Source organism: Melampsora larici-populina (genome assembly GCF_000204055.1).
Source record: "Melampsora larici-populina 98AG31 unplaced genomic scaffold MELLAscaffold_11, whole genome shotgun sequence".
NCBI classification, from domain to species: Eukaryota; Fungi; Basidiomycota; class Pucciniomycetes; order Pucciniales; family Melampsoraceae; genus Melampsora; species Melampsora laricis-populina.
In genome coordinates, this window is record NW_006768775.1 from 918519 (window position 1) to 989662 (window position 71144).

Consider the following 71144-nt stretch of genomic DNA (forward strand, 5'->3'; position numbering starts at 1 on the left):
AGATGATGTGATTTAAAATGAGATTAGAGAAGACTTGAAAAGATAATACGACCGGGGAACAAGGGTGTTAGATGCCTGGGGGGAGTCTCTACCTTATAGGGCTCTCGCCTCTTTATTAGAGGCGGAGTTACGGGAGTGCTTCGACCCATAGATGCGTATTGGGACATGTCGTCATCTAACAACCCGAAAGGTATTAGGTCTAGCCTTTTTCTCTATGTGGTCTAGACCAAGGAATCCTTTCCTCATCTCGGGGATTTATCTCTTAAGTCTTCTTGAAGTTACCACCCTCATGGACATGTCTCACACGTCGTGCCTTATGTAAGAAGCGATCCATTTTGTTTAGAGTGATTTCTTCTTTAGTTACTTTCTTGCATAGTGTATACCTTACAGCTATTAGCTATCAAGGTAATTGCTGTTTCAAAGAGTATGGGCATAAAACCTCTCGTGGAGCTTTCCTAGGGAGAGTCTCTCACGAAAAGTTAGTTTCAGATAAAGGGTGACAGGTGAGTCTCTCTAGGCTTTGCTAGAGAGACGTTCTCACCTGATCGCCCTTTTCTTTCCCTGGTAGTGGGAGCGTGGCCTGTCGTCCCCTACTCTCTGAGCTGGGATGCAGTCCTGAGCCTGGCAGGGTCGCCCCACTACTGGGTCCCAGCTTGGAGCCGCTTTACTCTCTGAAAATAAACTCGGTAAAACAAGTCAATGGAGACGTAAACACAAAAGACGTGATACAAAAATTTTTACTATTACTGCATAAAGAAGGACATCCACATTTGGCACAAGTACAATGCCTAAGGAAAACTTGGGATGGTATCCCCAGTAATAAGTAGGACTCTTTTAGCTGCTTCCCACTGGCCTTCGTTCCACTCTCTCTGGTACAACTTATGGCAACTGGAGGTCCATCTACCAAGAGTCTTGATGTCCTCTGTGGCAACACCTGCCCTAGTCAGCAAGGTTGCCCCGCCTATTCGGAACGAATGGCCCGATTTGTGAGAAGCCGGGCCCCAGGCGTTCTTCAGCGTCCTTTCGACAGTAGCTTGTGTTATCCCAGTGGTCCCGTCTTTCCCGTACGTCATGAATAAGCGTGGATCTTTGACCCTTTCCAAGCAAGCTGCTAGACGTCTAAGTGCTTCGACTGGGCATAGGACACCGCCGGTCGCGCGTAACGAGAGATATTGGAGTTCTCCTGGCGCGGCTGTCTTTGCCTCTCGTAGAGCTATTCGAGCCATCTCGACACCATCCACCGATAAAAAGGTCAGGTCCGACTTCAGCACTCCTTTTGTCCTCTTGGACTCGTAAGTCGCGGTGTCGTACACGAGTTCTCCTAGGCGTGCGAGGCCCCAATAGGCAGTAAGTACCAGTGCTGTTAAGCCTTTCGCATCGACTTCGTTTTCCGCTATGTTGCCTATCAGGGTTATCAAGTCCTTAGGTGCTACTGGGAGCCGCTTGTTTTCTTGAGGAGGGGCTCGGAACTCGAGTTTTGCACTAGCTCGTAAGATCGACTTCAGCCGAGTCAGTTGGATTTCTGGGAAGAAGAAACCATGGAAGGAGTGCCAGGTTCAAAGTGCTGTCAGGTACTTTTGTATGGTCTTCACTTTTATCGGCTTATTGGTGGCTTTCTTATTAAAGTTGTGTCCGGCCCAGATGATGAAGAGTTCTACCGTCTTGCAGGAGGCTGGTATAGCTCGTCGGTTCCGTGATGTAGTGAAGACTTTGAATTTCTTCACTCCCGACGCGTAAGTTTGAACGGTTGCAAGAGACCAACCTGCCCTTATCATGTGTCGTTGTGTTCTCGAAAGGCGTTGTGGTATGTTGTCGTTTAAAGACGAAGGGAGCTAGATCCTTCATATTTTTCTGCAACTCGCGAAAAGAGTAGTCGAGACGGAGACAAAGGTATCAGCACTCTTGTTTCGCAGGCTCGCTGGCGTATAGTCTGTTTACTACTCACCTTTCTTTCAAGGTTAGGTTTTGTTAGGAATAATGAGACAAATTTTTGTGTAGAGTGAATTAAACAGGTTTCTTTTTGGGGATAGGATTCTTTTTATTTAATGATACGTGAAGGTGTGAAGGTTGTTGGGTACCTATATGAACAAATTGCGATGTGGTATCTTATCTGCTGTCTTTTTTCAACGTATCGTGAGAGTGATCTCTCGTTAGTAACTTCCATCCCCTTCTTTTTCTTTCGGCTTGACTGACATGTGTTTGAAGAACTCACCAATTGTACGTCTTTCGTCTACTTAAAATTGGGTCACTTGTCTTACGCTTTTGTAATCCTCCAGCCAGGGTAAAAGGTCTCTCGGTATGTCTAAATGAATTTGTAAGAACCAAGCCCGTGACTTGTCTAAGCCCCTAGATAACAAGTCTGCGTCGTTGTTTTCTGTTTCTACTCTTTGTTGTTCTAATTGACAGTCTTCTGTAAATAGAATGTTTGTAATTTCTTTCCACTCTTCGTTTACCCAAAAGTCCCTAGATTTTTCGTTTCGTAATACTCCTTCGGTTGTTGTATTGTCTGTCAAGACCTTAAACCGAGCTCCTCCTATCTTACGTAACTTCTGTACCACTAGGAGTCCGAGTCGTACAGTCACTGTCTCCAACCACGCTATCCCGCGCTTTGGCTTTCCTTGTGGCGTTTCCCAACCATCTCGAAGCTTGAACTGCGCCCAATGGTTTCCAACGATGATTCCAATTCCGAAAGACGTCGACGCATCTCCTACCCAGCCTATGTCCTCCACTTCTCTCTTTTTAATGACGTGTAGTTTCGGGAAACTTTTCAAGGCTGCTAGCCACACTCTCATGTCATTCAAGACTGACGATGGCATCTTTCTTCTTGCGAATCGATCAAACCATTCCCGCAACCACCTATAGTTATTTTGTAAGTAGCACCTTAACTGGGGGGCGATGCACGCTACGTGACATAGTTTGCCGTTCATTTTTTCTACATCTTTATAAGTGAAATCTTTCTTTTCTAAAAATTCTTCCAGTTGTTTGATTCTTGCTTTTAACTTGTTTTCTGGTAATCTTACAGTTCTGTTTGACGTATTCCATAAGAACCCTATGTACTTTTGTTCTTCTTTAAAGTGTGAAAATTTTGTTTCATTTGTTTTTACGCCTAGTTCCAAACTGAATTTTACTATGTCGTCCATGTTCAAAGGGTCGCTTGCCTTTTTAACTAGTAAATTGTCGTCCACCCACCTAAAAACTTCTTCCAGATTAAAGTGTCTCTTCACCAGTTCTTTCCAAGCATCCGCTGGACCTCCAAAGCTTCCACATCCAGCGACTCCACCAAAGGTTATTCTGGTGTCAACATAAATCTTTTTGTTAAAGTCTGATATTAAACGATAAGGCCACTGTGAAGGATGTACTGGGATCTGCCTATAAGCCTTTTCCCAGTCAAATAAGGCTATAAGAAGTTCTAGTTCTGATTCTGATATAAAGGTCGAAACAATTTGAAAGTTGTCCCAGCTTGTTTTAAAATCGTTTTTGTCGACGAATGAATTTACACTTGGAATTAATTTATCGTTCTTCGGGTATGATAGATCGTTTATCGGTCTAAAAGATCCATCTCCATTCACTACTGCCCCTAGAGGACTTTTTCTGAAGAATGAAAAGTATAACGCTACTGTTGTTAAGTCAAACGGCCCGAACATCCTTCCTGCTCTTACTTCTTCTTCCAAATTTGACTCTATCTTTTCTCTGGCTAGTAAAGCTGACTGATGATTGTCGGGCACAAAATGTTCCATTCCCATAATCTTGTGATCCGGTATGCCTTGATGAAATCCATTTCTGAAACCTTCTAATACAAATTTGTATTTCGGTAGTAGGCCTTTTGACTTCAGTTCCAGTTCCCACTTTTCGACGTTCATTTCGCATGATGCCTTATCTGGCCATGGTTTTCTCTGTTCTTCCTGCTTTTCAACTTCTCCTTTTACCTGGTTTGTTTGTCTTTTGTTATACCCCGGGTTCTCTACGTAGATTGAGGCACCTATCATTCAAGTGTGTAATGCTTCGTTCTGCGTCGTTCTCGCTCTTTGAATTGGGACTTCGTTCGATCTTTGAGCGGGATTGAAAGCGTTTGGCAAAAAGGGCAAAAAGATTGTTTCAATGTTCAAATTTCAAAAATTGGTTTGTAGGATAATTAACAGCAGGAACGACAGGTTAGAAAATGTATAATAAAGAATGGCTAAAGAAGTAAGTTTGTTATCTGGCTAAAAGATTTGTAAAAAAGGAAACTCTAAAGATTGTCTCTGTTGCAAGTATTGGAGAAGGAAGGACAGTGGAAGGACAGCACAAGAATGGGGATAGGGAAAAACGCATGTATCTGATAATTTACCCTGCGTGTCTAGGTCTCAATGGTCCACCTCTCCCTCGGTTACCACCGCCACCACCTCTAAAACTTTGGCCTCCTCTAACGATCGGAGCCGTAACCGGCCTTTGGGGAAGGGCTGGGTTATGGACCATTGGCATTCTGACAATTGGTCTCGCCCCAAGGTGGCTCGTGGTCATTTGGCTGTTGAATGGTACCCCGTAGTCTCGTGGGGTTCTTCGTCTTTTCAGCGTGTTACTGTCTCTGAACTGATGATTCCCTTGCATCCCTGTCTGGTTTGCTTGGCTATTCTCCAATACGTTTTGTGTCAGTTTCCATTGATCTTTCCATTAAAATAAATAATGTTATGTTTGTTTAACTTACTACAACCTTTCCCCTGTTTCAGGGTCTTTGAACTGAAGTTTTCCTCCTAACGCATAGGGGTTCAAATCACCGAAATTCGACTCGTGAAATCGTGCTGATCTGTCCTTTGCCTGTTGGACCAGATTCGGAACTAAAGCACCTCCTCCTTTAACAGCCGATCCTTTCTTTCTGTGACCGAACAGTGCTTTCCTAAAGGCTATGTCATAACGTAAAGCTGTTATCCAGCATTCAGAGGACTTCTTGAGATCCATAACGTTTTTAACGTGTCCTTCTAAATCTTGAGCTAGTCGTTTAAAGCCATATAGTTCTAGATATTCCCGTAACAATCCTATGCCTTCAAACCATTCTCCGAAGTTCAAGGTAAACTCTGATGGAGCGTTTAAACCTCTGTTTCTAGACGTCTTTGAAGAGGAAGATTGGCTGTCAAAAGTTACATGTTAGTCTTCTGCCTCTTTTCTTGTTCCATTGAGCTCAGGCTGTCTGAAATAAACGGGACTTCAACCTTACTTCTTTTGACTTTCGTCTCTGTCCTTGTTCACAAAGGGTTGAAATAATACCGTCAAAGGTATATGTTCTGTTAATTTATCTAGTGCGTTCAACCAGTAAGGTTGAAGGTGAGCGAGAGTAGAAGTGGTGTCTGCTTCTGGTTCAAAGCGTATCCCGTTTTCTTTGTACTTCTTTTCCGATCCAGATCTACCAGTTTTATCTCGCTTCTTCTTAGTTGTATTCTCCTTCTTTGACTTATCTTTCTTCTTTGACGCTTTAGCCTTCGCTTTCTTCAACTTCGCTTTGAGTTTCTTCACTCTCTTCGCTTTCGCTTCCCTGTCTAAAAAGACCAAATCACAACAAAAAGGTTCTCTTGGTCAATGACTTATCATTTTCCAGGTTTTGAATTCAGTGATTACTAAAGCAGGAAATCGTCGCTGATGCGTAATATCATGACAGTGTGATGACGGAAATTCATCGTCTATTGTGAATGTGGAGGTTGTGATGGAATGGAATATCGACGGAATGGAGCTTCGTCTTCTGACGGAATGTAACGTCGTCTTATGGGAGAATACACGGATGAATTTTTGGTGATGTGTAGTGTAGGAAAAGGAGATAATGGATAACGCCCTTAGTCTGGGAATAATGAGGGATGTGGTATCGGAATTTCTTGGAATATTGGGGAGTTTTTGTTTTCCAAATGAATGGACTTTTCTCCGTAGTATAGATGGAAAGTATAGAAGGGAAAGGAGAGTTCGTAACCATCTCAATGTTTCACAAAAACTTACCTGAGGATGAAGAGGTTGTATCTGAACCATCTTCGTCACTTCCTTCCTCTGATGACGTAGAGCTAGCGTCGCTACTATCTGAGGATGATGAGGATGAGTCGGATGAATCTGACGTTGAATCTGACGGGTGATCTGGTTCGTCTTGTTCTTCGCCTCTGACATCTTCTCTCTCAAACCCGTCTCCTTTGTGCCGACCATCATTTGCGTGTTGCTCTTCATGAGAATCTTGTGATTTGGACTCGGCACCGATCAAATCAATTATGTCGGCTTGTCCTCCTCGGTCATCCTCTTTGTCCTCTTGTTTGTCAGTGTTTCTGTCTTCGTCCGCACCTTCAGCTAGGCCGTCATGGCCCAGTTCTTGACCGTCGATAGATGCCGGTTGTACTGATCTCGCTGGGTTTGCTGGAGCGGCTAGACCTTGTTGAGCGTCTTCTGCTGGTACTTCTCCTCTGACTCTTCTCGCTGCTCGTATCGCACGTTTCTCAGCAGTTGACATGTTAGAAGGTAGATAAGATTGACAAGAATTTGAATGGGTGCTTCGAAATAAGGTGGGAGTTTAAAGTAGAAATTCTCAGGATAAGGGTTTGGAGTTAGATGTGATATTGTTCGAATAATCTAGACTAAGTCTGAACGATGTAGATTGAATATGTGTATAAGGAGATTTGATGAATAAGGATAAATTGTATATAAGAGTTTAAATAAAATAAGATTGATTTTCGTAAAGTGAAAAACTGCAAAAAAACTAAAAGTAAGAAATCTTTAACTATTGAGATTAATTAATAGTAGATGATGTGATTTAAAATGAGATTAGAGAAGACTTGAAAAGATAATACGACCGGGGAACAAGGGTGTTAGATGCCTGGGGGGAGTCTCTACCTTATAGGGCTCTCGCCTCTTTATTAGAGGCGGAGTTACGGGAGTGCTTCGACCCATAGATGCGTATTGGGACATGTCGTCATCTAACAACCCGAAAGGTATTAGGTCTAGCCTTTTTCTCTATGTGGTCTAGACCAAGGAATCCTTTCCTCATCTCGGGGATTTATCTCTTAAGTCTTCTTGAAGTTACCACCCTCATGGACATGTCTCACACGTCGTGCCTTATGTAAGAAGCGATGAACGACCCTACATTAGCAAATTAATAGTTAGCAAAATGTAAATCTCTATAATCACAACTTAGAATTAAGATTCACTCACTTTAGGCGGGAAAAAAACCCAAGGAGCTTCTTCACACCAACACTCCGAGTCTCATTATATCCGAGCTCAATCGTAGATCCAACAATCTCGATATTGGATCCTTGGGACAAATCCATCTCATCAGGGACGTCAAAGGGCTACAATTCAAACAATAGATCAGTTACATTCGTTCCGATTGGTGGTTATCATACAAGGAGACATGGAAAGTAAGGTTAGCTTACGTCTACATTGGCTCGTTTGGCTGATCGGGATGTGGCAGCTGATGAGGATGCCGATGGTGATCGGACACGCTTGCTAGTCGATGATCGAGACTAGCAAACAAAGCAAGCCATTTGTGAGTTTGATTATCACGCAGTACTCCATGGGATTCAGGCTTACCTTTCCTTTAGCTTGTGGCTTTGCAGCTGCCACACTACTTGATTTGTTGTTTGATTTCTTGTTGGTAACAAGAGGTGGGCGAGGGGAGAAACGGCAATGAGAAAGTGAGTCCAGTTCTTCATCGGTAGGCGATGAGATGGTGATAGACACTCGCAAGTCTTCAGGGGGGACAATGAACCCTGGCTGAGTACAAGAAGGGCTGGGAGGTCGAAGTGTTCTGGTGCTAGACAACTTGTCTGGAATCTGAAGGTTATTGCGCGTAGAGCTTTGCGATGAGTTTTTTGAGAGAGGCATGATAAAAGAAAATGCAAAAATCAGAAACGAAGATTGAAAAGATAAGATTGGATTGAAATGAAAAGAAAAGAAAACTTTTATGTATGGAAAACCTTGGTTCAAAAACTCGATACTCACCTTCTCAGAAATTGGAGAACTTGTACCAAAATGAACCACAATCCAGCCAAGGTCCAATTCGATCCGGAATTGGTGTGGGCCCAGGTGTGGGTGGCCATTGGTGATTGATTGAAATGAGTATCCAGCTTCTTGTTTTGTAATTGGATTGAGGGTTGATACAGGGTTGGTGGTGTGAAGGGTGGATGAATCTATGTCTGTATATTGATATAGATCAGATTTCTATACAGATACCCGGTGCCCGGCCAGAAATGAAGGTTTGCTCCGCTATATAGCAAAAAAAACCTGCCGGGCTGGGTTTTGCAGCGGTAACTCCGCTATGGGAAATTCTGGCCCCGGAAGGCGGTGCACAGCCTCTGCTATGTAATGCAAAGGTCGCAGCGGGTCCCAGGACCTCTTTGAAACCGCTCCAAAACCGCTATATGTGGCAGAGCGGTTCCGGTATTGGTCTGATCAATGATCAAACCACATATCTGGGAAACAGTGCTTGTTTTCAAGTGTATTTTGTCTGTCTCAAATATGTACTTAGAACTGAATTTCACTCGGATTTGCTTTGTATGCCAAGCTAATGTATTCACTTATGAGTAGCAAGGACAATCATTGGCTCATTCCCATTCTTGAAGCTACATAAGCCGTATCTAAATGCAATCATTTGTACCAATGTGACCAGGACAAGGTACAACAAACAACTCATTTTTGGAAGATGGGATAGGGAGCGTGGTGAAATTGATTGTTAAAATTCATTGCCTGTTAGTTCTTGATTTGGATTTTGGTCGATTGGTGGATTTCAACTGGTCGTTCAATTTTGATTGATTGTTCTATTGCAATCAATCGTTCTATTTCAATTGATTGTCCAATTTCAATCAATCATTTGCCTTTGGTCAATGCATGTTTGATCTAAATTCTGATTCAAAATAATTGTTTTTCTTAAGGTGATTGGTCAAATAAAAGGTGAGATGAATTGACAACAAAAGCAATTTTCAAGTCAGAAACCAATCAACCATGGAGGAGATGAATAGGACAATGACTGACACAAACAGTTGGGCAGATCCCTTGTCCAGGAGATTGGTTTGAAGACTGAGCTGATTCCTTAAAGTGTTGTATGTCAATGGCAGTCAAAGTTGTCATGTGTAGAGTGAAGAGTGAAATGATATTCACCTGTTAAGAGGTGTTTGTGGCAAGACAGAAGTGAGTTGATGGGGATGGGGGAATGATGGGGGTCTCAAATCTATCAAGAAAGGTCCAGAAGTGACGTCCAGAAACATCTTGAAGGTGTCTAAGAAGCTTCTAGATGTCACTTCTTGACACTTCTTGGGCCCGTTTCTCGAGTTTTGAATACCATTATTGTGTTACACATGGTGTGGGGGTGGTCTCTGGGTAGCTACGTCCCAGCCAAGTATAGTAACTGTGCTGGTATGAGCTACCTGTGAGAATGATATCAGGCCTGAGAAGGTTTTAAGCCTCAAGCCCTTAACTCACAGAGGTGAGCCAGGAGCCTGAGGAGTGAAACCACCCCAAACTCACCTCCAATCTTTCTCCCCCTTTACATAGTTTGGCCTTCCATATCTCCCTGGAGAAACTTCCTGAACTCTGTTTGATTTACTGCATCCCATCCACTGAGCAATGAGCAAAGTTCCAACTCTATTAAACTCTAAATGTACATCTCAAATCTGTACAGACGCCTCATGAATTATCAATCCACTTACTTACTTTACCTCTGTTTGTCTCAACTCCACCTTGTGTGAGAAACTCTTATCAAAGATCATCAGACAGTTTCCTGAATCAACCTCAACCATTTCATTTCAACATCACTAAATATGGCTAATTCTTCTAAATCTTCCCAACTTTATATTTTCAACTCTTTCAACCAATTTACTGTCTCTCTCATCTGATTCATGTCAAACTTCCTCAAGTAAATCTTATGAGCATCCAAACTCCATCTACCTGCCTCTTTTAGCTTTTCTCTACTTGCTCCTAGATTCCATTGCAATAAGGCTCCTCCAATCCTAAATGAGTGACCATATAACATTCCCTTTCTTTCAGATCAATGGAAGTTCCACATGTCCCTAAGCAACCTCATAGCCCCTGTCTTCCTATATTCTGTGACAGCATCTTCATCACCCCAAGCAAACACCAGTTCATTTCCCATTCTTGGTTCCAAAAGGTATAAAAACCTAAGCACTTTAAATGCATCTAATTGTGAGTCTTGTCGCTGGATATGAATATATTGCATTTTCCAGGTTTGGCCGTCTTTGTGTTCCTAAGAGATATCTTTGCATAAGACCAATCCACCAACAGGACACATCTTCCCACACTGGCATCCTGCTCTCCTCATCATCTGTAACCAACTCTCTCAATCTACAATGTCCCCAAAACACTATCAACACAATCACCAGAAGTACCAAATCTCTTTCTACTGTGACCAACAAGCCACCTACCACCGCCTTCAAATTGGAAATTAAAACAGGTGGGTGTACATGTTCTACTTCCTGTGATATTAACCCCACCATCTTTGAAGCCTTCAACAACCCTTTTACCATAACAGCTGATTTGTGTGGATACGGCTCCCTGTGAAATGTAAGCCACAACTAAACACCCGCCAAACAAGCTTTCAAAGTTGTCGACTTAACTGGTTTGATCATCATCATCCACCAGTTGATCCCCTTTCTTTGAGGCTCATACTACAAAATGAAGGGTGTGTACATGAGCAGTCAAAATTTTGATTGATTCTTTGATTCTAGACAGAATATGGGAAAGTTCATGGCAGAAATTTTTGTAAAATTTACATGTATATCAATCAAATTCAGAATGATTTTGGCAATATATTCCCTCAAGATTTGTCTTGGGGCAAAGAACTTCAGAAAATCAAACTTGCAAACACATTCAGGAATTACATGTAGAAATACTGCCCACACAGGAAGGCTTTAAGGGAAAAAAATGTGGAAGAACATACTTTCAAAAGGAATATCAATTTTTTTGTGTATGTATATTGATGAAGCTGGACGATATCCCAGAATCAATGCTTAGGTATAGTACAAAAATAGTATTTTTTGTCTGTGATTTTTTTTCAAACCTCAATAACTCAGTCAATTTACGTCACAAAGGTAAATAAAGTATACATTCTTGGTGGGGAGATACAGGAGCAGGGTTGTACAGATTTATGATGCTGTATGACATCATCTCAATTTTGGTGGTATCCCAAGCACTTCTCAACAAATTCTCAATTGATGGATGTTTCCATTTGATATCCATTTCATGACTTTCTCATAAATTGCTCATAACTTGCTAGGGTTGGTGGGATGCACTGGCCTGCCAGTGACTTGTGATTGGGGGCTGTGATAGCTGTCAATACAGCTGGCTTTTGTACGCAATGACTGTCAGCAAAGTTTGAGTCCAAAATTGAGTTTTGAACCAGCTTTTGCCTGGCGAGTTAAAACTTGGCAACACACATCACCTGAAAAGTTACCAATAGTTCTCACAACAGCTGTAAGTGGCCATATGAGGAGCCACACTTACCATATATCCAAATCTCCCCACCCGGGTTTCTACTTTTGATATTTACCACATCTTATCTTTTTTTAAGAATTCCTTCACCATGTCTTTTTGCTGATTTAGTTTATCCATGGGCAACCTAATCATATGATTAGTACCAACATACAAGTTAAGAGCAAACTTGGTTTGCCCAAAACCAGATTAAACCCTCAATAAGTACTTATATGGTAGGTTTTCTACTTATTATTATCCCAGGGTTTACACTTACTGCATTTGCATGAAAGCTTGTAAAAATTTATTTATTTTCTCTGAAAAGCGCAAATTTGGCCCTGATTCAAATAACTACCCAAAGCCGGGTCAGCTAGATGGGGACTGATCCAATAGCGGTGTACAAACCTACAACCCAACATGAAAACCCATGAAAACCCAAGTTCTTTATGGGTTTTTTTATGGGTTATTTCACATGGGTTGAAATCAGCTAGATCTGACCACCCGTTTGTTGAAAAAAAAATTGAGTTTGATATAGACTCAACCAACCCCTCCCCTTCCTCGCCAACACAACACACCCAAATAACCCAAGTCCTTCCACAAAACATATATATGATACTTGTCTACCTGATGTATGCTGATTTCAAAGTTACTCTCTCTTTGGTTTGTTTTGACCTTTGCAATACTAAGAATTCAAAAGTGATTGTTCTATTTCCAACAAAGCACAATTGATCGTTCCATTTCATACAAAAACTGATCTGTGTCGCCTTTCAAAACTTTGAGATGAGACTTTTGAAACTAAGACATTGTTTTCAATTGAAAAAACATATCATTTCATTTTAAAAAGATCCTGTCTAAGACTTAAGTTGACTTCTAAAGACTTGATGATACTTCTGAAGCATATTGTTTTCAGTCGAATTCAAACAAGATCATTTTATTTTAAAAGGAAAGAGATGAGGCTTTTGACTTGTAAAACTAAATTTCAAATTTGGAAGGAAAATGGGGCTAGTGGATGGAGTCATGGTTGAGGTGGATGCCAAAAGAGAGATGTGGAGACTTGGAGTAAGGTTAGGGCCTCAAGTGATGACTACAGAAGATCTACAAGTGGCCTGTGACTCTTTAGGTTGTGATGGGAGTTGGGGTGTTTAAACCTTTCCAGGGCAACCCATGAAAAAAAACCATCAGACAAACCCATGAAGAAGTTGGGTTTTCATGGGTTTTTTTCATGGGTTTTCATTTTGGGTTGTAGGTTTGTACACCGCTAATACCCCATCCAGCATACCAGTGGTTTTGAGCTACATCCCAGCTCAACACCATCCACTCATCCACCATTTTTGATCAATTTCAATCCGCGGCCAATTGACACTGTCTTACTTTGAGCAACTGGATATCTTTCTGGTTTTGGAATTGTATTGTTTTCAATTCTTCTTGACTCATTCTTAATCTCTTTATATTTACAAACTCATCTGTCTTGTATTTTCATTACTGATTCATTCATTCATTCATTATTTATACTTCTCATTAAAAATGTATCTTATCTATCATGCAAATTATGACTGTTTACCCCTCAAATCACAAGTAGAAAGAGCTTCTTATCTCATGATTGATTCACTTGTCCCTTAATACTCACTGATTTCTACAGAATAAGAAGCTCAAGATATTTCAAATGAAAACAAACCTTATTAAGGTTGATATATCTGTAAAGTCTTTGAAAAAAGTATGTAGAATTATAAACAAGATTGATTAAAAAAAGTAGTACACAATGAAATGCATGTATAAGAGAAAAGGAACAACTCAAATACAAAACGCAAGACAAAACAAATGTAATATTCAAAAGAAAGCTGATTCATCCTACCCTGATTGAAGTACAATCACATACAAAAGCTTTTGTACAATTGGTTGTGGATGGTAGTGGTCCTATAACCTGAAGAAGAAATGGAGAAATTTGGTTTGTCAGTACAAATGGCAATTGAATGAAAGAAACAAGAAAGATTGAATAAAAGAAACAAAAACAATCAAATGAAAGAAACAAGAACAATCGAATGAAAGAAACAAGAACAATCAAAGAACAGAAAGGAGAACAATCCAAAGAAAAAACTCACCTTGATTTCTAAATTGGGGGGTAAAGAGATCTCAGATGCCTGATCAGAACAGTAACAACACAATTATCAGTCAAGGAACTATTTGGAGAAGGATGATCCGGAGAGTTGATGGGATGATAAGGTGTTGTAGTTGAGGAAATTAATAATAAATAGTAAAAGAGAAATTTCCTCAGATCAGGAATTGATAACATCAAACAGCAGTACAATTTGTGGTTAGGTTAAATCTAGACCAAAGTTTGTGAGTAAAAACCCTGGACAAATTACTGTGTAATTCTAAGCACACAAAGTTATGTAAGATAAAAGTAGAAAAAGACATAAGCGTGATTTGGTTCCAACAGGGGGTAACACTGCTTGCAGTCAATCCGCACTTGAGGTTGATGTCTGGTGGCATTGCAGAGTTGAGTGAAGACAAGGTAGTGGATTGGTGGCGGATTGAGATCAATCAAAGGTGGCGGAATTGAGGAATCATGGATGGTATTGAGCTGTGGTAAATATACTGTATAGCTGAAGAGCACTGGTATGCTGTATGTGGTATTGAATCAGTCCCCATCTAACTGACCCAGCTTTGGGTAGTTATTTGAATCAGGGCCAAATTTGTGCTTTTCAGAGAAAAAAAAATAATTTTTACAAGCTTTCATGCAAATGCAGTAAGTAGGCCCTCACAAGAGGGTCTGGCAAACATGTTACCCAGGAATTGGATTATATAGAAATGGGATTGTTAAAACTTACTACTAGCTTGGTATTAAAATACCAAAGGAAAGTATTTGGTGTGAAGCCCAAGGCCTAAGCCCAGGGTGTAAAATTGCTGACATAAACTGAACATGTCCTACGGGGCAACGTCGAAATCACACCGCATCATATAGCGGAAGCGCTGCGAAAGCGCTGCGGGACTTCCGCTAAAAATAGGGGGTCTTTTCATAGTGGACATCGCACAGCCCTATCTGGAAACCAAAATTTCCTGTAGTGGGTCATGTGCAACGCTCGAGCTTGTATGTAACATGTCCACATGCATAGCGGTACACATAGCGAGCGCTATGACCTGTAATATACTACATATACTACACATGCCCTCCACACCCGAACCTGTATATGTCCATGCCCTCCGCCCCAGACCATTTACCCCTTGAGTACCCTTATTTTTCAACTTACACCCGATCCACCCTTCAACAAGTCTTCAATCACCTCATTCCACCACCCCACCCTCACCGTTTTTACCTTCAATTCTCCACCATTTGGGCGAAAGTTATCAAGAGCAGCAATGACAAGATTGGGTCTGAGTGTCACTTGGTGTCACTTGTAGGATTACATGTAAGTACCAATCGACGAGTATAAAAGCTGTTTGATCAATTCACTGACCTTTCTCCTCTTGCCACCGATTCCAGTTTCATCGTTGGACCACATTTCCCCATCCAATTACATTCTATCTATCTCTTTTCCATCCTAATTATCTTCAACTGAACCATACAACTGCATCTCAAATTTTTCCGATTACACTGCTACTGTGTCGTCATGGTCCCATCAACCTCTCAGAGCAAACCAGATCGACTGATTCAATCAAACTCTCGGATCAATCTGGCTCTGCCGTCTACTGCCCCAACCCAGTTGCCTTCAGGGCGATCACTCCGGCCAAGGACACCAGTTAGACCATCTCCTGGCTTCGTCTTTGCTTTGCCCGACGCTCGACGATCTCTTCAGGTGGCATCTCCGACTCCCGGTCCCTCACATTCCAGCTCTCTGTTTGGCCCGATTGATCAGCTCTTTCTTGCTGTCCCTGAAGATGAGGACGATCTATTGGACCTTCAATCGCCTTCAACCGGAAAACGAAAGTGTCAGACCGAAAAAAAGGTGACAAAGAAGAGAAAAAAAGTAAGCTGTTTAATCTTTTACTTTCCTTTGTTCTCAACAATCGCTTTCAATGATTAATTGATAAATATTATAATTTTCCATTTATAGGACGAGAAAGTTCCTGACTGCGTAGATATTGATCAAGATTCTGGAGACGAGATCATTCCGAGGAGACCCAGGACTGGTATCAGGGCTTCACACCTGGCTCGGGTTCAAGAACTACTCAAGTACTTTCACCCTCCGATCTATCCTAATGGCCAGGTTAGTCTGTTTTTGTTTTTGTTTTTGTTTTTGTTTTGAGTTTAGATACTAATATATGTTCTTCAGACGTCTGGTGATCCACGGCTTTATAGGTGTCGGTGGTGCCGTGGTCGATTCCTCAAGGGTTTGACTAGCTACTACAACCTGTACGGGCATCGGGATGGAAGCAAAGGTTGACCCGCTTGCCCCAGGCGGTCGGATGCCATAGCGGCTGGTTTGGATCTTCCACTGTCGTGGGAGGAGCTGCAGAGATTGGTGCAGGCAAACAAATCAGGAACTCTTGATCATTTTATTTCTAAGGACAAGTTTAGTGTCGATCTTCTCAACTTGATGTGTGTCATCTGGGTGATTCGTCAAGCATTACCATGGGCTCGATTCCAAGACTGCTCTTTACGAGCAGCTTTCCGATTGGCAAACGTGTCGGCAGCCCTTTGATTGGCAGTATGGGCAGCAAACGCTGCCAAGCGTCTTTACTCGGGATTGCAACAGACGGTTCTGGAAACTATCAAGGTAAATCTTCTTCTTGATCAAACTTTTGCCTATGTTTCTATCTTTTGACTTTATGATTCTTTTTGTTCTTTTCCCTCCTTTTCTTTTCTTTATCTCTTGGTCATCATCTAGAACAATTCAAGCAAGTTCTGCCTGATTCACGATGGCTGGACCACCCGTCGGAGCCGGTATGCCTTTATCGGAATGAATGTAACATTCATTGACGATAAGTGGGAGTTCCAGACATTCCATCTTAGTCTAAAGCTGGCCGTGTGGAACCACGCCGGTGTCCTACTTGCACAACCAGTGGCCCGATTCCTCATCAAGCATGGTCTACATGATAAGATAAGTTTTTTTTATCTTTTTCCATTATCATCTTCAAACTTAAACCTGATTGGCTTTGTTTATCTACATGTTAGCCCAAACTACCGATTCGGGATCAAACAACCGCACCCTTGCTTATGAATTACAGCGGATGTTTCAAGAGGCTACCCCGAGTGTCGACTGGCCAGCAGGACGTATGCAGATTCGCTGCTATGCTCACAAGCTAGCCCTGCTTGTTAAGCACGGTCTAGCCTCGATCGGTCTTGATCCCGGCCACACCAAGCCAACCACCCAGCCTCTTTTCAACGTTCCCACCCCTTCCATCACTCTTAACGATGAAACTGATGCAATGCAAGTTGAAGAAGACAATGAAACTGAAGATTCAGACGCTAGCGAATCTGGCAATGGCACTCGCGACTGTGAATCTGACAGTGACGGTGACCACAATGACCAAGTATCTCAATTCCCAGACCCTGCTGCCTTACCTAGTTCAAGAAGCCGACCTGACCTAGTGATTCAAGCAATCAAGAAGGTAAGCTCTCTCTTCACACTCTTACCAACTTTCTTCATCTCGATACTGATTTCAATCTCTGCAGATCGATCAAGTAAGCCGACTGATTGCTCGCCGTCCATCTTGACGTCTGGAATTCCGCAACCGTGCTAAGGAGTTGGGTAGGACTTTGCGTTGTCCTATCCTTGGTGAGTCCAGCAAATGGAATGGCTTGCACCAGAGCCGATCAATCATGGTAGATGGAGCCGAGGTAAGACTTCCTTTCTTTGAGCTCAGTCGGTTTGAAGATCACTAAGAAATCACTTTATTTACAGGTTATAAATCAGATGTTAGCAAATGACGAGGAGGGTTATTTTGAGGAATTATCAATCTCAAAAAGCGAATGGCTATGTGCATCTGCTTTGAATGAGGTTATGGAAGTGAGTACTTTGATATCTCTCTCGATCCTTCCACCTTATATTCATTTACTGATCCCTGATGTCTTGACTAGGTTATTGTGTTAGCTACCTCGAGGATCGAGGGCAATCATTCCACAGCAGCTATAATTTTACTCGACTATCACCGTGTCAGGACATCCCTTCAAAAACTCAATTCTTATACTCCATACGCCAGCCTTCAAAAATTGACGTCAAGCATGATCAGTCGCCTTGATTCTTACGAGTCAGAAGCTCTTGAATGTGATGCTATTGTAGTCGCTACCGTCCTGAACCCTTGACTCAGGATGAAGTTCTTTGAACTTCATCATCCATCACATGTCACTCGCATCCAAAGAATTGTCAAACAACATCTGGATTCTTATTCAATTCAATATCAAGCTAGTCATCCGGTCACAACAATCACCACTGTCCAGCAAGATAATACTGTCACTGATGACGAATACAATGTATTTGCTTCTATGGCATCTGGACCTAACGATGATACCAAACAAGAACTTGAAGGTTACATATCAGGAAAATTTCCTCTTACCTGTGGCACACTTTTGTCGTGGTGGAAGGTACATATTCTTTCTTCATCATCTTATCTTTAACTTCAAAATTTCTGACTGTGTCTTATGCTTTAGGATAATTGTGGCGCATTTCCTGTCCTTGCCCTCATGGCTCGTGACTTTATGGGTTGTTCTGGAACAACCTGTTCTTGTGAAAGGATCTTTTCAGGTGCAGCTGACGTGTGCGGGTCCGATTGATCGGCTATGACTAGCCGTACCATTGAGCGATGTGCTTCGTCTCGGGAGTGGCTCAAGGCTGGGATAAAGGTTCCTGGCGAGTTCTCTGAGGCTCTTACCTTGGTGGAGAACATGGAGAAGCGATGACTTGATATCTCAATTATTTTTTCCTTTTCTTAATCATCATATCTTTTAGTTTACCTTCAAGTTAATTACTCTCTTTAAGTCAAAGTTTTCCTTTTTTCTTTTCCTACACTCACTCCCGATCTCACTTTTCAAGTCTCACTTTTCTTTTTTTTTCTTATATCTCGATCATTTAAATTGCCTTCTACTTCATGACTATCTTTAATACAAGTTATTTCTTCTCTTTTTTTTCTATTGCTCTACTCTCTTACTCAATTGTTTAATGGTTCTTGTATATGTTTGTCACTTATTTTTTAAATGCCTTTTAATAATATTTGATGTTCATATTAAAAAATTTTGCGTGTGCGCTATGATAGCGCTAGTGAGTCTATATCGTAGTGCCCCATAGTGGCTGATGCGCACCCCTACATAAAAGACATAGCGGGTTGTTCGTGATATTGGTGCGTAGCGGATGTTCAAGATAGTGGTAGATCATACCACTATCTACGACCCTTCATATTGCTGTGCGTAGCGCAGCGATTTCGACGTTGAGTAACGGGGTGGCTAGGCCTTCTTAAATGAAATATAACCGTACACAATATTAAGGACATAACCTAAAAAAGAAACATAACCATTCACTATCATAACCACAATAACCGCAAATAAGACATAAAATAATAAACCACTACACAAAAAAAATCAACTAAGAAAAACCACATCTTTTTTTTAAAAAAACACAACAAGCTTTTTAAATGTAAACAAATAAACAAAACTATCACAACTTGCCCAAAGGGTGGGAGGGAGGGATCAAAAAACTTGATTTGAAGTAATATACGATGAGTTCTAACGAGCTAGATAATGAATCTGGATTTTGAAGACAAATCTTCAACAAAAGTAAACACGATGGGAGTTGGTAAAGAGGGAAGTAAATTGAATGATGTCATATGTGTAATTTGAGAGAAGATATAAGAACCGACCCGTCAGTTCCCAAGACCACATGTAATGTAATGTTACCAACTTTCCCATTCCACTAGGTTAATAAAAAGTTACCAACAGTGATTTCAATGTCAGGCCATCCTCATTCAGAATCTCCATTTCCTCTCTCAAAAATTGGAGTAAATGCAACACCATTCAACAGTCACCAGGAGTTGAAATATTTCTGCATCAAAAACTGGCACATCAACTTTAACTGTATTCAAATTCTCTTCATCATCAACTACTGTTTCAAGATCATCAGGCCAATATTAGTGACTCTAGATCAATGTGAGACTGCCAACAAAAGATCTTCAAGGCTTCACACACAACAATAATCACTCTTTCAAACAATCCTCTAGGAACACCCTCAGAAGATTGATCCATAGAAATTTCATCCAGACTTTCAATGTAATCATGGTCAGCCTGAAATACAATTCTTAGCAAAAGATTTCCGTCTGGATGACTCAATGGTTTTGTAGAATGATGGAAGGACATGTATTCAACTACTCAAAGTAGCTAAGACTTTTGTTTTCTTCAAATTTTTCAAAGAGAAACATAGGCCGGAATAAAGGAAACTGTAACTGTGCAACATATCAAATCAGAGAGAATGAAATAACAAATATTTGTGAGCGCTAGAAAAGAAAGATCACACTACACAACACTGAGAGACATAAACATGTAAAACAACTTTTATTCCTATCATCCAACATTTTGATTGCAGATTCTAACCAATCAACCTTTTCTGCCCTTTTGTATTGTTTCTGGGTCAAAATCAAACTTTGGTAACATCAAACTTGGATTAGATGGGGGACACAGTGTGACATTCTGACATAAATATAGCAAGCAGAAGTGAACACAAACACAGTAAAAGTCCTATAAATAGTGGGGTTCAAGTCAAAAATTCCAAGCAGAAATCTTACAACATCCAAGTGATTTTTTTAGGATGAATTTTACCTCAAACTCACTTGGACATTAGGGGGTTTCAAGTCCAAAATTTTATGGTATTTTGCAGTACAACAAGTTGTCCGAGACCGTAAAATTTCACCTTAAATTTGAAAATTTGGGACACCTTTTTAGGTGTCCCAAATGCTGTTGACCGTATATTTGCAGAAAAAAAAACACTGTAAAATCTTGAAAACTTGTCCGTTTCATCATATATTCGACAAATATATCCTGACTTGAAACCCCCTATTGTAAGAATTGTTTAAACATAGGCCACTACGTCTAATAATGAAAAAAACAAGCTTTGAGACAAAGGTACATATTGTGGAAAAAAGTACATTGTATCTGCTGTTATGGACTCAACAAAAGAGAAGTAGGAAAAAAATGACCGTTAGGCAACAAAAAACAACTCATACACCTTTTCTTGAGACAAAAAAAGACAGTTTTTTTCTTGATAAAAAAATCAAGCTTTTTAAAATCATAGGTATCAACCTATAGTTTTAGAGCCTGCAAGTGGCTCTAGAGCTACTCGCGAGCTTTAAAACGTGAGTTATAAATTAAGGCTTCCGAGCAATGCCTAAAACACATTTTGGGTTTGACTTCATTCGACTTGAACCCCGCTAATAGATATCAAATTGAATAAATGATGTCCAAATATGGGCTTCATACATATTTAACTTTGTGATGGGTAAAGAGGAAATGAGAGTCATGATTTAAAAACTCCAATAACACAGCTTAAAAGTGTACTGAAGCTTCAAGGAATGATACAAGTTGATTGTAATGAAAGTTAGAAATTGAGATAGATTACGATTTCAAAGCTGTGAAAAATATAAATAAATTCTGATCAGGGAAGAGAATACTAAAGTCACACTCAAAGTCAAAGTCAAAGTCCATGAATTTGAATATCATACTGAAGAATTTCCATCAGATTTGTAGGTACCTATTGGCATGAGTCTTGGGAACCTTGAGAGGGAGATTCGACTCGCTGGATCAATGTTATCATTCTTCCTGAGACTGTCTAAGATCAAGAACAAGGTGCTTCGGAGGTTGATCATCTTAGTATCGCCCCACATGATCACAACTAAATTCATCTGCTTACATGTTTCCCAAGGTTGAAATGGTACTAGGTATACCCTGCATGATGATTGTAAAAAGGTCATGAGATAGGGGAAAAATCAAATCCTAAAGAAAACAAAACAAGGCTTACAATGCGAAGGATAAGCCAAAAGTTTGCGTCCACGATGAATTCACCATTGCGAATCAAACGAATCTTGAAAAAGAAATTGAAGAACGTGAAGCAGATTCAATTAAAGGGTCAAGTCTCTTTGAATTGACCCATGATCAAGACTAAAGCTCAATACATACTGTACAGGCACCTAACACGACACGTAAGAATATCATTGCCAATTCTATCACGGTGTTTGAAAAGACACCACCTGTTTGTCGTTTTGTCGAATGATCCAATCCTCTTTGAGTCTTGAAGCTTTGAAACAATAGATATACAAATGGGACATAAAACTGATCGGATTGAAGTATAACATTTTAGACTAGGATCTCTGTTATATTAATATAGGACGTACCAAAAAAGTCAATGCATCACATAGCACATAAAAGTATACACTGACCGTAGTGTCATATACCAAACGATCCTGATCAAAGAAGCGGAATTAGAATTACAGCCGAACTCATTTTACTATTTTCAAGTGAGACTTACAATGTGATGCATGACGCGCGCGAGTACAATAACTTGGGATGCAACATGAGTCACACTACATGTTCCCGAGGTGCAATTGTGCGCCAAATCCCGGAGATGTTGGGTGACAGGCATCACCACTTGTCTCACACGACCATATTCATGGGTAAGTTGGGAGCAAACGGTGACAATGACTGCTAAGATTTAAAGATGATTTCAGGGAGTGCAGATCATGTAAAGTAGCATTGAAATAATAGGCTGACCACTTGGTACTAAGATGATTATTACCAAAAATATATTCAGTGCCCATGTTGCAGTGGTTGAGAGCAATCGTCCCTTTGGGGCTAAATTTTCTGAGACAGCTCTCTGTCTGACAAAGATAAAATGACAGATGCACAGCCATAAGATCACTAAGTCAGGGTGTGTTGATGTGGGGAAAGAAATTTTTTCAACGTATGAACTAATGATCAAGGATAAAAACTAAGTCAAATTGCTTACCGCTAAAGAAAATTCAATTATATTAGCACTTTAAGAGGAAATGAGGCAATGAGTGATGAAAGCTCACCTGGCACATGCAATCGAAACTAAAACCTTGATGCCTAGTAAGAAATTTGGCCATCCCTCGTCCAAATGACCAGATTGTGCGAATTGGTAACAAACGATCTCTGCCACTGCAACTATGTAGTGAAGAAAAGTATACCGTTACGTTGGATCAACCTCTTCTGGTGGACAAAACTCGCACGAGACAAGCGTACTTACATATACTATATAGCAAGTAGCACAATCCACAGTGGTTCGCACGATCAAGTTGTATGAGTCCCACTGAACAGGAAGTAAATAAGCATTCATGACAAGCTTAAGTAGATCACGAGTTGCGCTCCACTCACCTGCATTCAAACTAATATGATACATTTTCTTTGTCTTGGAGCGACGATAGATAATGTAGGCTGATTGAAGGAACATTCTGAACGGCAAATTCGTCCAACGTCAGTTTTGTCAACTAGAGTCTCAACACCTGCCCTGTCTCAGTTATGTTGATCAGAAACAAGCTATTCTAACATTATCAACTCCAATACCAGAAAGCCTTGCACGTAAAGGGACCAAGACGGCAGAGGACATGGCTTTGGATAAAGAGAGAGAGAAAAGTCAGATCAGCAGAAGTTGTTATGTCAGACCTTGGATTCTCAACAAAGAATCGCGTTTATGTATCGACACGCACCAGGAGGAAGGTATCGACATAATCAGCTGTTGCCTGATAAGGGTTGATGTTCGGGGTTAAATGAATGACGAAGTTAAGCACTCGGCTTCCGATGATTTGAGACATGGAACGGCGAAATATATTGAAGTTTGGGAAAAGAATTTAAGAATGTATGGGCTCAACTTGATCAGAATTTATAAACTAACTCCATGGCATTTCATTTGACGTCAATATAGATGACTTGAGTTGACCCTCATAGACTCTATGCATCCTACCCTTCGAAGTCCGGGATAGGGTATGTGCATGGATTTCACCATAATTTCTCCCAATACGAAGTGCGCTTAACCTAGATGAACCAAAGAGGATCAGTAAAGCTTGAATTTGAACAGAGTTTCGCTTTCTGTTACCTTTTTCCTCCGAATTCAACAATTGCAATGCGAATCTCACATGTGCCACTTTGTCCGCTCAGGAAATAGAACCATGCACAAAAACCTTCCGGAAATAAGTCAGTGAGGAAACCCGGAATCAAGACAATCATTTGAACAAGCTGAATCAAGTTTAAATTCATTCAAAGAAAGTTCACCACCACATAACTTATAGCAATCTTGAATCTACTCTCATTCACATCAAATCATATTCAAAAAAAGTTCAAAAGAAATGGACTACAAAACATTCAAATCAGTTTGATCTATAACAAAATCCTTATAGTTCTTATTTTTTTCATCGTGCTTCCATATGTATGTTTTTTTGTACTGTGACTCTATCATTTGGTTACTTTTGTTCTTAAATTCCAGCTTTAGCTCCAAATGCTCTAACCACACCCAATCCACTAATCTCACAAAGCTTCTTAGCTGCTCCATCTACACCTGATAAAGCACACATTGTTTCTAATCTAGATGGTTCTTGTAAAGCAGCCTATAAAAATGTCACGAAAGAGAATATCAATTAGTTTACCATGATATCAGTCTGAGTAATTGCAAGCGAGCGAAATTCAATCTTACCTCTTCAGATGAAGGAGGTAAAGGAGGTAAACCTTGTTGAACCCGAACCTCATTCTCAGCTTTCCTTTTAGAAATCACACTTTCAAGTTTAGCTCTATCTCTAGCCAATTGACGAGACTGAAAACTAAGAGTACTAAGAGCAGTATTATGAACCTCAATCGAATTCATAACCGTTAAGAGGGTATCTAACATTGAAGTAGGTGAATCAGAATGTTGAGAAGAAGGTAAACTTAATGGAGAGAAGGAAGGTAAATGATTTGATAATAGTTCAGATCGATTGGATTCAGTGGGTGTTCCCCATTGGTTCGTACTAACGATCGAACTTTGAATCGATTCTGACGTAGGTGAGATTAAGGTTGCTAAGAATGCCGTCAATAATGCTGAGGATTGAATCGTTAAAGGGATTTCTTGTAAGATATTAGAGACTGTAAGTTTATGATCTGCAAGACTATCAATCAAGTCCAAACATTCAAGATTATCAATCGATCCGATCTTCACATTAAACTAAACGTCTTACTTACTTTTGTGAATCGAATTTTCCATTCTGATAAGCTTCAACAAAGTTTTGAGAAAGACGATAAGCTTTTAAATTAACCGTTCCTTGGGTCGAACTAGCTAAATCATAAACGATAGCTAAACCTTTACCAGCTAAAACTTTTGTTTTGACCAATGATTTTGAAGTAGGTGTAGTCGAACCGATTTGAATCGAAATCAAAGTTTCAATAAAGCCAGGTGTAGCTAAATGTTGAGAATTGATTGTAGAACAATAAAATCCAACTATGTTTGCATCTGCACCTAAAGCAGATAGACGTGGTAAGATTGAAGAAGCATATCTAGAAGCTAATTTCCAACCAAAGCCAAAAAAAGTCATGTATCAGGTTTGGATAAAGTTGAATTGATGTAATAAGTTTGTCTTTTTTGCTTGTCATTTACCCATTTTAGTACCTTTAGGTTCATCTCCATCAATCGAAGCACCCATAAGACAACCAGAAGGTAATGGAAATGCATCACTTATATTTAGGATACCAGAAGTATCTAAACCTAAAAGTTGACCAGAAGCAATTTGATTTGAACCAGATGCCATTGATTCTCTTGCATGTTTAATAATCTTCATCACAGCCTTTGATTTTGTTTTTTTTTACCCAAAAGCAAAGATGAAAAAAAAATCAATAAATCATCGTTTTCTTTTGACTTCTTCTTTTGGTTGAAAAATAACTTACAAGACTATCTAATTTAACATTCTCAACTGGAACTTCATGTTCAAGTTCGATTAATTGAGCATTTAATCCCATTAATTTAGTTGCAGGAGTAGGAGAAGGCGAAGGTGCATTATTCCGACTGTTACTTGCTATCATAATAGCAGCAGCTGCTGTTAATGGCTTTGATGTCATTTTTGTTTTGTTGATGTTCGAATGAAAGACAAAGTCGAATGAGGTTGAGGTTGTTGTTGGTGTGGTTCTTGGTGTTCTGATCGGGTAAAGTGGTATTTTTGAAATTCGATTGAAAGTGGGAATTGGTTGGTCAAACCCTAAGTTCCATTTTACAATTTAAACTCGATTAAAACGTCTAAAATGCAAGCTTAAGGTGTTTTATCCAGGTACTTAATTAAGTCACCTACACAGACATGTCACCCATCTTCAATGACTTTAAAACTACAATACAAAAGATGAGAATTGCAATGAAATCTGAAAAGCTTCAAAGCTAATCAACTTAACAGAATACATATCTCCAAAGCATTCAGATTATCAAACTGAACCTCATCAAAAGTTCTTCGAATGGGCACTCTTGGTAAATTCAGTAATGTTTACTAGATCCTTGGAAAGATCACCAAACATGAAGTTATGAATTTCAAAGGCAAAAAAATTTAAACCAAACTACTATACATGTTTGTCATTTTGGTTGAAATTGATGATGACTTGAAGATTTTCAAAAAATAAACTGTTCAAAGGTTGATGGATGACTCAAGTCTACATTGCAAAGATCTTTGATTTGATAGGATATGAACAAAATGCAAATATGTTTTCTCCAAAGACTTGTAAATTCACATTCAAATCATTAATCATCAATACGATCCAATTTACAAATTCAAACTCCAAACCTTGGTCATTCCATCATCACCAACACTTGCAAGTAATTGTTTAGCTTCAGAACGCCAATTTGGATTGTTAGTTGAATTTGAATTTGTAGAATCTTGAATCTTACACCATCTAACCGAATTAATATCTGTAACACCATGTGCATTTTTTTGTTGAATTAATAAATCGATTTCTGGTTTAGGATTTGTACTATCTAAACCAGATACAGATGTACCTCGATGCTGAAAAAATAAACAAAAAGTCGAAAATTATTGAGAAAGTCAGTAACGATCGAAAAAGAAAAAATTCAAGTGTCGATATAGAAAAGGGAAATGTAGAAGATTAAAAAGACAAACGATTGTAAAGATATTAATTTTTCCATCTCCAGCACCAGTAGCAATATATCCTAAATGTTCACCTTCGTTACCTTTAATCTGATCCTCTACATTCCCCCAAAAAGTCCAATCAATAGAATAAATCGTACGTTTATGAAACCCTTCTAAAACATAAACACAACTCCATCTTTCTCTTTCAGAACGACCGATTCTCCAACCACCATTCAAACCACCATCACGACCTTCAATCCCACCTTTCAAAACTTTTTCTCTAGACCAGATACGTATAGATAGATCATCAGAACAAGAACTAATAAATTCACCACAAGCTGAAAATGAAGCATCCCAAACTGTAGAAGTATGACCGATAAGTTTATGTATCAAAGTGAAATCACCATCAGAACTAACATCTTCTGAATAAAGATGTAAATGATTATCATAAGAAGTAGAACAAAGTAAATCTTCTTTTGGTGACCAACAAACCGATTTCACATCTGCTTCATGTTCCATTAAAACAGATAAAACTTCATAACCTCCATCATCTGTGACGATTCCTTCATTCACTTCTGAATCAGTTAAGATTTCCCATACCCAAACACTTTTATCACGAGAACAAGTGGCCATTAGTTTTCCATTTCGATTCCAAGCTACACCTTTGATTTCACTTTCATGTCCTTCTAGAGACATCATACATTCCCAATCGGTTGTATCATTCTGAGACTCTAGATTTTGGGTTTCTTCAGCTTCAATTTCGGATTCCCATCTATCTTGATGAGTTGTAAGATCAGGCTTGGTTAATGGATGTGTGTTGGACCAAATCGAAACTGTCGAATCAAATGAACCAGAAGCTAACATATTCCCAGAAGGATTCCATTGAATTGATCTAACAGTACGAGTATGACCTGTAGGAATTGAATCTAAATAATCAAATCTGAATGAAGTTTTTTTGATAGGTTTTGTTTCTTCTGGTATAAGATTCAACGGTCTTTGAGTTGAACATATTTGATATTTATATAATTTGATTTGTTTATCCGTTGAAGATGATGCTAAAATAGGTTTTGATGGATGCCATGAAACAGACCATGCTCGATCAGAATGTCCTGCATCAAAAACAATGAGAGAGATATCAAATGATAAGCTTAAAAGTTTTGAACAGTTTCAATTATTCAAAGAAATGAAGATCTTACCAAAATTAAATATGAGAGTAAGAACGAATGCTGACCTTGTAAGACGGCAACCTGTTGAAGTGAGCTAGACTGAGTTTGATCTAATTCCATCTCGGTAGTATTGTTGGACATTCTTGAGGTTTTCAATTGGGTGATGGTGTCAGTGAGAAGTGTGGATCGAGAGTTTATCACATTTTTTTTCGAAGGCACATTTGATCCGATGTTGTGTAGCATATCGGATATCGGATACGACCCGACATCATCCTTAACCACCCAGTTTGATTTGGGGTGATTTGGGTCATTCATGTTTGTCGTACACCACCATGTCCCATTTACAAACTCTCTCGTCATTACGACAAAAGTTTGGTTTCAAAGCACCAGAGGTAAGCAAATCTATTTTCATCTATTCAGACCATCATCTTCCAAATTATCAATGAACTGATCATTCTTCTCTGTGTATACTACGTAGGTTGCAGTAGATCATTTGATTATTGGTGGTGGTGTGATAGGATTAGCAATAGGACATTACCTCACTAGATCATTTCCGAATAAATCTAGTTATTTACTTGAGCGGTTAGCCACCAAGAAACAAAAAGAAACCAATTTCACGGTTTGACGATAAATGCAAAATATGGATGACTTTTGATAATCAAGATCACTAACATGACTTGATATTTTCTTCTTGGTATATTCTTATCATTGGATGATTGGATTCAAATTCATGAAACCTCACTATGGTTTTGATTTAGTCATAGTCAAGTAGGGCAAGAAACAAGGTAAGGTAAGCATTGTAAATGATTTGATTGTGAGTTTTATGTTGTGTGCCATACTTACTGAAAATGTTGTTACTATCTTGTATCTTTTCAACGCAATCACTCGACTTAATTCGAATGCACAAACCATATGTATGTGATTAATCAGCTCACGAAATAGTGAGGTGATTCATGCGGTATGTTTCAAATTCTGATCATCATAAGTTCAAGAGACAACAATCACTGAAAAAAAATGGATCGATTCCTAGGGATTATATTATCCATTAGATTCTTTAAAAACAAGTTTATGTTTAAGAGGTAGAAAACTTTTATATGATTTTTGTCATTCTCATTCGATTCCATATCAAAAACTTGGAAAATTGATCATTTCGAAATCAAAGTTTGAAGAAGAATACCTAAAATCACTTTACACTAAATCTCAACACATCAACAATAATCAAGTTTTACAACGTCAAGTTTATTTTAATGATCTCTCTGGAACCCATCATTTACCAATACTACCGATTAAACTGTTGAACCGATCTGAAGTTTTAGATTTAGAACCTGATCTTACTCATCAACTTGGAAATTGTTTACTTAGTCCTGAAACTGGAATCATAGACTCACATTCTTTAATGAGTACATTGGAAAACCTAATTGATCAATGTGATAATGGAGCAATCGTGTTAAATACAAGTGTGGTTAGAATTGATAAAGCGAAATCTAATTCAGGTTGGATCGTTCAAACTAAAACAACGAATCCACAAGGTATGGATGAAATTAATAGCGTGTTAGCAAGATGTGTGATTAATTGTGCTGGATTAAAGTTAGTGAATTTATTTTTATTTTGGTAAAAAAAATCCATTTTGGATTGTATACTTACTTCTATGGAATACCTTCATAGTGCTCATAATCATTATAATCAAATACTCAAGGATCAATCTAATCAATTGCGTTTAAGTTTTTGTAAAGGAAATTATTATTCATATACATCAAAAATAGGTGTAGGTTCAATAAACCATTTAATATATCCAACCCCAAGTTTTAATCCCAATGGAAAAACTTTTGCAGGTTTAGGTACTCATTTAACATTAGATTTGAATCATAAAATCAAATTTGGACCAGATGTAGAATGGTTAGAAACTCCAACTGATGTTATGAATTCAACTGATGGAAGTCAAAGTGTTGAAGAAATTCAAGATTTTTGGGTATCAAATCTTTCACCTAATTGTAATAGATTAGAAGAAGTTTTTCATTCGGTTAAATCTTATTTACCCAAGGTCGAATTAGATCATTTTACTCCTGATTGTTGAGTTTTTTTCATTCAGTTTTGATTCTTGAGATTAAGTATCGTCATTGAGAATTAGATGACCTTTTCATTGACTAATTCTGTTTTTTTTGGAATTAATTGTTTTATTTTATATTTAAAAAACAGATTCAGGTATAAGACCTAAATTAAAGGGACTCAATGAAACCCAAAACCAAATCAATCGATCAATTTTAAAGATCGAAAATCAAAAACAAGATTTATTAGAAGACTTTTTGATAAATCAAAGTGATTCTGGATTTTATAATTTGTTAGGGATCGAATCACCTGGTTTAACTTCTTCTTTGTCTATTGCCGAATATCTGACTAAATCGATTCAAAAGGATTTTTGGGGATTAGATTTTAGAAAGAAAGGGAATTCGAGAGTTAGTGAAATTGGTGAAATCGATGCTTGGGGATAACTACACGGAGGGAGCTAATAATCTATAAGACTTTCATGGTCAGTCAGTATGGTGTTTTTCTTTTTGACATCATTTCTTTTTGTGTATCTAGTTGCTATTAGACGTGCTGCCATTACACCTATGTTCTTACTGAAGAGTGGAATGTCCTTTCGTTGATTGATAAAAGCACATCGTACAGAAAGTTCTTCTGATTTGTAAATTATGTTTTTCCCATTCTTACTATGTGGAATATTAAATTATGTCCTGGTCAAGTCACTCAACATCATGCTCTAGTCATGTTGACTAAGAGGGATGCAATATGGCCAAGAATGAGTCTTGTGGTATGATAAACTTTTAGATCATTGATCAATGAAAGGGCTCTTGAAATTGCAACGGGAAAGTGAATAAATACTCGTCATTTCAGTGATAGAAAAAGATGCATAGACAAACTTTTGAGATATCTTTATGTGCTGCTATCTTCGTTTGTTTTCTTGTTTCCTTGCCTTGTTAATTTGTCCGAGTTTAAACTTTATACTCTTCATTTGACTATCTCTCGTGACCTGTTGTAATGAACAAACCTGATATGGGAAGTTGTAAGTTGTGACCCCTCAACAGGAAACTGCTGATGATGTGTATTCAGAAATGTAAGGGCCCGTTCGGCTGGAACCCAAAAACGGTTTTTGGTCAAAAACACCACCAAAGCCAAAAACCGTTTTTGGGTCAAAACGGTTTTTGATTTTCATGAAAAACACAGGTGTTCGGCAACGGTCTTTGATCAAAACCAAAAACGGTTTTTGATCAAAAAATCTTCAATTTTGAAAAACAGCCCTGAGGCTGTTTTTGAGACCAAAAAGTGTTTTTGCCCTGTTTGCCCCTCCATCTCGATCTTTCGTTGACCTATTTGGTCGACTGTTCGGTCAACGTAAAAGCCGAATTCCGAGTTTTTCAATCCGCCCCTCGAAAAAGGGGCAGATTGAAAAATCGTTTTTGTGTAACGATTTTTTCGAAATCCAGCCGAACGGGCCCTAAGATCAAAGCACTGCAAAACCATAGCAGATGAGAAAGAAAGTGTTGATAAATCAATGCAATTCATCAATACTTGAATTAAACTATGTAACATTATTGATAAAGATGAACAAAATGATACAAGTTCAAGTGTGATGGCCACACTCATCAGTTCATCCTGATAAGATGATTCATTTCCTTTGCAAATTACAAGTGACGATGTCTCGACATCAAGATCAAGGAACATATTCAGAGTGACGTTCAGAATAGCAAGTCTTTAGAGAGGTGTTTCAGCTACATATTTGATCCGAGCCATTTTAGAAGAATCAGGAAGGATGGTTTTGGATGATTTGAGGCCGAGTTTCCGTCAATCGGCGAACTTCAAAGGCTCCTAGTTTCTTTCGCTTTATCTGTCTGACTCTGCCAGAAAGAGTCCCTAGCAAGCTCAAAACACTGTGAACGGAATGCGATACAACGAAAAGTTCACCATACTCCGCAACACACTTTCTCATGGCTCTCTAAACACATGGCACCTAAAGCTAATCCGGAACAAGCCCAACGAAATACGTGATCTTGGTCTACAAAGCTTTCAATCGTATCATCACCATCATAAAAGGCGCCGGACTTTTTTGGAGCGCAAGCACAATGAGAGTAAACTCTGGAAACTACGCAACGAATTCAAAGGTGTAACATTAACGGAATTTGAGAAACAACAGGGATATAGCGCACAGTGAAGCAGCACAGAAAAGTTTCTCTAACAATTGTTTTTATGATGTCCAAGACTATTTCATCGAGAACCTTCAAGGAAGAAAATAAGAAAACCAGCATAAACGAATCCAAGCTCTAACAATATCTTTCGTAAAGTTGCGTTTTGAGATCAAGTTCAAGATTCGTTTGAAAGACAAGATGGGGACGCCGGTTTCTGAAATCATGCACTGGTCTCATTGTCACTGATAATCTTGGAAAATCGATCAACAATAACGATCGATTCTTCGGAGGGGCGAATCCCTGCTCTATTGTAGACAGTCGTGAGCGCCTCTCTCGCGGTTTCGTATTCGTGCCCACAAAAACTACAATCCAAGACGAAGCATATCGATGATCGTAATCCAAACGGTATGTCAAAATCAGTTGCCAACAGGATAAAGACAGCACCAGTTACGTACCGGTCAATCAAATCATCATATCGATGGAAGATCGAATATATAAACATTCGAAGTTTATATTTTCGTTTTTTGTTGACTAAAACATACAGCAACAACACGATGTTCAGCACGATGACTTAGGTGTACGAAGATAAAATAAAAACACTCACCTTCTTCTACTTCCGGTCCGCTGTCAGGTATCTCGGCTTGAATAAAGAACATCGAAAAGAGAGATACGGAATATAAGATAAACGTATCAAAATCGATACGTCTGGAAGGCCTACCGCGGTTAATCAATTGCCATTCTCGGTCACAGTGATCGACGACGATGACAGGGTAGCGGCGGAACATGTTGATAGAAAGCGAATCGGTAAACGAGTTGGGAAATTCGGTGAAGCTACTTGTTCGATCAGAAGTGGAATGAAAGCTATCAGTAGTGATTCTATTGGATGAGAAGTGGATCGAAAAAGTTTCAAGATTAATGTACCAAGTTGAAGTGCGAGATGATATGGAATCGATCAAGACTAATTCGATAAATCGAAGCGCAAAGTGGGTTGAAGATTATCAAGACCGATTTTATTTTATGAGGAATGGATCGAGAACTTTGGAAGGATAACTTGGTAAGGTCAAGTACGAGATGTATCGAAATCAAGACTAATTCAAGAAATTGAGCGCAAAGTGGATTGAAAATTATGAAGACGAATTCAAGAAATTGAAGTATGAAGTGAGCTTGGAGAAGGGGGAGAAATGAGCGGGAAGTGAGGCCTTTTTAAATCTGACCGATGAGGTATTGATGAGCATAGCAGACGGTTTTGAGAACTGTGAAATTCCTGCCACTGGCATCTGTGATTCACGCCGGATGGATCTTTTCACTGTATGATTCACGAAGAATGATGGACCAGCGCAGATACTTCAACTCTAGTTCTTGATTACTGATACTCTTAAGTTTGATCCGAATAACTGGTAATATTCCTTAAAATTGGGGGTCTAGATGACCTGCTATAGGTGAATAGGATATAAAGACTCCGCCACACGGGCGCACTTTTGGCCTTATATTCGGAACAAATTAACGGAGGTGGGGATCCCATACACTTGGATGAGGATTCGACGTGAAAGTCGGCCAAGTAAGCTTTATGACATCATTTCATGTCAAGCACGCCGTCCGACGACAATCATCAATGAGGCTATGTATGCCTGTAGTATTGCTTAGGGCGCTGAGACCCTTTCGATAGGAGAATGCGGAGAATGGACTCATGCTCGTTTGCTGGTCGATGTTTGCGAAATGCTTGTAATCTTTGTTCATTTTGTGCTTCACAATCAGTCACGCCAGCTACGTTTTGGAAGTCTGATGTGACTGTTTTGTTGTCCACACTCGGAGTTTCTTGAGTGTGAAAGTCATAAGTCTGAATCTATTAGCCATCATAGATTGTTAATGATTTGTTGTATTATGTCTTATCTTATTGAGGACAAGATGTGAGTCTCATGGGCAAGGACTCTCAATCAAGTAGGCAGCAGTACCTGTAAAACGTGTCCTTAATTCACGAAGCTGAAAATTCACTTGAGGGACTTGTGGAAAGGTCTAGAGTAACAATGTTGTCATAATCAGTTCACTCTGTTTGGAATCTCTCCGAAGATGTGTGTGGTCGATGGAAGATGGATCTCAACAGATTGAAGAGGCTCCGCATCGAGTTTCTCTTTATCTTTCGAGCGCACGAAAAAGTTGGATAACCGTATACGCTTCATTCCTTTTCTTTATCAGCTTTATCGCAGCAGCAAGAGAGGACTCATCCATTGGAGGAGGGGGGAACATTCAAGATAGCTATCTACATCATCCTCTCATATCAACTTTCTAAGCCAGAATCTAACCACTGGACTCCTATTAGAATTGCTTCGGATATGAGGCCGACGCTTACTAAATGTAGTAAAGAAATCCTCTCTCTTGGCCACCCCGCACAAACTTTGCACGTGGCATCTGAGCGAGTCGAATTCACTCAAGCTGATGCGAATACCGAAACCCTCCAAAGTTTGCAAGGGCTTACGTATACGACATTATCTTTTACCATGATGGGAGATATCAATATCCATCAGGTGTTATCATGAGATTCAACCCAATAGATTGGTGATCACTCGATTTACTCCTTGTATTCGTGTCTTCAAAATCAGGACTTCGTCAACTCTGTAATCACATTTATTCAGATGTGACTCACGAGCTCTGACAACGACAACTGCGTGTATTCGGTTTCGTCAAATTTTATAGAAGTAAAAATTCTATCACGAAATCCCATCATCGATGGAATTGTTCTACGCTTTACAAGCAGTCATGAAGATCGATTGTAGAAGTCGTGTAGCTGCTCTAGTGTGACCAAAGCCAAATATAAACGTCTTGGTAGATGGGATCCTAGGCATGTTTTTGTTTCGAACATCTTCTGTTTCTCAGAATGACCTACGGTGACTCTGATATGCTTCGGGATTCACACGCAAATAAGATGAATTTGCCGGTGTTTAGCTCTCAGACACGCTCATTGCTTGAGCATTGCTCATCCGCGCACTGTGACGCAAGGTAGACATGAACCATAATGTGTGTTTCAAGACTTTTGCTCGCGCCTAGTTCCGGGTTTTGAAAAAGATGTCCAGTTAAGAATCGGTTTTGTCTGTCCGAGAGCGATCGAGGTAAACAAATCGTATGTGCGTGGTGGTATTTGGAGCGTGATTGTATGTGACGACAACAAGTCTATTCATGAAGGCCAACAGGATGGTTATAAGACACTGTTGCTCATTCCTTTGATTGTTCCTTTCCACGCATGTTCTGGGCGTGCTTTACATGGTTAGATCAACTCTTCAGTGATGACCCCTTGAAGAATTCGATGCCTCGAACTGCGTGAGATGACGAGAGAATGGCGAGTCAAACATATGAGTTTTCACTTGTGATATCGTGTCTCCATCAGTCCAACTTCGAGTTCAATGTACGTTCAGAGCAGGTTTTCTGGATTGACCCGAAGAAAGATCTCTCTCTATTTGGCGTTCCTATACTCCTCCGCATCGTCGGCTCCTACAAATCTGCCTCCGCTTTGAGCCAGTTCAAGGACAGTGACACGCTCCAACTGGTCTGCGTAGATTGGAGTATGTTCGATTTTGTGTTGTAGAGTGTTTTGCTTTGAGTGATGCTGCTGGAAACATAATCCAAAGGGCTCTTATAAGGACCCTTTTTGGTCAGAACCTGAAGCCACATGGAAAACAAGTGATCGACATCGAGATGTGTTCTTGAACGGCTTGAAACCGTGTAGCCTTTCGTGGTCAAGATGAGATAACACAGAGCAAACCACACAGCCGAGATGTGCAATAAAGCTGATCAGAATCAATCGAAAGCTATGTGTATCGTTCATCTCTTCGAGACTGAAGTGCACGAATCTTTCCTCGAATGAGAGTATGGTGAAATAAGCGGATTCAGATACCAACAACAGACGGTAATCCAACTCAGATCCCCAGACAGGTAGTGCGGGATCAAGGTCTTGCGAGGTGTGTTCATGATGAGCTATCGATGACCACCTCGTAGGCAAGGGATTGACGACAGAAAGCGCGGAAGGAATGAGGAATAATTTGTGTGACGGTCACGGAGCCCCTCATTAAAACTGTGGTGGATGGTCGTGATCAAATTGTACAGACGGACGGTCGAGGCCCATTGTGGATCGGGGCATTTTCCCAGATACTCGATTTATATTTGTATGCCCCTAGTCGACTCTCCCCATTCGATATGTAAACAAGCCAATACGAGGATCATCATAGAAAGGAATTATCGTTGATGAAGTGAGGATGGAATTTTAACTCGTTTCCTTTTCCACCTTCATCATTATATCAGCAAGTCTATTGATTATATCAGTAACCCAGTACTTGACGCTTTCGTCGCTAGTATTTCGAAGTTCTATCCACCCACCCATAACAAACAAAAAAGCGACGTTTTGGCTTTATAAGCGCGTTGAGAGACTATAGCTCGATTAGCGTTTTTATTGTTGTGATAATTCCTCCGTTAATAATGAGACATGATTCCCTGGGGAGTTCTGCTTCTTTAGCATACATACCCCTCGCTTCAAGTCCAAGAGTTTTATTTTCGTGATGATCAGGTTGACACTTTCAGTTGGGAAAAGCTGTTCCCCAACTTGATCCAGAGCCTACCCATGTTCCCTTGGATCTAATTGCACGCCGGGATTACGTTGTAACGCTTGATTTCATGAAGGCCGAATGGCAATTCCCAAGCATCGAGCAAGATCACCATACTCTGCAAGTACCTCATCCATGCACGCATCATGTCTTGTAGCCATTAAACTTCCCCGTACAGGCGACTCTTTGAACTACTAAAGCTTGGTTTTAGATAAATTTACTGGCATCCTTACCAAGACCTTAACTGCGCACTCAACGCGACTCCCTCAAACCACCGTGCTGCCCTGTCCCTTGAAGACAACGGACCCACTGGCCCCCGTTGGTGAGCTTTTGTTCAGGTAAGACTACCCCATGTCTTTGTTACACGATCAAATTACCTGCAAATTGAGATCATTCTGTTCAGCAGAAATTTAGTACTCAGCTTCCTGATACCTTACTCGTATGTGGATTTTGATTGCCTTACATACACAACGCCTTTTGCAGATATCAGAATGCAGTGTATCAAACCACAGTTTGACCTTGTTCAAAATGTGAGGACGGTGATTATTTTTAGAGTTTTAGAATGACCGTAGACCTTATGAAAATAAACCATTGCATTTTCACGTCCTTGTGGCTGTAACCAGAGATTAGGACCAAGTAATGCGGTGGGCGGAGGTTGGTATCCTGTGATATCCCTGTTCTTGTGTCATCCCATCAAAACCCGGCTTGATACTAACCGCAAAAGCTAAAAGGTCTTATCTCCAAAACCCTTTCCACCGAGAAATTCCTCTTGACGATCAGCTCAAAATACAAATTGTCAGCTAGTCAGCTATACTTGAATCATCCGGCGACCAATCTAAATTCATTCAAGGTCGCGAACACCGCTCCAAAACACGTACCATCTGACTCATACACACATAAATATATGCTGGCTTTAGTGTTAGCATTTTTCAAAAGAGAATGATTCCCAGAATCTTTTTGAAAATACCTCCAATTGTTGAAGAGAAGAGGTGAGCTCGAGTGCTAAATTCAAGTAGATGGAAAAGGATATCTAAGCATTTCACAAAAGCTGTGTACATTAGCACAATTCTTCAATATTTTGAGTCTATCAGTATCAAATCTTTCGTACATAACTACAGGATTCAAGCACTCTCAACACCCACGGGAAGTTTGCCAAAGAGAGAAGAAAGAAAAACAAAGTGGTCTAGATATCAACTAGAAAAACATAATCTCTGGAGACTCCCATTGCTCTTGACGGGTACTAGCCAATCGATATCTATGCTTTTGGGTGCGCATCGGGCAAATCTTCACAATCAAACTGCTGACGTTACGGATAGTCCCACCTACAGGGTATGTACGAGGATCCGATTTTATCACTCATGCTCTCTAGTTGTAGAGTTAAAGTGATCAAATCAGATTTTTTCTGGACACTGTATATTCTGATTGCGAGCTATACAATGAGAATAATCCTTTCCCTCCAGACCAGAACGACGTATGAGAAGTAGAGTAGGATTTCTGCTATTTCTGCTATTTCTGCTAGTTCTGCTAGTGTCACTTCGACGATGAAATGATAAGAAATGCTAATCCATGAGGGGTCATAGTTTTAGTACATCCTTATGGAGCTCGGTTTTAAATTTTTTATCCACAGGGCAAGAATTCCCAGTCTGCAACAAATCTACCATCCTCTTACACTGGTGTGCTTGAGCGCTGGATGCAAAGGATTTCTCTAACATAAATTCATCTCTATGTCGTATTTTTCATATCACACCACTCAAAGCTTTTGTGCTTTGTTGGCTGAACCGGCAAGCCAAATTTTTCTCGCCGTAGCGCCATGAAATACATTCAATCACATCAGACTGGGCAGATTGTACTACTTTGGTGAAGATTTCAAGCAGAGAGCTCCAGTCCAAATGCAATAATTCATGATTAACCTTGGTGTTGATGTCATAACATTCATCTTGATGTTGAATACCAAGAAGGGAAAGATGTCTGAGGAGTGAATATACCTGAGAAACACAATCCAGTTCATGTGAGGGGAATCCAAGGACAACATCTTATGTACATACATAGATGAGATTGATAAAAACTCAGATTCCAAATTGACCAAGAAATAAAATTCAATTCATTCACACTTACACCACGGGGCTGATGGCACGTGACACTCACGCGAATTTTGACTCTGCCAATAAAACACATACTGTCTGCATCGTCGTACCCAATGTGAGCTACACGTTCCAGCCAGTGTGGGCTTCACTCAATCTGATCATGTGGCTACAAGATGGTGGCTCACCCGCTCATTGGGTGAGTCAGTGAGTCATCTCATATCATAACATGCTGAGATGGCTCACTCGATGAACAGATGAGATGACTCACATTGTCAGGAGTGTGAGTCAGACTTTGTGTCAACCAGGTGAGATAGCTCGCACTCCTGTAGTGCAAGCAAATTGGATTTAGCTGGTGAGTGGTGGCTCATCCCAGTGCTCTTCCAGCCTCATGATGGCTGATAGCAGCACCCGCAGATCATGTTGGGATGTTTTGATCATTGCTCACGGAATGAAATTGAAAATAACAACTGATCTATCTATTGCATTGACAAAAACTGCAAATGGTAATTACACAATCAAGGGAGATTATATTGAAAAACAAATGAGAAAAAAAGACAAGAAAAAAGACGAGAAAATGATCTTCAAAAATTAGTCTTTGATGGATATGTTTGATGATTTGGTGTAGTTAATAGCTTGTTTTCATTGGTTGTTTCTGTAAGAAATGTTTATCAAGCAATCAACCAATGGATTTATGACCAATGAGAGTCAGAACTTGAAGAAAAGATTGAGATGATGAAAGACTTACAAACTAGGAGATTGATCCAAGTGTATGGGGCTGTCAGGGGCTATCAGAACGATGAGAAGATAAAGAAGAGACCAATGATGTACTCAATGAATGCAAAAACGAACAGGGAAACATTTGAAAAATCTTTGACTCAGGATGATCGACCTCAAGATTTCAATATGAACAATGAAAACGAAAATAATGATCAGAATGGCATCAACCTGTAGGATGGTGTGAATCAGGCAGAGAAGAATGAAGCTGAAAGACAAAGCATGACTTACATATGGAGCGAGCAATCAGCCGAAGGACTTTGATATGGACAATGCGAACATGGCTGATTTGAAGGATCCAGGGAGGAAAGACTTACAAAGAGAATTAGAACAATTGATGAAAGGACTTCGATTTGAACAATCAGAATGACTATGGATGAAACTTGAATGACTGATCGGCTCCAGGATGACCAATGTTATGACAGTGAACGCTAACTTTGAAAGAGCGGAATTCAAAAGGGGACCAGGGAGGCAAGAACTGTGACATCTACCTGTGACGTCACACTTGATATCAAACTGCATATGTATGTATGTAAAGCCCTGTTTTGAAAATAACACCAGGCTGTGACATCTGCACAACCTGCTCCAAAAGTTTTGCATTCGGCTGCCAGGGCTGTTCTTGATGTGATCAATCATTCTTCTTGGTTTGTGGATCTACTCTGTGGTCCTGAAGCTAAGCTACGATTTATTTTCAGACTATCAATTTTCTACGACAGGGATGGAATGAACAACTCAAGCCTATCCTTGTGATCAACAGAATGGATCGTCTTATCACTGAACTACGTCTCACACCAACAGAAGCTTATCATTACCTTGTACAATTAGTCGAACAAGTTGATGCTGTCATGGGTTCATCTTTTGTGACCCAAAGAATGGAACAAGATTGAAAATGGCAAAAAGCACAAGAAAAACAAAATGATGATCCAAATTTAATTAAACTAGAAGAATTTCAAGAAACTGATGATACCGATTTATATTTCAATCCTACAAAAGGTGATGTTTTGTTTTTGTTAGCGATTGACAATTGGTCATTCACGATTTCTAAATTTTCTCATCTTTGGTCAAAGGAATTGGAGATTGAAGAAGATAAATTACAACGCTGCTTATGGGGTGATTATTTCTTTGATCAGAAGGTACAAAATGGTCTTAACAAAGAAACAATTGAATGGAAGACCAGGTCTTAGACCGATGTTTGTACAATTCATCTTGGATAATCTATGGGCCGTATATGATGCAATGATTTTAAACCCGTGAGTTCATCCTGCTTACATGCATTGGTCCACAAAATACTCATGTAAATTGTGGGAGAGAAGAGGCTGAAAGAACCACTGAGATCAGTATTCAAGCTTGTGCTGCCATCTTTGCTTGAACTTCTTTAGTAGAATGAATAGATGACAAAATAAATAAACCAAATCAATCTTTAGCCACAATATTTTACCGTGAGATGAAGAAGAAACATTCTGATTGACTGACAGTGACAAATTGGTCTAACTGTTTTTCAAGTTCATCTAATTTTGCTTTCTTCTCATTGTTATCTTTTGAAAGTTTGAATTTTTTTGATATTACAAGACATGGCCTCAATATAGTATTTTATGGAAATTTGATGGAAAGTTATGATTAGGATCGTCAAATACCATCTCAATGTAATTAGCATTTATTACATTTGTTCATGGAGCTATAAAATAATAATTGAAACCATTCTAAGTATGGAACTGTCTTGAGGGATCTGAAGACACAAGAAAAGAACTGATCTTGTGAAACATGATATTGTACAACAACAAAACCGAAAGATATCCAGGAATCATTGGTCGGGCCAATTTTTTGATAGAGTAAGAAACAGATAGCCACATTTTCATCAGCCAATGTGAGCTTGGATGAGCGGTTTCCAAGCTCATTTGTGTGCTGAGCACCTGACTGGCACATCGCTCCCAGACCATCTAACTCATGTTTTTGTGTAGGCGCTGAGCAGCTGGCTGACAGGCCACGCTCACACGCATTGGCTCAGCCACTGATAGGCTGGTGCATCACATCAGCATAACGCGGGCTTGCTGTGAGCAGCAAGCCCACACGTAGAACGGGTGACGAGCTGGGGTGGGGGCCACATATCTGGGGTTCACACTACTGTCACCTGTTCTACACAACCACTTGGTGTGGTCATACCCAACTTACATTTCACGTGGTCCCAGTTCAAAGTTGCCCGGTGGTGTACATGACATAATTTCAAATTTCCAAGAAAAAGGGTACTCAAAGCAAGTATGTGGTGCTACATATGTGGCACCACATACTTTCAAATTTTGTTTTTGACAGGCAAAATGACCTACACTTACATTACAATTTGCCAAATATAATTCAATATGTCCTTTTCTTCAACTCGTTATGGTAATTTCCGTGTCAAAAATGAAATTTGAAAAGTATGTGACGCCAGATATGTGGCGCCACATAGGACTTTGAGTACCCTTAAAGATACAAGTAAGTTTACTATGCTATTTTCAAAACATCAAAATGAATAACAAAGCACAGGGAAAAAAGTAGCTTTTCTTATCTTCAGATTTCAGATGTATAATTCTATCACAAATATCTTGAAATTTACTTTATTTATTTAGCTTTTTATATAGAAAACAGTCATAATTCTACTGTAAATCAAAGCTACAGGATAACAAAAGGAATGTGGCCTAGGTCAACCAGATGTACATATCATGTGTAGTCAAAATATATTGGTATATTTGTCACTTCTAAATAAGTAGGTCACCAACTTCCAAGACTGAAAAAAATCCAACAAGTCCCAATTTCTGTTCCATTCAATCCTCAGGAAAGCTGTGAAAATGATTGGTGAGTGCCAACCCCAAACATGCAAATTCCCTCAAAATTCTATCTAAAAAGAAGTCATACTTTTTGTAACTGCACTTCTTCAATACACACACCAGATGTGAAGACCAGAACCGCTGTCTACAAATGGGTACTTTGACAAAACCAACCAGGGAGTTATCCCTTCACAAAAATGATGTGGGACAATGTAGACAGAGAAAGAAAGTATCACAACCATGGGTATGGTTTTTCAACTCCTCAAAACATCCTGTACTCAAGGATCTCAAAAGTGTAAAACAAAAATAATAATAAAGTCCATAGTAAGAAATCATGTCAACCTGAAGAACAAAACTGAAAACAAGTAAACCAATCAAAAAAAACATCAAATCTATAAAATACAAGTACCAATCAAAATCAAAATCAAATTAATAGAGATATCATTGCTACAAATTTTTTCAAAACCACAAGCAAAAAGGAACCCTAACATAAAGACCAATAAAAGAAAAACAGAAAAATCATCTCAAAGAAAACTTCCCAGAAACCGATCGTTACAGTTTTTAAAAAACTCAAGTAAATCTACGACTAGGTCTACCTAAGAACCTTAAGAAAATGAACCCTAACAAACCAAACACAAATGAAATCAAACACAAGAACCCAACGTTTTCCCAAACTGAAAACCTTTGTAAAGCATATTGTCTTAAAACATCTTGACCCTTTTTTGAGATGAAAAAACACACCCAAAAATTAACAGTCAATCTCAAAGCAAGAAAAAGTAAGAACGAAGAAGAAACTGGACTAAACTGTACGATAACATTGAGTAGAAGATTGTGCATCAGTTGGACAACTGAAATTTAATCCACTAAACTCATTCAAACTTAAAGCTTGGAATGCATAAGTTATAGGTGACATCCAATGTAACCAAATGAAGTACTTTGGAATATCATTCAAAGGTAAAAGATTTCTATTATTTGCAAATGTAATGAAACATGGTCAGTAAAACATAAGAAACGTATATATGAAACCGAAACTCTTCTTACCCTCCAAATAAAAGGAAGATGACATTAGCCCTGTTGAAATATAAAAAATAGGTTCATCAATTGATCGAGTTTTCCAAAGAAACCAAGAAGATCCTGCTACAATGGAATAAAAACTGAAGACGTAGATGAGAAAGAAAACCTACAATGGTGCTATCGCATTAGCAGCTTGTACATTAGTAGCTCCAGCTCCAATCAAAAACCCTAATCCAACCGCCGATAAAAGTTGTACAAAGTTAACAAGTAACCAAATAAAGAATGCTCCAGCTTCTCCCTTCAATCCAATCCTAAACGATAAGAACAGCCCAACTGTTAGTAACAGTCAAATCGCATTTGATTTTCTGATGAAAAGAAGGATCACAGCCGGAGATTTATGAAAGACTTACATCCAATATACAACAATGATGAACAAAGCACGTTGAGCTACTTGACTTGGAATTTCAACAATCACATTGGAAAGATAAAAACTACTACATCGATACATTCCAGCGGCTCTTTCTCGAATACTCATGGCTCTCTTTGATGGAAAGACAGTTAAGATTGGAAAGACTGCACTAAATGAATTGTTGATGGGAATAAAGAACAAGACTCCAAGTCTACTGATGACTCCGCCTTGGTCTAGATCCCTTCGAAAGAATGCGAAACCTGTGAGGTTAAGGGTTGTGAAGGTATCAGAGCAAACTCAAGCTAAATTCTAGATGGAGATAGATTTTAGACTCGATTGAAGGAACACATACCAATAAGGATTAGCAGAACAATATTTTGAGCAAATGAACCAATCCAGATTTTAGGATTTCTGGCCTAAGAGATTGAAAGTCAAGAGAACAACTCAATAAACGCAATGAATTGTAATAGAACAGGAAATGAACCTTACAATTTGTTGATAATTACGACGAGTGAGTAAAGCAAGTTCATGAAACCAACTGACTGCCCATTGTTCTTTCTCAAGCGTAGGAGGATAAGTAGGTGATAGTTTCATTAAATTTGCTTCACTGAACCTTTGCCAAGTAGAAATTAACTTTTCCACTCTCTCTTCACCCAATTCACTTTTTTCAAAATTCTCAGAGATTGTCAAAAACCAATCTGTGGAAAGGAAGAGAAAATGAGTAAATTGTTTTAGTACGAGTTTAAGCGAATTGAGAATTAAGATGTCTCACCAGATGGGTTAACATCACGCGGGACCGTCAATCCAACAGTGTTACTAAAGTAATCCAAGGCGTCTGATGGTGGACCTTCGTAGAATACCTTTCCTCGGGTCATCAAGATGACTCTGGTAAAATTTGAAAAGATTTCCCACTGTTTCGATGGTATGAGATCAGCTTTTGTTATGGGGTTTGTTTGTGAATGAGAAATTCGAGATCGGATACTTACCGAGGGTTGATGGATTGTCATAAGACAGACCACATCTCTCTTTTTGGCGATTTCTCGCAAGTTTTGAATCAGGTTGAGTGCGGAGAAACTGTCCAAACCGGAACTGAAGGTATGATGTACCATCCCCAGCAGAAGTATCGTCAATTCTGGAAAGAATCGGATTATAAGACGCGCAAATACACGCTATACTTACGTTGGCTCATCTAACATTAACACCCTAACATCACTAACGAGTTCTTGACCAATTGCAACTCTCTTTCTTTCACCGCCACTAACCCCTCTGGTTTCTCCATCTCCAATCCTTGCCCCTGCGCATTTTTCCAGTCGTAAAATTTCGATCGTCTCCGCTACTCGAGCTCGCTTTTGGGCAAGGGTATAATTGGTCGTTGGAAGTCTTAATTGGGCTGAATAATCAACTGTTCGAACCGAATTCAGTGGTCAGTTTGAAACCGCGGTAAGGATTGCATTTCCAATGACTCACGCGTCTCCGTGACAGTCAATTGACCATATAGCAAATCATCTTGCTCTACAAACCTGCGTTGATGAGGGTGAAGAATTACGTTGATCAACGAAAGATTTCAAGCCGTGTATAGAGAAAGAGAGTTAATTACCCTAGAGTTCGTTTCCAATTAACAGCTCGTCGGTCCGCGCCATTAAAAGTGACTTCTCCACTCAATGTGCCAGTCGAGTCGAGACGAGAAGAAAGAATGTTCAAGAGGGTTGTCTTTCCAGCACCCTACATACGATCGAAGAGAATTTAGATGGTGCTTCAGGATTCAATTGAATTGAGTTGAGCAATACAGCTCTGAAGTTTACTGCATAAAGAGTTAAATATTTACGGATGCACCCAAAATCGCGACGATCTCTACAAATTACAAAGAGAATCAATCTTGGGGTCTTGATGAGGGTAAAATTGGTATGTGTAACTTACCACCAGAGTCTACGTGACCATTTAAACCATCAAGAATGGTTCTGCTGGTAGGTTTTGTGTCTTTACCAGATTCGATATCAGCTTTGTTTTTAGATTTGCGAGGTTGTTTGGGAAGTGGAATCTGATAAGTGATACCAGACCATTGAAGTCGATGATGATGAGTCTTGACATCAGTTATTGTTGTTTTCTTTTCATCTGAAGAATCGCGTTTGGTGGTGAGATCATTCATGATGATTGGTTATAATTGAAGAAGGTACGAGCAGATGGGTTAAGTAGTTGTTGGTTGTCTTGAGAAATGGGAATAAAATAGGAAGTGCTGAAGAAGTGGGTTGATTCAGATCTGACTCTCAACTTTTATGGTAAATCTTGATTATCAACTGGTTTTTGATTGGTTGGGCTGTGAGGACGGTTATGGGCATCGAATCGTTTACTTTTTAAAATCTCAATTAGTAATCATCCATCTGAATTTCATTCTTGACCTGCAGGTCAGTCCAAATGTTTTCTTCTTAGTGGTTTTCCTTCTCCTTTGTATTAACCTGCCCATGATCACACAAGCTGAGGCCATCCCTTCAAACTTCAAGCGTGACACAAGGTAAACAACTCTTAATTAATTAAGTACAATGTAAATACATACAATGGAGTTGAGTCGGAAGTCCTGCTTGAAACAGCTTCAGCCTGCTTCGGTGTCAGTCTCGATTCGCAGCTTGAATTGTAAAAAAGTAGCGAGATCTTGCTTTCAAAGCAACTCTTCAGATCGGGTCAAAGTCAACCCCGCGCGATTCGCTCTGATGCATGATGGTTTGTGAGTTTGATGATCATGGATATCCGCATCTTGATCCCCTCGACGAGCTGACTTCCGATCAAATTTCTTTGCTGTGGGTCTGATTGACCAGTGCTTTTTTCAGATGTGGTTGCTTGCCAATCCAATCATCTCACTTCCATGGAGGTTTCTTCCCCTTCTGAAATGCTTTCTAGCAACTATGCTGAGGGGACACCAAGAGCCAACATACATCAAGAATCATGAATTCAAACGACAACTTTCTTCCATATATATGTAAAGTGCAAGCACCTTGATCAAATTCGATAAAACAAGAGAAAATGAAGCGCAATGTTTGGGATAAACCGCAATGTTCCAAATTTGAGGGAAGAAAAATGGAAAGAATAAAAGAAAAATCCCCTTGTTCATGTCATCTTTAAGGTTTAATCCAACCAAGAATTCAAAACTCATTCAAGCACTCAACTTACTTTCATCCTTGACAAAACAAAGAGGTACATTGCAAGTTGGTAAAGGTATGTATGTATGTATGATACCCAAACAGAAAATCCGATTCCTGGTTCTATCTTTGGCTTTTGTGATGAAGGACTCAAGGTCGTTTTACGCGTTTGTTTAAACCTTCGATATTTGGGAAACAAACACCCAATTCACGTAAAGCAGCATACACACAGCTGCACGTGAGATGACTTCATGAGTGCTTAATTGCTTTATTGCATACTGCACTAACTAAACAAGTTAAAGAAAAGGACTATATAGCACACCTAAACAAGACAGCCATCTAGTCAAATCCCGGAGTTTGTTTCGTCTGTTTTACCTTTTGTCATTCTTTCATCTTTTGTTTTGACAAACGTTTACAGCTTTATTGTGATATGGTTGTCAACTTACATTGACACCGCCAAGCAGGGTACCGAGGAGAAAGGTTTTCCCCCAACGGAACCAAAATTCTCGCACGTAAAATATAATCCATCTTTTATTGAAAATTTCTCTGACTCACTCACCTCAACATACAACATCAACTGCAAGCAAGGTCAAAAGAGTCTCGGAATTCTTTCAAAATTTTCTATCCTTCTGCCTGCCCCTGCACCCTGCCGCACAGAGAGCCTACCCTGTCAGAACACCAGCTGTCTGTCGCCCCCCCACACATGATGAGACTTAGAGACATTCAAGTTTCATAACTTATGGTATCATGATTAGGTAGCAAGAAATTCAGTAGTTAACTATATGAGATAATGAAAACAAAAAATTATTAACATACAAAAAACAGTCCCACTAAAGAAATGTGAGACTCAAATTGATGGAAGAGGTGTGCATCTGATAACTGACTAACTTGTACTTGTTATACACTTTGGATTGTCCTTCCAGTGATACATCTCAACAGGTATGGTCACTTCTCTTCAAAACCTCAACTTCAAAACTTCAAACTTTAACTTCAAACTTCAATTGGCTTTTTAATTGGATATACTTGCAATTTGAATCATACTCCATTCAATTCTTCATCTCAATCCCATTTCTAAACCAATAAAAGCTACATAATCTTAATTAAGTAATCCAGCTGAATGAAATTTTAAATCATTCAGAAATTTTCTCAGTTTGGTTCTTAATTCATTCAAAGATGTACACCACGAGAGGGTTCTGTGTCAGAGAATGGTCTGACTTGGGCATAGAATGGTCAGGTTGGTTTTTAGCCTTGGGACCAGGCTACGGCCTGAACAGAGCAGCCTACTGACCACCACTTTTGATTTGGCCTCAAGGACGCCAAGGATGTCTGCCTCAAAGGGTCGGGTCCAGATTCAGCTTCCGGGTTGTCTTGGCACCATGCAAATGGAATCCCTGGGTCTGTTTCCTAGGAAATAGTCTGAGAATGGTCTGCGCATGGCCTGTGGACCGCCTTCTGAAGCTGCCTTTGAACCTTTGCAAAAAAATTGTGATGAAAGGAACTTGTGAATGATAACATCATTCAACATCTGGTTAAGTGATGGTTTTTTTGCTCAATATTGACAGTGGGCTCAGAACTGAGCACTTGGTAAACAAGTATCATCCACCAAATCATTCACCATTTGTTCAAGCCAATGCCCTGGTTTGAACTCAGAGCCATCCTGTTTTGTTTAAAATGATGGAAATTGGAAGAACTTGAAAATATCAATTTTTAGTGGACCCCACTATTTAGCGCCCCTTTGGCAAATACCCGGAGCCCTCTTATTTTGGGGCATTACCCGAGGTACCTGACACAACCCGAGCGCACCCAGCCAAAATTTTGGTGATTCGGACTCAGGGGCTCCTTACGTGGGCATCTTCCCACAACGCAGCCCCTCTTTGACCTTTTTTGAGCCCCATTTTGACCAATAGTGCAATAGAAGCTTTGTTGCCTCATTGGAAACAACTAAAAGGGCTGCTGATTATTTGTAAGCCCGGGCCGGCCCGTAGACCTGTCGGGTTCCATGCTAATGGTCCCCTCTCTCTCCTCTGTTCCTTTGTCCTTCTCCATTTCAAACTTTCCATCACCTACCGATACATTCCAATACATTCCCACAGATCACCTCACAATTCCTACCAGGGCTGTGACCCGGCCACGAAGCTTCAGGGCCGGCCCCGGGACTTTGCCCGGCCCCGGATAAACCCGATTGGTTCAAAATCTTGATCGGGCCAACCAGGGCAGGCCCTGAATGTTGTGGCTTGGGGCTAGGCAGGGCTACGGCTCAAATCAAAGGGCAAAATGGGTCTGGACAAGGGAGTTTTTGGCTTGTATTGCAATTCTACATGTATAAGAAATTAAAGGAAGGCCTAGAGGCTTTGATCAACAAACAAATTGATTATTCATGTATAGTAATCTAACATTAAGCATAGTATCAAATTTAAGTTTATGAGGAACGTTCCATTTAGAAAGCAAAGATCACAAGTTAGTCTCATTTTTTTTAACTTTGGGACCCAGCTCTTAAGACAGACTTGCGCTTTGAGGTTTTGAGGAGTGAAAGAAGCACGGTGGTCGCTCATGACCCTCAAAGCATTAGAGAAAGTGCTCTCTGACGGAGCACTAGTGGCAACATCTGAACCGCTCCCCTTCGATCCGCTTTTTCGCCGAATTTTTGTAACGGCACATAAACCCGCTACTGGTTAAACTCGCTCTCGCTCCGCTTAAGGGTCTGACCCGCTACAGCCCCAAGGTAGCACAGCGGCACTAAGACCCGCTTGCGCTCCGCCGCGAAAAATTTCCCGTCCTCAGAGCGGGCAGCGTGTGATACTATTCACAATTTTTTTTTTTATTAAATATGCACATTGAAACAAATAGATACACAAAGAGCGATAACAAAGTATAAAAAAAATAACCAAGCCGGAAAAAAACAGGCAGCCATGTTTTTTGCCTGAGAGAGAAACAAAACTAAGGAAATATATTAAAGGAGTGACGATACGGACACATAAGTAAACAGAGATAGAGGAAAAAAAACTTAACACGTGTGTAGAAGATACATAATCAAAGAAAGCAGGAAAGAAACAAACGAGTTACCCAGGGTAACTCGAACACAACCAACAATTAGCTGAGCAGTCATAAAAAGAAAAATTAAAAAAGAGAAAAAACTATAAGATAAGAGATATAAAGAGTTTAAGAATGTAAGTAAGAGCCTAATCAACCGGTTTTTTCTTGTTCATATTGGCTGCAAAGGAGATCACATAAGTAATTGCATCTGCAAATCGCCCCAACACAGGAATGCGCGCATGGAGCCATTGTCTGCATCCTACTGCTTGTTGGATAGTCCTGGGTTTTAAAGCCCCACGTGCAGGTACGGCAATGTTGGCTGCAGAAGAGAATGTCCGTTCAACGCAGCATGAGGTAGCTGAGATTGAAAGATAATCTCGGGCCATTTCAGCCAGGACACAGAATTGACCAGAGTTTTCCTATGATAATGAGATGTTCCATCAATATTACTTAGTGATATTAAAATTAAAGAAATAGATTGTACCTCCCACCAAGTTAGTTTGGATTGTCCTGGAGTAATTGGAACAGTGCCTTGGAGATAGATCTCAAGCTCCGACGATCGGATTGTATCGGCAGATTGAAAAGTGGCGGACGAGGTGAAGATATCAAAGTGATCAAATGGGTTACTGGTGGTTGTTGGATTGGAAGGTGGGGTCGAAGCAGGTGTAACTGGCCAAGCAGCCAATGCTGCTTGAAATGTTTTTTCGATAAGGTCACTAGCCCTCCCATGTGCTTCAGGATAGTGGAGGTCAAAAAAGCGGAGCCAATACTTTGGATTCAGGATTGTAGCCAGTACAATCACGTCGGAAGATACTGCTTCTTCTTGATAGACAGCAAGTTTGGCGAGCATCGTATTGATCATCTGGATAAAACTGGGGAAGTTGGAGGTACCACGTATTTGCTTGAGCATTTCAGTCACCCGCAGGTACTCAGCCAGGAGTACAGAACCCGATGCGAAGTCACCCTCCATTCGTTTGGTGGAGAAGTGGAAGACCTGAGAATAACATGAAAAGTTGTGAGTGTGATGATCTTAGAAGAAATTCGCATAAAGGAACATGGTAACTTACTTTCAAAACACTGCAGAGTTCCTCCACTGCATCCCATTCCTCCATCGTCATCATCGCCCCTTGATAATACCTAGTCTTTCGATCGGCGATGAGGATTGAATCGATAACCTACAGAGAGAAATGGTAAGTTGATGTGATATATAGATGAAACACAAGAAAGACCAGACTTACATCTCGAGCTGAAACCAAGTTCGAAAACATTGCTAAGTCAATGTTCCAGCGCACGCCCCATCCAGCAATTGGGGCAGGACCTTCGTACCCCATCTGAGCCGCCCGAGCTTGGAATTCCCCACGTCGAGCATTGCTTCGGGTTAGGAGGGCATTTATGTCCTTGAGCTGAATGGGTAGGTTGAGGATTCAGTCAGCATACTCAACTGAACATTCAACAATACAAAAGTTTGAAGTAACAAAGTAGAAAATTGTATGACTTACCTTCATAGCTCCCTGAACCACCAAACACGCTTGAGAAGGTACATAATCATAACCTGGGCCGTCTTCTGAATCGGAGGCTGTCTCATCACCAGGACGTGATGAACGCGGGGCGAAGGTCTCGTCGTCTGAGACATCTGAGTCGCCAACAACCTCAGTTAAATCATCATTGAGGACAATCGATGGGACTGGAATTGAAGTGTTGGGTGGAGTAGTTGGCTTGATATGGCCAGCTGCCAAACCAATCGAGTTCAAGCCATGCTTGACGACCAGTCCGAGCTTATGAGCATAGCATCGGACGTGGTTCTTGCTCGAGTCCCACTTAACCTTCTCATCCGACTGCATGAACATCTCTTCCATCTCTAGAGCCATCGTGTTGTTGTTGGACCCTGAGTCCGTTGTTTGAGCTAGCATGTAAGGGTTCAACATCAAATTAGTTCTTTGTAATGTATAGATGATAGTTCGAAAAAAAAAACTCATCTTAGTATGAAGCTTGTGTGAAATCAGGTAGCGAGCCACCGGTCTAGCAAGTAAAAACCCCATCTTGTTCCATGCCACTAACTTGAGGGTGAGAGAATTGATCGGTACTTCCAGTTGTTGTCGATGAAGTTGGCCGATACTCCGATAAACGCATATCGATTCCCCTTCGTAGTCCACACATCATGGACCAGGGAGAACTTTCCCGTGTTATTCTAAAACATAGGCAATGAACATGTCAGAATTTATTTCAACAAATTGAATGTGTAAAGGCAATGAAGACTTACCGATACCATATCAATCACAGCCAAGCTCAAATTCATATACAGCTCCTTCGCGATTCCAGCAGCCCAAGTTGGGGACCTTAATTCGGCTCGCCAATTGGCCAACTTGAAGGCGGCACGAAGAGGACAGTCATAGAAACGATTGAAGGGAAGGGCGTGCCATAGGATCCATATAACAAGGACAATGTTGCAGAGGTCTACGCTGAAGGTCGGTTCGGAGAGAAAAGCATCAAGAGTTCGTTGTCCATTGACGTGGTTCAAGGCAAGATCGTTCTCGGCTTGTTCTTGAGCCCAAGTCATGGGCAACTTGACTCCAGATTGAATCGCACGAGCTCGTCGGGGACACACTGCTCGACCTTTGGCCCCATCCCGATGAGCGTATAAGTTGTAATGACTACGAGCTCCGCAAACAAACGTGCCCTTACACCAGCTGCACTTGAAGCTTCGGGGGTCGTCTCCTGTCTTCAAACATCAACATAGATAGAGCAAGGTTAGTGAATCAATATACATACTAGAAACATGAAACAAGCTACACTTACCTCGCCTTTGACATGAGTCGGGGGAAAGTAGAACTCCAATAACTTGGAGACTCGTTCAAGTTGAGCTCGGCGTACCCCAGGGGTTTTGACCTTTCTTCGATTTCTTGGGAGGGTGTCGAGATAAGCCCGCTGAAGCACCCGAACCACGAGGTCGCCCTCTGCTTTTGACTACGTGAACCTTCGCCTTTGACTTGCGAGCCGTTTTCTTCTTCTTGAGGGATTTTGGCAAGAGTCCTCCAACAACTTCTACAGAACCAATGCTGCCAATACCATCAGTGGTATCAGACTGATCACCACTGAGCTCGTAAACACTCGGCTCCTCGGTGTCAGACGAGATCGTATGACGAATAGGAGATGGGCGAAGAGTAGCTACACGGAGGTCAGGTGACTGTGCGATAAACCCGGGTCTAGGTTGTGTAGGAGTTCTAGGACGGAGCGTAGGACCAGTAGTGGGTGGAGGGTTAGACGGCAAAGGGGCCAACAGGGACGATGGAGAAGGTAGCATGATGTCCTAAGGATACGATAATAATTGAGTTGATAAGCAGAAAAATGATAAAATGAGATCAATGAATCAGTAAATTCTGTAGAAATTTCGGTTCGATGAAATTTGAGGAAGGGGACGGAGAGAAATGAGACACTTGCGATATAAATACAATCCGTGCTGATAACTTTCGTCACCATCATGGAGCAACCCATGTCCCCAAATTTGAGAGGGCCAACCCCTACGTGATGAGCTAAGATAGTGATGTCCAGATGATTGAACGATATAAGTCGGATATGATAATGAGGTGGGATAAATCCTGCGTCAGTCGAGGCACGAAAGAAGATACTGGAAGACGTAGAAGAGTTTGATCTTGCTAAAACAGGTGATGAGCGTCTTGTTTTTGAAGTGGAGGTAAAAGTAAACGTGAAGTCAAGGGTTTTTGGCGTGGATGATATCTTCCTTTGTGTTCTGATATCAGATATCTGGCGATTTCTGAAAGGAAATGCCAGATATCGACACTTCCTTTGGGGTATTGACCCGCTACATATGAGATGTGACATCTCGCAGCGCAAGATGTCATACCGCCCCGCTTAAATTGCGCACCCCTACATCCAAAATATGGGGGGTGTAGTGCAGGCGGGGCGAAAAAACCCGCTACACCAGGATACCTGAAGCGCGGGCGGGGCGACCCGCCCCGCTGCCGCTCCCCTTCCGCTATTTGCGGCGGGACGCTTCAGGCGTTGCTAGTGGCAGGCACGGCAAGCATGGCCTGCGCCATACGGGAGAGAATGGGCCAGTGACGTTGAGCAAGTCGCCAGTAGCCAAGGACATCGCAGCGCTTGTCCTCTTGAGGGGCGGTGAGGTACTCGGTGACTTCATGCTGAACTGGAACCGTCTTGCGCCGCTTAAGAGGACGATCGGGGTTGAAAGAAGGTTGATTTTCGACAATTTCAATATCGGGGTCGGGAGCGAGGACAAATTTTGAGGCTTGTTCAGTAAAATACTCAGTCAAGTCTTCAGGTCCCCATCCTAAAGATTCAAGAGTAGGGCCTTTGACCGCCATGAGTTTGAGACAAGGATCTAAGATTGCAGCACATAGGTACACCGCTTTTTTCTGAGCCGCCTCTTGATATTGTACGATCTTCTTCATCATGGGCATGATGGACACCTTTAATTCCTTACAAGCAGAGTCATGCCAGGCTTATATGAAATATAAAGTATGTCAGTTCATAGTCTAAAGAACTAGAAAATGTACAGAGACCACTTACTTTTTCGAGGCGTTCAACCAACCATTGATAATCAGGCATAACTCGGGAGAAAGTGGGGTACTGGTAACCCTCAATCTCACTGATAGTTGTAGCTAGAGGGGCTAAAAATTTGACAATAGTACCAACAAGTTCCATTTCAGAGTCGGTGAGTGACTATTCTTCAAGTGCTGGATTACCCTCGCATGTATAACGGATGGGTCGACGAAGTTCGTAGAATCGTTTGAGGCAATCATGAGTGGAAGACCATCGTGTGGAGACTTCATGTACTAATCCCACCTTGCGTTCCAAAGATTGATTGCCTGCGATATTGTTGTCTAGGGCCGCTTTCAGCTGGGGACTATGCTTGATTTTCTTATGGAACGCACGAATTCGAGTGAGGATACTGGTGACATCGGAATGAGGCGTTGGTTCAATGAAAAGAGGCACAGATGAGTTGGGCTGAGGTATAAGAGGATCGAGAGCATTCACTGGCGGATGAGAGGTCTTGCGATCGAATACAGCCATCCCAGCTTTGGCCACAAGGTTAACAACATGTGCAACACAGCCATGCAGATGCTCGGAAGAATTGAAGTGGGGTATCTTAGCAGAGAGAACTTGACCCATGGTGGTATTGTTCGATGCGTTGTCAGCTGTAATGCAGTAAAGCTGATCTGTTATGTTGAACGAGTCCAGAATGTGAGTGAGAAGGCTAGCAAGGTTAGATCCGGTGTGAGGTCCCTCGATTGGCTTTAAAGCTAAAGTGACACCATGCATTTCGAAATCATGAGAGATCCAGTGAGCTGTTACCCCCAACATTGCCACGTTGTGGAAAGAAAATTGACTCGAGTCTTTTTGAAGACCTTTTATATAGGGCATTTTTTTATTTTCATTTTATGGTTTTCTTTTTTTATGGAACCCTCTCAGCTCAGCTTAGTTTCAATTTCGCATTTTTTGGGTTTTTTTTACCCTTACAACAACTAACACAACTAAATCAAACTAAACTAAACAAAAACCAAAGAGAAAACAAGAACAGGGGCTGGCTGAGCCTTTAACATCAGGAAATCGATCGATCGGGTCGGTTTAAACTAAAAGAGGGTCAAATGAAACAAAAGAAAAAAAAGGGAGTCAGCAGGGAAGGAGCTACAGAAGACAGAAAGGAACAGGCTTACCTAAATCGGTCGAAATCGATTTTCGATTTCGATTTTTGAAGCTGAGGGTGGAAGAGGCTGTTGTGAAGGGTTTGTGTGAAGGCTGCTGTGAAGCAAGGTTAGAAAGGGTTTGAAGCTAAAAGAAGACAAAAGAGGAATAGGCTTACCTAAATCGGTCGAAATTGATAATCGATTTCGATCTTGAAGCCAAAGAGAAGGAGTGAGGTGATGGGTGGTAACAAGTGGACCAGGCAGGGCTGAGGAAGCCACAGCTCGTTTCGGAAACGTCCGTTCCGATCGGAATCGTCGAAATTGAACTAAAGAAGAAAGAAGAAACAATTAGTTATCGATTGGAACAGGTTAGAAGAAAGAGATGAGAAAAACAAAAGGAAGAGCTTACCTAGGTTTGATTAGGGCTGAAGAAGAAGCGAGTGTTGGGGTATAAAAGGGAGGAACTGGAGCGATTGTGTGCGAGATCTTTTGGTATCGAATCATCTCGGAATCGAGTTATCGTATCGAGAGCGTGTAGTAGAGTCTTTTTTCTTTTTTTCTGACCGTTATCGAGTGGACTCCTAGTTAGAAAGGATCATCCAGGAAAAGATAGAAGCCTTTTTTGTTTAGTTTATCGCCTCAGTAGTGTAGTGTGAGTAAAAAGAAAGGTCTTTAGGAAAAGACTTACCTTCTATTTTGATTGTAAGGGTGTCAGAAACCCTTATCGGTGATTTTTTTGAGACCCTTATAGTGGGAATTTCAAAAGTTGGATTTTTTTATTTTTTTTTATTTTTTGCAGTTTCTGACTAATTAAGTCAGAAACCTTACTTAAGATAGTTAAGTAGGTTTTCTAGCAGTTACACACGTAACTTGCTGGTTTTTAAGGTGGGAAAGGTGTGTAGGGTAGTTTCGGGATCAGTAGAACTTGAAAAATAAGGTTTTGGGGAAATTTTTAAAGTTTTTATTATTTTTTTACTTGCTGCGGGAAAGTTTTTTGGAGAACTGCATTGGGGAACGTAGTAAAAAACAGCTTGTTTACATCTGTTTTTGAACCGTAGGACCTTTCCGGGGATTCTTAAAGCCGAACAAAGCTTGTAGATTGGATAATCAAGGTTGGAAAGTTTATTTTGGTGGTAGAAAGGTTGGCGAGAAGTGTCTCACTGAATTTTGAGGGCAGCTTAGCGGCGTTTCAGTTACGGCTCTTGGCGGTTTACCCCCTTGGGTTGTTTCTTCCCCTCGAGGCTCTGCCTACGCTCCACAGCGTAGGAGTTCTACAACGTTACTCGGCGAAGTCCATCCGTCGCAAGTGACACTGATGTGTCTGACACTCGAGAGGAGTCTGGCGATGGCCTCCCGGATGGCTCGATAGTTGGCGAGAATCCCATCGGTGACGCAGGTGCGTTTAGAAAGGATAGACACAGAACTCGGGTTAAGCATTGTGAGGAGTTCTTGAAACTCTTTCGCATCGACCAGAGAAATCGGAAGTTCTCAATTGACCACTAGACGGATCAAAGCGTCTTTGAGGTTCACTCGATTGAGGGGACGTACCTAAAAGAAAGATTAATAATTTCATGATTAGTGACAGAAAATGTTAATGAAGAGAAGTCGCACAACTTACTTCACCAAGCTTTCCGTCTATGAAGTAGGCCGATAGTGTATGTTGCTTGGTGTTCACAGGTGGTTTGATGTGATGGCATCGAGAGAGGTGGCGGATCATGGACTTAGTACTGGCGTGCTTGTCCACTGCAAGCTTTTTGTTGCAAAGCACGATGGGCGAGTCCGGATCATCTTGAGTAGAAAGACAGCTGTTGACAAAACCGGCTTTGGCTCCACAGACATTTGTGATCATGCCTTTGGTTTCTTCTTGGGTGAAATATTGCCAAACCCAAGAAGATTGTCCAGTCGTGGTGGTTTCCGTACCGACTTTGGAGATTGAGTCAGACGGGGCAATACTACTTGCAGGAGTGCTGGACATCGAATTGGAAACAGCAGATGCTGCTGATGAACGGAGGACTTGAGTCGATAAGCGAGTGGTTGGGGTATTGGGCATCTTGCAATTGATTAACTACATATAAATAGAATCGAAAGGTAAGAAGAAGCCGATGTTGGAGGGTAGGAACTTTAAAATCAATAATAATAAGAAACTGATATAAAAATGACACTTACAATTTAAGCAAAGTACAGTTCGATGTGAGATAGGAGGAAAGGTGGGGTAAGGTGGTGATCGGAAGGCTTGAAGCTTTAAAAAAAGGGGGGTATCAAGCTGAACTCAGTGTCAGGTGACTTCCTGTCAACTCTGGAAGTCGATATGCAGTGGGAAAAGGGTCGGGATACCGGGCAGTCCGGGCGGCCGAGGTGCCTGCAGGGCTTTTGCCTCTATCATCAAGTTAGGTTTCAGTGTCTCGGGGCACGTACTGTCTAGCTTGATGATAGCGTCGGGCAAGGTCGGCCGGGCGGGCTCTGGGTCGGGTCACAGCCCTAATTCCTACACCCATCTTCATGAATCATCACACCTCCATCATCACAAAATCAGGCACAAACAAAACCAACTTGCGCGAGAAAGAGACCAGTGTCAAGAGGTCACTGACGTCAACAAAGAAGACAATGCAGAAGAAATTCAAAAAAAAGGTTTCGACTCGCTTAGAAAGAGGTTATTGACATCAACTCTATTCTTAGATCTTTCCTTTCATTGATTTAAGCGATGAGGAACAACCACATGATTATAATCAATTGATTTGGGTCATCTTTGCTTTGAACTTCAAACATGGATCATCCTACAACCAGACATCAAGATACTTATACTCTCTTGGACGGGAAACCTTTTATCATTTGTCATAAGTTGCTCGATTAAATTCTCAATTCAATATCTTTACATACATCCTTATCAAAAACAGATCGCCTTTCAACTTCAAATAATTCACCTACATTTCCTCATAATTGTCAAGATGCGATGTCTCCAGAATGTTATTCATATTTGATTCTGCCAAAAAGATGTTTTCCTTTTCTTTCTTCACAACAAAATTGACTACACATATGATTTATAGACTCTAACAATACATACTGTGCTCCCTTTCATAAAGAAACAAAGAATGTATCCATTGTTTTGATTTGTGTTGCAACAGAACAAAAAATGTAAGAGTTAGGCTCTGTTTTGGTACAAATTGGCTCATTTGGCTTACAAAACCATATTGACTCATGACTACTGCAAAAACCAATTGAAAATGCATATACACATATAAAAAGAGTAAACAAGAATCATTAAAAGGGTAACCGAGGATGATTACAAGCGAATGTCATTGGAATAAGCAGAGTCGCCCCTTTTCTAAAAAGGGGGATGCTTTATGTTCGCAGCCCGGTGTCCGGTCCGAGAAGGGGCTCCGGATACCAATTCGAGGGCGCTAAATAGTGGGATCCTTTTTAGTGGCTGCATGGAAATCATTGAATTGTGTCATTAGAGTTTGTTGAGTTGATCTCTGGTATTGGTGGTTCAATTCTTAATACAACCATTGCTTGGTTGAAATTTTCACACAGTCCAAAGCCAGATGCTGGCCGCCTGCAGACAGGTTTCCGCTGAGGCAGCAAAACATCTGAGAAGTGTTGACCATATGATCAACCCTCAGACTGTCCTCCACTGTGGAAGTGCAGCTGGCCGCCAGACGGTCTGCATGGCCGGTCTCAAGACTGGCCAAACCCTCTGGTGGTGTATGATGTTTTGATAGTAGGAGTTTGTCTGGATTGAAATCTTCTGTTTTAGGATTTCATGAGTTAGAATTAATCATGCCCGGTCTCACTCTGTTCAGATGCAAGTGTGAGGGGGTGGAGGTGGTGTGTGAGGTTTATCAAACAAGCAGTCAAAGACAAGTTTGTCATACTCTTGTGGTTCCTCATTGTCAGTTGAAGATTTCAAAAGGATATCAGCTTGCCTGTTCAACAAAGAGGGTATTGTGATAATGTGATTATTCTTTTCTGGATAAAAGCTATGATAAATACGAAATTACATTTCAAAATCATACCCTGGTGGATCTGGTCAATTCATAGCGATTTATCATTGGTAAAGCAGACATAACATCATCCCGTAGTGGATTTCATTTGGTTACCAACTTTGGTAAAACATGCATGATCAAATTTTGCGCTCAGGAACGCAAAATTTACAATAAATCACCCTCATGATAGTGGGTGCTCTCAGTTCACGCTCACACCTGGCACCTTCTTTGTGGCCCAGGGCATGGCCATGTGTGGTGTGGCCCGGTGTGGCCTTCCATTTAAACAACCTGAACATGTCCTCATTTTTAGTTGCTACTCCCTGCTTAAGACAATATTTTGGGGGGGATTAACTGAATTTGATGCCCTGGGAAGGCCATGAAGGGGTCAGGGTGAGGGCCACGGCGTGGCCTGAGCCCTGGCCCTTGATATTCCCCTCGGGCTCCAGGTCAGCTTGTGGGCGCAAATTCTGGAAAAAGGTAGCACCCATACAGGCTCCCGGTGCTACTTTTTTGGCAGGAGGCGCAAAAGGCGCGGGAAAATCAAAAAAAATGAATGACATGCCTCAAAAAACAATTTTTGCTATGATTCTAATGGGATGGGTTTTCTTTGGACATTTTTATTACTAAATAACAAGGTCATCTGCACTCCAATCTTCTTCATCAACATCTTCATCTTCATTGATGGTTTGTTTTTTAGCTGTATTACTCACAATAGTAGTGAAACTATAAATGTCTAACAAAGTTTCAATAAAACCAGAGTAGGCTTCCTCTGTATCCTTTTCTGTATCTGAGTCATGCTGAGCAAAAACTCCATCTTCAGATTCTTGCAATTCATTGACTCCAGCAAAGATACCTGATTCAACCTCATCTTCATAGTTAACAATGCTGAGATCCTTGACGGCTAGATTGACAGCTTCCTCAGCTGTTATCTGGAGCTCGAGCTGTGATATCATATTTAGATTTGTTACAGTCATCTGACTACAATTCTTGATTTTTGTTGCACCCATCATGCTGAATACACTTTCAACACCTGCTGCGCACTACCAGCTTGAGTACTTGGATGGCAACGGCTTTGCGGACACTTGTACTTGGATTTGAGCGAATCACTAGCCAGTAGTTCATGGCTACAGAAACTGTAGTAGTTGGTTAAAACAAGCCTCTGCCACTGAAGTATTGCATTACTTGATTCTTAAGACTGAGTGCTTCAGATTTCTTGTAGCTCCATGTCTTGGCAATTAAAAGTAGTAACTTGATCAAGACATCTGTTGGATATGCACGCGAGACAGCAACTTGAGAATAAGAGGGATTTGAAAAGAATCCAGCAATGGAAATTGGCTCATTGAAGATCTTTGCTTGCTTGTTCAAGACCTTGAGACAATGAGTTTTGTAAAGAAGTAATCACGTATAGCTTGATAATTCAATCTTCATTACTGATTGTAGACTGTGATGATCTCTTTCCAAATGTTTCCTACTGAGGTATTTGCTTGCTCTAATCTACTGAGAGCATCAATCACCGGTCAGATCAATTTTACTAGGATTGAGTTCAAAGTGAAGTGATTTCAATTCTCAATGATGACTTGTACATTATTTTTGATTGTTGAAGTTGAGATCAATTTGTCTTTCAACATTGAAAGACACAGTGGAACACCTCATTTGTGGCTTTTGACCAATGATGCAAGCTTTGAAATTGAATGCCATCGAGACCCACAGAAGGTTTGGAGTCCGTGTGTTATACCGTCTTTCATACACCACTTGAATAGCTTCTGGCGAAGTGAGATGGGCTGAAGAAGTTGACAATGGTTCAGTTGTTGTTTGTGGTGTCCTTCATGTCTGGGTGGTCAAGACACTTCTTGACAATGATATTAAACATGTGTAAACAACACACTAATGGGATGACATGAGGGTACTCTTCTCTAAAAAGTCTCTGTGAAACCAATTAGTGATGGACAAAAAAACTATCAGCCTTCAAAGTAGCACAAAAAAAGAAGAAATGAGGGAGACAAAAAAGAAATATATTGAAGACTTACTTGTAACTTGACCATTGAACTGGCCGAATCAGTGACAATAGCTCCTATCTGCTCCCGGGTCACATCTTGCCCATGTAAATGTGTTTTCAAAGCAGCCAGGATGTTATCTGAAGTATGTCGGATCTCATCCAAGTCTAAAATATTCATAAGATTCTTGATGTTGGTACCATGTAAAAGGAGGACAGCATAGACACTATTTTGGGAGAAGTCAGTCCATCCGTCTAAAGAAACAGTCATATTGCTATTCTGCTCAAGTTCTGCTTTTGACGCAACTGCATACCAAGCATGAAGTTGTGGAAGAACTTTGTCCATCATAACATATCATGAGGCTGAAGTGAATGGTGCAATTGAGAGTTTCTGTTGAAGCTGAGACATGGTGTTATGGAGAAATCAAAAAGGATTATGGCTAGTAATGAGTCCTTTGAGTAGAAGATCTTCATGAATCTTCATATTTTCTTCTGGTTTACGGATACTGAAATGATGGAGATTGGAAAAATCATGATCAAGTTTTGGTTGCTTTAAAATGGTAACAGGTGCGGGTGTTGACCCAGCTGATCCTTCTGAGGACCTATTCAGTGGTTGTAGTGCAACTTCAAGATTGATTTTCTGGTAATTAGATCTTTTGGGTATCAATATGGATTTACACAATTGAGTCATATGGTGATATATTTTTGGTTGCTTCCCATCCATTTCTAACTTGGAGAAGTTACACTTTGCACCGTGTCATCCGTGCTGGTAACTGCTGAATGCTGTGAATCCATGCCATTTGGTACCACTACCTGAAGGAGGACCAATCAACATTGCTTTAGGCAACATAACTGATAGGTGAATGAATAAATGTGCCAACACCAGCGCTGATAGATTGGCAACTCCTTGCAGGTGGGCGTGAGAAAGGGTGGAAACCTCCTTTTCTCACCTACTTAGGTTTGAGGGCGCTCCCACCCTTTTTTCAAAAAAAAGCCGCACCTGGGCGCGCCGCCCTCAGGCGCTGCTCAGGGTCCCAAAATCACACTGCGCCCACCACCTGACCTCCAGGGCGCCTCGTGGCTTTGTGGCACCAGGTGTGATTGTGACTCTCAGTACATATGCACTGTATTGGAATGTATTACTCTGTATCACTCAGACTCTTGTATGGATTTACACTACACCGCCGGAATTAACTTGTTTGTAACCCAATTGGGCGGAATTTTGTTGTCCGGGTTCGAAAATTCCTCAAATTGTGAAACTTGTTCACAACTTGTTAGCATTAAGTTTGCCAATTCACCTCTCTGTACCTCTCTGGCCCCGTGGATGTCCAGTCAAATCATAGAACTACAAGCCCTTTCACCATTCCTCACCATCACCTTCATTTGTCAAGCCTTGATCAACCAAAAAAAAGGATTTGGCCTTGATCAACCAAAAAAAAAGAACGAAATCCAGTGGGGACATAATAAGGGGTGAGATATTCAAATGGTTGGAATCAAAGGTGTTGAAAGTGCTGTGTATGTGTACGTATTGCAGTGTACTTGAGGGAATTTGGCAAATGTAATACCCACAAGTTGTGAACGAGTTTTGCAATTTGAGGAAGTTTCAAACCCGGACACCAAAATTCTGGTCAACTGGGTTTCAAATGAGTTAATTCCCGCGATGTCAATAAGGAAGCATATTGAGCAAGGAAATAACCGTTTAATAGTTGATATATAACTGTTACAGGTTGATTACATATAATATATATATGTAGGACAGCAGTTGACAATAATCAAAGAGAGAAAGCAGAATAAGGACCAGAATCCGTGGATACTAACTGTAAAAGGGCTTATAAGGGACTTGTAAGGGCTCTTGAAGGTTGTTATGGACGGATTGGTTGGTTTATAAAGCTTGGTAAACTTGATTGGTTATTGTAAATGATGAGGAACAAAAGAAACAAGACAATAGCAAGGGTTTATATACCCGTCAGAACAAGTAAGAAAGCACACAGCAGCATAAGAAAAACTCTACAAATAGAATATGATGAACATATCATGCAAACAACTGATCATTGATGCATAGAAGATCTCAAATGATCATTACAAATAGATGTGCACATGTAAACCATTCCTTTTAGCATGTGTAATTCCATCCACCATTTAATTCTGAATAACCCTTGTGGTTATTCAATAACAATCCATCCTTTTAGCACGAGGACCCTAGATCTCCCTTCTTGGCGGCCATCACATGCTAAGAAGATCAGTTATTAAGTTGGGTTCCCAATACACCTTACAGTCTGACCTGCGCAAATGCATACCCGCGCAACTGCATAACCCGTGATAATGCATAGAAAAACTCCTAAATTTTGATACTTTTTACTGCCGCATTTGACAATGGAATTGCATAACCCGTCAAAATGCATAGCAAGAGCCTTCCACCCAAGTTATGCATTTGCGCGGGTTAGACTGTAGTAGCTTGAACTAGGATCACACGTGTGTAATGGACAGATCATCATTAAACAAATCACTTCAGGATCATCTTCCAAATTGATCCGTGAGTATTTTGTTTATTGAATATTGACCATCTTTTGAATACACAAAAATAGAGAAAAGTAGAAACTGATTTGAAGTTAAGAGAAAGTGATAAGTGAAAAAGAATAGTAGAAATAAAGTACTATGTGTATTACTCGTGTAATTGATGATTACATGTTTGTAACTTCATGTAATCATTTGTTACGAGCTCTTTCAGCTTAATACTACATGTAATTGTTTAATTACATGTAGTTATACGTATGTAATAAAGTTTGATTGTGAGGAAGGAGATATACAGCTATGTCCGTGTATGCCCTTCCTGACACGTGGTGTTATGTATCAGGTTGTGGGTGCGCTCATATTTTTGTAGGCGCACTGAGGCATGTTTTGTTTTGTTACTTTGCGCCTAGCTTGGCGCGCCAGGCATGTCTTCCCACAAAAAAATGCCAAAAGCCAAAATGTTGCTTTTGTATTGTTATTTATTCTATGCTTGTATTGCTAGAGCTGTCTACTACAGCAGAATTGCCTTTCTAAGGAGAGAAAAGCTAAGAAATGCTGTCAATGTGAGTATCCAAGTCTCCAATATTGGTGACAGGACATAGAAATCCTACGATTTGGTGCAGTTCTTGAAAAGGCGTGCCAAATCATGCGGTGGGCGTGGCGCACCCAGGTAGTGCCGAAGGCCTTTTTGAGGGTGGGCGCACCCAATGACCTAATCATAGGAAAGGTGAGGGGTTTATACAAAACCCGGCCCTACATTGTCCACAATCCGACGTAAATCTATATCCCATCTTATCCAAACCATCTTTCACAACATAATCAAAGACATATACAAGAAAAAATGGCCATTCACGTCCCAGCAGAGTCATTGTTGATTCCCCCGCCTACAAGAAGCTGTACCAGACCGGATGGGTTCAAAGCTGTCAATGGAAATCATAACTGTAAATGCTTTCCCAAGTGCATAAGCTGCAAGGCAAGAGCAATAAAGTGTCAAGGAATATGGACAACATATGTTTTTAAGTATTTCAATGGTCACTCTTGGATCAGGTAGGGATTTTTTTCGCACCTTGTGCGCCTTTTGCGCCCCAGCCTGTACAGGCGCGCCCGGGCGCTCCCTTTTTGAAAAGTCGCGCCCACCGCGTGAGCGCCAACCCTCATTTCGTCGGTTTTCCGACGCCGAAGGCGCGTTTTTCGCGCCGTGCCCACAACCTGAGTTATGTAGTTGTAAGGGCGTACCCTTACAGGTAGCGCATAGACCATAGCGGTATGGGTTTAGACAGTTGCTGGTAGATGTTGTTGTACTTCGTGTCCTGGCTCCAGAGATCCCTTTCCTCAGGAGGACTCTCCACTCGGAGCTAGGTGAGCATTATCTTATTCTTATTCCTTTTCTCTTCATATGTTGTTACGGTGTGATTAGTTAGGTTACCGATAGGAGGAGGACTCTCCACTCGGAGCTAGGTTGTTTGAAATAGATATTGGCGGATTATAGGTAGTCTTGAGCTTTGAGCTACCTTTTGTGATCACAGTGAAGGTTCTATACAATAGAACCTTACAGTAGTCCCGGACCCTGCACTTGCCACAGCTTGCCACTCGTGGATGTGCGTGACAAACTCTCACAGGTCGGAATGTAACGACCGAGAGTCTGAGTGATACAAAAATTGAGTGACAAGATTATGTATCCTCCCAGTGTCTCCAGGGCGGTGCTCCAGGGTCCTCATTCAACTCGATTCAACTCGGGCGGCTTTAAAATTTATATCATTGCTTGCTACAACGAATTTGGCTCCGTAGCGGGATGGATGCCGGCCAAAGAAAAGGAATGGAACGAATCAATTTTTTGAAATTGATGCGACGTAACCAAGTGGAATTCGCGGTCGGGACTAGCAGAATTATGTAAGGCCATCGTGATCGGGTGATGTCCCACAATCACAGGAGTCATATAAGGTCATATATATACGAGTGAATGGACCGGATGATATACAGTCAATTCAGAAAAGCTTGTCACAAATTCCCCGTCAACTCGCTCGAGGTTTGCGGGCAAAGTTGGTCAAGCTTTTGTAAATTGACTGATAACCTCTGATTCTGATCGATCTGCCTTGGCACCTTGCTCAAGTTTCCCTGCTGTCCCTTCTGATCTGTGCAAACCCTTCCGAGCAATTTCTATCATGGTCAAATCTACGCCGCAGTTTACCCATCGCCGAAGACCTTTTCTTCCAGAAATCATAACCCACTGTATCGCCGAATTTATCGGCGTGTTTCTCTACGTCCTCCCTGGTGAAGCGGCAACAGCTGGTGAAGCTTCAAACTGCGATCTATTTGATATTCCATGAGCTTATTTCTTCTGTCCTTTGCATAGGTTTTTTGTTGAGCTCTGCAAGTAAAACAGCCGGATTGGGAGATTTGTTGAATGTTAGTCATCACATTCTGTACTTCCCAACTGATTTCCTGGCATCATCGAGAATCGCTTTTGCGTCGTCACATTTTGTCTTCAATCTAACAATGACTTCCTTTTGATAGATTGGTATTGCGTATAGGCATGTCGAAATAGGCCATTTTGATCCTCCTAGTCTGACATCAACTAACGTTGTCTATCAATTTTTAATCGATGTAGCTGCGGCATTGTTCTTGCCATCACTCTCACGCACGTGTCGGGCCCACATTTGAGCCCTGGCGTTACTATTGCGGTAACTGTGAGCCTTAAAAATGAGTTATATTTGCGAGGCTTACTTGGAACTGACGAGACTTGAACACGTGTAGGTTCTGAAGGGATTTCCTCTGTGGAAAGTGATCCCTTACATCATGTCTCAGATGCTCGGTGCGATTGCCGCAACATTATGTATCTATGGAGTCTATGATCATTCTTTTCGCAAAGTTGAGCAAGGACTGGTGATGCTCGGTAAAAAAAATCTAGTGATCTCGCCTTCTGGTCCAGGTGGAGTGGGAGCGATCTTACCTGGCGAGTCGCATGACCTCGGACAGTCAGTACTTTCTTCTCTTCAAATCATGTATGGACAAGTGTTTCTGAGATTCTCTCTTGAAAACATATAGGATTTTCTTTGGCGAATTTCTAATCAGTACCATACTTGGCTTGACCATCTTTGGAGCTTTAGATCGGAATAATCCGGTCTTGAGTCCAACCAGTATCCCATATCTGATGTTTGTTACAGAAAGCTTCCTTTAAAGAGCATTGAAACAAATCTGACTGATTTGGAGTCGTATATCTCCAGCGGCATGGCTTACTTGATTGCTATCATCGGGTTCGCCCCCAACACCGTTGTCCTCAACACGGCACGAGGATTGGGAGGGTTAGTATAAATCTTTTTTGATTGGCAATTGATTCACTTACTGACAGCCTTTCTCGATCCTTGATCACGATAGACAAATCGCCACCAGTATGATCTACGGTGCAGAAGTGTTTGAGAATAAAAGTTTCATAGTGATGGCCACACTTACCAATATTCCAGCGACCTTGGTGAGAGCCAACTCGATGACTCAATCTTTACTTGGTAAACTGACCCTTTATATATCTATACAGCTAGGAGGTCTTTTATATAAGTGTTTTCTCGAGAATAATGATCCACCCACAGAAATTAAATCCACTAATTACGACAACGCGCCATCAACTCGACATGCGTAATCTGACAATGTCAGCCTGAGGTTCTTGATAACCAAGAACACGCATCATAACTCCTTTTAAGAATATGATTGTATTTAGTCCTTTTGGTGTTTTCGGATTTCCCACTTTCCTTTTATCGAGTCATTTTATCAGTCACAAGCTTGTAAATATATGCTGCGCAAACATTCCAGATAAACACTTGAGCATCAAAAAACACACAATGTTATCTCAATAAATCTGCTGGTCATTGTTCATATTTGAAAGGCTCCTGCCTTAGGAAGATTGATAGCAAGATGTGTCAGCAAAGCTGACTCTTAGGAGCACCTCTCTTGAATACCATCCATACACCCAATGCCAAAATGCCTTCAAATATATCCCTATGGTGCATGTCACCACAATCTTGAGTGTGACATCTTTTGTGGTTCTCTGATGTCTTACTGGTTTTGACTAGTATCTTTTTCTATTAATCACATATTAGTAATGATGTTTTGGTTTATAGAGATCAGGCACTTATACCCATTGAACCTTTTTTCTCTTTTCCTAACCAATTCCATTCCATCAACCAAGCAGGTTTGCTCACTTCAGTCACTTTGATTATTAACACTTTTCATTTCTAATTAGACTTGTTCCCTCAGTCTTTTATATAGCTGTGATTGACTATGAGCACAAGTGCAACACAAGAGATCTACCTATATAGTTGTGATTGACTATGAGCACAAGTGCAACACAAGAGATCTACCTTGACTGGAACCATGCATCTCCATGTCCTTGTGGCAGTCACCCAACAACAAGCGCACACAGACTGCCTTTGAGGCACAAAGGCAACTTGCGTGTGCTTGTCGCCAATTGAGCCCCACACAGACATGGTGCATTCCACTATTGAACAACTCAACGACAAAAACTATTCTCAATGGTATCTCAATTTTTACGGTTGGATGCTTGTGCATGATTGAATTGTCTTGGGTTTAAAAATTCAGAGAAATTAGAATGTTCAGGTTTGGGAATATCAGGATAAGGTGAGGTGATACATTGGACAGATCATGCTCAGACATACAATTGTCAATATTGGGACAATATTGAGAATAGTTTTTGTTATTGAGTTGTTCAATAGTGGAATGCTTGCTTCTGGTCAAGGTAGATCATAGATGACATCTTTATTTGATGAAGATTGTAGTTCACCTGGGCTCATAATCAATTAAGGCTCGGACCTGGCCTTGGCCTGACCCATTCGTGGCCTGCCCGAGCTTGGGCTCAGCAGAGATCGAGCGGGCCCGGGGCTGCCTCGTGTTTTTCCTCAAAACAAAAAAATCAAGGCCTTGTAGCCTATTTGAGGCTCTGACCCGGCCTTGACCCGGCTATGTTTCCACGCTCACCCATATAGATGAGACAAAGTATCCATTGATAGTTTCAACACCTCTGCTGAGATGTTTTACAAGAAAATTCTGCCACATCATTCATTCTTGGTGCCCAATTTTGGGCCAAAAAGCCCAAAAAAAGCCCCGAGAGAGGGCTGCTCTTGGGCATTACGGGCTTGGGCCGGGCAGGCCAACAGGCACCCCGGGGCCTCCGGGCGCGGGCCGGAGCCTTATAATCAATCACAAATGAAGAGGAAGAAAATTGAGCAAGACTCTGCTTTGATTAGCAGTGTCCTTAGAGCATTCCCGGTCTCAGTATAAATGGCCTTGGTACAGTAAATATTACTGTACCAAGGCTCAAAATCACCATTTGTGTCCAAAACATGCACTGGTGCCTAGTGATTTGGTGAAATTTAGTAAGTAGAGGTCTAGTAAATTTACTGGACCTCTACCAAGTTGATATCTACAAAGTAAGAGGCACTCCTCCAAGTTCCCCAGATCACTCTCTACTACCCTATCCTTTGATTTTGATCAATTTTGCTCATAATCGACTTTTTCAACTTTCATCATTCAACTATCAAATCAACTTTATTGTCTCATCAATCACCTAAATCAAATCAAAATTGATTCATGAAATGAAATCATTGAAACAGATCAAACAAATAAGAATGAGAGTGAACAAATGTCAAGAATAGAAAATCAAAAGATAAAAAAGGCAAGCCCAAAAACCGGTCTAAATTCATGGTAGTCAATGCTTTCCTCCACATCAGCAAGAAACCCAAGGTTGGCACCAATCAGAGTGGCAAGGACTTAAATCAACAAGTCACCAATCATTTCAATGTCAACTACCAATTTGACAGCCAAGATCTTAAATCAGTCAAAACCAAGCACCATTTCCATGGGGTGCTTGCTTGTCAACAAGCGCACATGAGTTGCCTTTGTGCCTCAAAGGTGGTCTGTGTGCTCTTGTCGTTGGGCACCTACCACAAGGACACATGGTGAAGTAAGTACATTCAATCTTGTTCAATCTTGTTACCATTCCAATTAATCAAACTGAATCAATACATTGTATTTTATGGGTGGGCCTCTTTGAAGATTGCTGCGCTCAAGCTTTCTGGCATTGTGGCCCATATTGAACAAAATTCTCCCAGTGATAACATGTAGACTGATTGGCCTGACCTTTCCATCAAGATTTACAACAAGGCCAACTCCAGAAGTCACTTCAAATATTCCCAGCATCAAGAGTCCTTTCTGCTTCTCCAAAGTGTATTTCTCCATTTGCTCCACCAGGGCCTCTAGTAATTTTAATCATCAGCATCCACTCCAGAAACCCAGCCATTGGAAAAGGTACAAGCACATCTTGCTCCTCTACGCCTCCTTGCCTCACAGTATCCAAGAAAACCAAATGTAAACAGATTCATTTTTAAAGGATGCAAAGGCTGAAGAACTTGCATTAGCGCATCAAGCACATATAATTTGGGCCAATGAATTAGCTGAACGTCTAGTAACAGCTATAGAAGTGGGCGCTGATATCAGCAGGGAAATGGCTCAAGCAGATGCTGATCCAAAGCAATCTCGGTCCACGTCAACAAGCTCAAGGTTTTTATAAGTTCAGAAGACAGTTGTCATACACCTCTGGCCAAAGAAATACTTCAACTCATGCAAAATGGCTTGAAGGAGAAATATCAAAAACCTGTTCCATTAGCTCCTGCCACTAGTACTATACACTGCCAACATAGGTGTCTTGAGTTGAGAAGCCCAAGGCATAATTGGAGGCAAACCCTCAGACAGACCTTGTCCAAGGTTATTATCTGGGGTATTCTTCTGCACTGAGAATTACCTTGGATGAAAACCTTGAAAAGCTTCTGTCCAAGGTTTGGAATCCAAGAATACCTTGGATTTTCAACAAAGATCAAATTTGTTGTTGATGGGAAGTACCCAAAGGAACGACAGCACCTCCGGTTTCCAAGATACTGTAGTGACATCGTTCAGGGCAGTACCGGGGGAGAGAAGGGTCCCTGTACGGGGATAACCACTTCTCAAGACACATGGCAGGAAGAAAATGTGAAAATATTTTTCACACCTTCTTCCTCCCTCTCCCACACGTCTATCCCATAAGCCCAAGATCTCTCACGCCTGCATCTGGAAAGCCTGGCTATCAATCCACACTTTCTCTCTTTAGTTTCTTGTTTTGCACTACACTCATCAGGAAACCATTTCTTTAAAAAAACAAGATCTATCATAAAAAGAAAAATAAAACCTCATTCAAATTTCAAAGAATTTTTTTCAAGAAAGAATGTCTTCACAAGCAACAAGGATAGAGAAGAATCTGGAAGCCTTCAACAATCAGTTAAGGCACACTAGTGAGAGATTAGCAGATCGGGCTGGGTCAGCAC

The 71144-nt window shown here is 40.7% G+C and overlaps 10 protein-coding genes across 10 annotated transcripts in view; 3 read left to right on the plus strand and 7 right to left on the minus strand.

The window, feature by feature from the left end:
* Positions 1-5801: 5801 nt before the first annotated feature.
* Positions 5802-6454, minus strand: MELLADRAFT_84675 (uncharacterized protein; the record flags this gene model as incomplete). The annotated part of the gene is made up of 2 exons (XM_007408185.1): positions 5802-5839; positions 5959-6454. The coding sequence occupies 2 exons, from the start codon at positions 6452-6454 to the stop codon at positions 5802-5804; spliced, it is 534 nt and encodes a 177-aa protein (XP_007408247.1).
* Positions 6455-20298: 13844 nt separating this feature from the next.
* On the minus strand, positions 20299-23227 carry MELLADRAFT_71412 (uncharacterized protein; the record flags this gene model as incomplete). The annotated part of the gene is made up of 12 exons (XM_007408184.1): positions 20299-21190; positions 21252-21286; positions 21360-21422; positions 21518-21670; positions 21733-21801; positions 21867-22042; positions 22109-22257; positions 22411-22522; positions 22605-22667; positions 22733-22809; positions 22905-22966; positions 23065-23227. The coding sequence occupies 12 exons, from the start codon at positions 23167-23169 to the stop codon at positions 21058-21060; spliced, it is 1197 nt and encodes a 398-aa protein (XP_007408246.1).
* A 599-nt stretch (positions 23228-23826) lies between these two features.
* MELLADRAFT_84677 (Hypothetical protein) lies at positions 23827-25435 on the minus strand (the record flags this gene model as incomplete). The annotated part of the gene is made up of 5 exons (XM_007408183.1): positions 23827-23958; positions 24045-24492; positions 24566-24884; positions 24978-25164; positions 25265-25435. The coding sequence occupies 5 exons, from the start codon at positions 25433-25435 to the stop codon at positions 23827-23829; spliced, it is 1257 nt and encodes a 418-aa protein (XP_007408245.1).
* Positions 25436-26121: 686 nt separating this feature from the next.
* MELLADRAFT_84678 (uncharacterized protein) lies at positions 26122-27752 on the minus strand (the record flags this gene model as incomplete). The annotated part of the gene is made up of 3 exons (XM_007408182.1): positions 26122-26361; positions 26476-27554; positions 27677-27752. The coding sequence occupies 3 exons, from the start codon at positions 27750-27752 to the stop codon at positions 26122-26124; spliced, it is 1395 nt and encodes a 464-aa protein (XP_007408244.1).
* Positions 27753-27943: 191 nt separating this feature from the next.
* On the plus strand, positions 27944-30100 carry MELLADRAFT_104896 (uncharacterized protein; the record flags this gene model as incomplete). The annotated part of the gene is made up of 7 exons (XM_007408024.1): positions 27944-28003; positions 28090-28193; positions 28370-28396; positions 28542-28569; positions 28642-29198; positions 29277-29680; positions 29808-30100. 7 exons carry the CDS (start codon positions 27944-27946, stop codon positions 30098-30100), a joined length of 1473 nt encoding a protein of 490 aa, XP_007408086.1.
* A 1467-nt stretch (positions 30101-31567) lies between these two features.
* MELLADRAFT_104897 (uncharacterized protein) lies at positions 31568-32577 on the minus strand (the record flags this gene model as incomplete). Its single annotated transcript, XM_007408181.1, has 4 exons — positions 31568-31749; positions 32021-32154; positions 32248-32323; positions 32397-32577. The coding sequence occupies 4 exons, from the start codon at positions 32575-32577 to the stop codon at positions 31568-31570; spliced, it is 573 nt and encodes a 190-aa protein (XP_007408243.1).
* A 10081-nt stretch (positions 32578-42658) lies between these two features.
* On the minus strand, positions 42659-45432 carry MELLADRAFT_23254 (uncharacterized protein; the record flags this gene model as incomplete). The annotated part of the gene is made up of 14 exons (XM_007408180.1): positions 42659-42757; positions 42846-43005; positions 43082-43111; positions 43225-43365; positions 43465-43723; positions 43816-43879; positions 43953-44161; positions 44236-44374; positions 44450-44552; positions 44643-44865; positions 44931-44983; positions 45061-45185; positions 45289-45314; positions 45381-45432. Coding segments are annotated over 14 exons (1683 nt in total), but the record flags the coding sequence as incomplete, so codon positions are not given.
* Positions 45433-47945: 2513 nt separating this feature from the next.
* On the minus strand, positions 47946-52928 carry MELLADRAFT_104899 (uncharacterized protein; the record flags this gene model as incomplete). The annotated part of the gene is made up of 2 exons (XM_007408179.1): positions 47946-48064; positions 52694-52928. The coding sequence occupies 2 exons, from the start codon at positions 52926-52928 to the stop codon at positions 47946-47948; spliced, it is 354 nt and encodes a 117-aa protein (XP_007408241.1).
* Positions 52929-65942: 13014 nt separating this feature from the next.
* On the plus strand, positions 65943-67414 carry MELLADRAFT_84681 (uncharacterized protein; the record flags this gene model as incomplete). Its single annotated transcript, XM_007408025.1, has 9 exons — positions 65943-66069; positions 66134-66186; positions 66295-66305; positions 66389-66467; positions 66535-66755; positions 66853-66933; positions 67005-67082; positions 67156-67249; positions 67313-67414. The coding sequence occupies 9 exons, from the start codon at positions 65943-65945 to the stop codon at positions 67412-67414; spliced, it is 846 nt and encodes a 281-aa protein (XP_007408087.1).
* Positions 67415-71044: 3630 nt separating this feature from the next.
* MELLADRAFT_104901 (uncharacterized protein) overlaps positions 71045-71144 on the plus strand; it is a gene marked incomplete at both ends in the record, with an annotated part of 498 nt that continues 398 nt past the window's right edge. Inside the window, one exon of the mRNA XM_007408026.1 lies at positions 71045-71144. This exon is cut by the window's right edge and continues 398 nt beyond it. Within this exon, the coding sequence (XP_007408088.1) occupies positions 71045-71144 (100 nt within the window).